This window comes from Camelus bactrianus, chromosome 36, assembly GCF_048773025.1.
Source record: "Camelus bactrianus isolate YW-2024 breed Bactrian camel chromosome 36, ASM4877302v1, whole genome shotgun sequence".
NCBI classification, from domain to species: domain Eukaryota; kingdom Metazoa; phylum Chordata; class Mammalia; order Artiodactyla; family Camelidae; genus Camelus; species Camelus bactrianus.
In genome coordinates, this window is record NC_133574.1 from 6,266,097 (window position 1) to 6,338,185 (window position 72,089).

Here is a 72,089-nt window from a genome sequence, read left to right on the forward strand (position 1 = left end):
TTTTACTCTGGTTTCTCAGTCTGTTTCCTAGTGCCGGTTTGAAGTTCCTGCAGTTTTCACTGTAAAACCGAGTTGGAGCTAGTACCTCCCCATATATATATATGGAGTGGAGTTTGCAACTGAAAAGAAACTTTGTGTTCCCAACAAGCTAGGTGAAGGACGGCTTTCACACTCACATATCTCTAAGAACATAGCATGCGGAGAGACGTTCGTTCATCTAGCACCAAGGGACGGATTGCAGGAGAAACTTTAACTCTGGTTTCTCAGTCTGTTTCCTAGTGCCGGTTTGAAGTTCCTGCAGTTTTCACTGTAAAACCGAGTTGGAGCTTGTACCTCCCCATATATATGTATGGAGTGGAGATTGCAACTGAAAAGAAACTTTGTGTTCCCAACAAGCTAGGTTAAGGACGGATTTCACACACAGTTATCTCTCAGAACTGAGCATGTGGAGAGACGTTCGTTCAACTAGCACCAATGGAACGGGTTGCAGGGAAACTTTTACTCTGGATTCTCAGTCTGTTTCCTAGTGCCGGTTTGAAGATCCTGCAGTTTTCACTGTAAAACCGAGTTGGAGCTAGTACATCCCCATATATATGTATGGAGTGGAGTTTGCATCTGATAAGAAAATTTGTGTTCCCAACAAGCTAGGTGAAGGACGGCTTTCACACACTTATCTCTCAGAAGTGAGCATGTGGAGAGACGTTCGTTCATCTAGCACAAAGGGAACGGGTTGCAGGAGAAACTTTTACTCTGGTTTCTCAGTCTGTTTCCTAGTGCCGGTTTGAAGTTCCTGCAGTTTTCACTGTAAAACCGAGTTGGAGCTAGTACCTCCCCATTTATATGTATGGAATGGAGTTGCAACTCAAAAAAACTTTGTGTTCCCAACAAGCTAGGTGAAGGACGGCTTTCACACACACTTATCTCTCAGAACTGAGCATGTGGAGAGACGTTCGTTCATCTAGCTCCAAGGGAACGGGTTGCAGGAGAAACTTTTTCTCTGGATTCTCAGTCTGTTTCCTAGTGCCGGTTTGAAGTTCCTGCAGTTTTCACTGTAAAACAGAGTTGGAGCTAGTACCTCCCCTTATATATGTATGGAGTGGAGTTTGCAACTGAAAAGAAACTTTGTGTTCCCAACAAGCTAGGTGAAGGACGGCTTTCACACACACATATCTCTCAGAACCTAGCATGTGGAGAGACGTTCGTTCATCTAGCACCAAGGGAACGGGTTGCAGGAGAAACTTTTACTCTGGTTTCTCAGTCTGTTTCCTAGTGCCGTTTTGAAGTTCCCGCAGTTTTCACTGTAAAACCGGGTTGGAGCTAGTACCTCCCCATTTATATGTATGGAATGGTGTTTGCAACTGAAAAAAACTTTGTGTTCCCAACAAGCTAGGTGAAGGAAGGCTTTCACACACACTTATCTGTCAGAACTGAGCATGTGGAGAGACGTTCGTTCATCTAGCTCCAAGGGAACGGGTTGCAGGAGAACTTTTTCTCTGGATTCTCAGTCTGTTTCCTAGTGCCGGTTTGAAGATCCTGCAGTTTTCACTGTAAAACCGAGTTGGAGCTAGTACATCCCCATGAATATGTATGGAGTGGAGTTTGCATCTGATAAGAAAATTTGTGTTCCCAACAAGCTAGGTGAAGGACGGCTTTCACACACTTATCTCTCAGAAGTGAGCATGTGGAGAGACGTTCGTTCATCTAGCACAAAGGGAACGGGTTGCAGGAGAAACTTTTACCCTGGTTTCTCAGTCTGTTTCCTAGTGCCGGTTTGAAGTTCCTGCAGTTTTCACTGTAAAACCTAGTTGGAGCTAGTACCTCCCCATTTATATATATGGAATGGAGTTGCAACTCAAAAAAACTTTGTGTTCCCAACAAGCTAGGTGAAGGACGGCTTTCACACACACTTATCTCTCAGAACTGAGCATGTGGAGAGACGTTCGTTCATCTAGCTCCAAGGGAACGGGTTGCAGGAGAAACTTTTTCTCTGGATTCTCAGTCTGTTTCCTAGTGCCGGTTTGAAATTCCTGCAGTTTTCACTGTAAAACCGAGTTGGAGCTAGTACCTCCAAATTTATATGTATGGAATGGAGTTTGCAACTGAAAAAAACTTTGTGTTCCCAACAAGCTAGGTGAAGGAAGGCTTTCACACACACTTATCTGTCAGAACTGAGCATGTGGAGAGACGTTCGTTCATCTAGCTCCAAGGGAACGGGTTGCAGGAGAAACTTTTACTCTGGTTTCTCAGTCTGTTTCCTAGTGCCGGTTTGAAGTTCCTGCAGTTTTCACTGTAAAACCGAGTTGGAGCTAGTACCTCCCCATTTATATATATGGAATGGAGTTGCAACTCAAAAAAACTTTGTGTTCCCAACAAGCTAGGTGAAGGACGGCTTTCACACACACTTATCTCTCAGAACTGAGCATGTGGAGAGACGTTCGTTCATCTAGCTCCAAGGGAACGGGTTGCAGGAGAAACTTTTACTCTGGTTTCTCAGTCTGTTTCCTAGTGCCGGTTTGAAGTTCCTGCAGTTTTCACTGTAAAACCGAGTTGGAGCTAGTACCTCCCCATTTATATATATGGAATAGAGTTGCAACTCAAAAAAACTTTGTGTTCCCAACAAGCTAGGTGAAGAACGGCTTTCACACACACTTATCTCTCAGAACTGAGCATGTGGAGAGACGTTCGTTCATCTAGCTCCAAGGGAACGGGTTGCAGGAGAAACTTTTACTCTGGTTTCTCAGTCTGTTTCCTAGTGCCGGTTTGAAGTTCCTGCAGTTTTCACTGTAAAACCGAGTTGGAGCTTGTACCTCCCCATTTAAATATATGGAATGGAGTTGCAACTCAAAAAAACTTTGTGTTCCCAACAAGCTAGGTGAAGGACGGCTTTCACACACACTTATCTCTCAGAACTGAGCATGTGGAGAGACGTTCGTTCATCTAGCTCCAAGGGAACGGGTTGCAGGAGAAACTTTTTCTCTGGATTCTCAGTCTGTTTCCTAGTGACGGTTTGAAGTTCCTGCAGTTTTCACTGTAAAACAGAGTTGGAGCTAGTACCTCCCCTTATATATGTATGGAGTGGAGTTTGCAACTGAAAAGAAACTTTGTGTTCCCAACAAGCTAGGTGAGGGACGGTTTTCACACACACATATCTCTCAGAACCTAGCATGTGGAGAGACGTTCGTTCATGTAGCACCAAGGAAACGGGTTGCAGGAGAAACTTTTACTCTGGTTTCTCAGTCTGTTTCCTAGTGCCGTTTTGAAGTTCCCGCAGTTTTCACTGTAAACCGAGTTGGAGCTAGTACCTCCCCATTTATATGTATGGAATGGAGTTTGCAACTGAAAAAATCTTTGTGTTCCCAACAAGCTAGGTGAAGGAAGGCTTTCACACACACTTATCGGTCAGAACTGAGCATGTGGAGAGACGTTCGTTCATCTAGCTCCAAAGGAACGGGTTGCAGGAGAACTTTTTCTCTGGATTCTCAGTCTGTTTCCTAGTGCCGGTTTGAAGATCCTGCAGTTTTCACTGTAAAACCGAGTTGGAGCTAGTACATCCCCATATATATGTATGGAGTGGAGTTTGCATCTGATAAGAAAATTTGTGTTCCCAACAAGCTAGGTGAAGGACGGCTTTCACACACTTATCTCTCAGAAGTGAGCATTTGGAGAGACGTTCGTTCATCTAGCACAAAGGGAACGGTTTGCAGGAGAAACTTTTACTCTGGTTTCTCAGTCTGTTTCCTAGTGCCGGTTTGAAGTTCCTGCAGTTTTCACTGTAAAACCGAGTTGGAGCTAGTACCTCCCCATATATATGTATGGATTGGAGTTTGCAACTGAAAAGAAACTTTGTGTTCCCAACAAGCTAGGTGAAGGATGGCTTTCACACACACTTATCTCTCAGAACTGAGCATGTGGAGAGACGTTCGTTCATTAAGCACCAAGGGAACGGTTGCAAGAGTAACTTTTACTCTGGCTTCTCAGTCTGTTTCCTAGTGCCGGTTTGAAGATCCTGCAGTTTTCACTGTAAAACCGAGTTGGAGCTAGTACATCCCCATATATATGTATGGAGTGGAGTTTGCATCTGATAAGAAAATTTGTGTTCCCAACAAGCTAGGTGAAGGACGGCTTTCACACACTTATCTCTCAGAAGTGAGCATGTGGAGAGACGTTCGTTCATCTAGCACCAAGGGAATGGGTTGCAGGAGAAACTTTTACTCTGGTTTCTCAGTCTGTTTCCTAGTGCCGGTTTGAAGTTCCTGCAGTTTTCACTGTAAAACCGAGTTGGAGCTAGTACCTCCCCATGTATATGTATGGAATGGAGTTGCAACTGAAAAAAACTTTGTGTTCCCAACAAGCTAGGTGAAGGACGGCTTTCACACACACTTATCTGTCAGAACTGAGCATGTGGAGAGACGTTCGTTCATCTAGCTCCAAGGGAACGGGTTGCAGGAGAAACTATTACTCTGGTTTCTCAGTCTGTTTCCTAGTGCCGGTTTGAAGTTCCTGCAGTTTTCACTGTAAAACCCGGTTGGAGCTAATACCTCCCCATATATATGTATGGAGTGGAGATTGCAACTGAAAAGAAACTTTGTGTTCCCAACAAGCTAGGTTAAGGACGGCTTTCACACACATTTATATCTCGGAACTGAGCATATGGAGAGACGTTCGTTCATCTAGCACAAAGGGAACGGGTTGCAGGAGAAACTATTGCTCTGGTTTCTCAGTCTGTTTCCTAGTGCCGGTTTGAAGTTCCTGCAGTTTTCACTGTAAAACCGAGTTGGAGCTAGTACCTCCCCATTTATATGTATGGAATGGAGTTGCAACTCAAAAAAACTTTGTGTTCCCAACAAGCTAGGTGAAGGACGGCTTTCACACACACTTATCTCTCAGAACTGAGCATGTGGAGAGACGTTCGTTCATCTAGCTCCAAGGGAACGGGTTGCAGCAGAAACTTTTTCTCTGGATTCTCAGTCTGTTTCCTAGTGCCGGTTTGAAGTTCCTGCAGTTTTCACTGTAAAACAGAGTTGGAGCTAGTACCTCCCCTTATATATGTATGGAGTGGAGTTTGCAACTGAAAAGAAACTTTGTGTTCCCAACAAGCTAGGTGAAGGACGGCTTTCACACACACATTTCTCTCAGAACCTAGCATGTGGAGAGACGTTCGTTCATGTAGCACCAAGGAAACGGGTTGCAGGAGAAACTTTTACTCTGGTTTCTCAGTCTGTTTCCTAGTGCCGTTTTGAAGTTCCCGCAGTTTTCACTGTAAAACCGTGTTGGAGCTAGTACCTCCCCATTTATATGTATGGAATGGAGTTTGCAACTGAAAAAAACTTTGTGTTCCCAACAAGCTAGGTGAAGGAAGGCTTTCACACACACTTATCTGTCAGAACTGAGCATGTGGAGAGACGTTCGTTCATCTAGCTCCAAGGGAACGGGTTGCAGGAGAACTTTTTCTCTGGATTCTCAGTCTGTTTCCTAGTGCCGGTTTGAAGATCCTGCAGTTTTCACTGTAAAACCGAGTTGGAGCTAGTACATCCCCATATATATGTATGGAGTGGTGTTTGCATCTGATAAGAAAATTTGTGTTCCCAACAAGCTAGGTGAAGGACGGCTTTCACACACTTATCTCTCAGAAGTGAGCATGTGGAGAGACGTTCGTTCATCTAGCACAAAGGGAACGGTTTGCAGGAGAAACTTTTACTCTGGTTTCTCAGTCTGTTTCCTAGTGCCGGTTTGAAGTTCCTGCAGTTTTCACTGTAAAACCGAGTTGGAGCTAGTACCTCCCCATATATATGTATGGATTGGAGTTTGCAACTGAAAAGAAACTTTGTGTTCCCAACAAGCTAGGTGAAGGATGGCTTTCACACACACTTATCTCTAAGAACTGAGCATGTGGAGAGACGTTCGTTCATTAAGCACCAAGGGAACGGTTGCAAGAGTAAGTTTTACTCTGGCTTCTCAGTCTGTTTCCTAGTGCCGGTTTGAAGATCCTGCAGTTTTCACTGTAAAACCGAGTTGGAGCTAGTACATCTCCATATATATGTATGGAGTGGAGTTTGCATCTGATAAGAAAATTTGTGTTCCCAACAAGCTAGGTGAAGGACGGCTTTCACACACTTATCTCTCAGAAGTGAGCATGTGGAGAGACGTTCGTTCATCTAGCACCAAGGGAACGGGTTGCAGGAGAAACTTTTACTCTGGTTTCTCAGTCTGTTTCCTAGTGCCGGTTTGAAGTTCCTGCAGTTTTCACTGTAAAACCGAGTTGGAGCTAGTACCTCCCCATGTATATGTATGGAATGGAGTTGCAACTGAAAAAAACTTTGTGTTCCCAACAAGCTAGGTGAAGGACGGCTTTCACACACACTTATCTCTCAGAACTGAGCATGTGGAGAGACGTTCGTTCATCAAGCTCCAAGGGAACGGGTTGCAGGAGAAACATTTTCTCTGGATTCTCAGTCTGTTTCCTAGTGCCCGTTTGAAGTTCCTGCAGTTTTCACTGTAAAACCGTGTTGGAGCTAGTACCTCCCCATATATATGTATGGAGTGGAGTTTGCAACTGAAAAGAAACTTTGTGTTCCCAACAAGCTAGGTGAAGGATGGCTTTCACACAAACTTATCTCCCAGAACTGAGCATGTGGAGAGACGTTCGTTCATTTAGCACCAAGGGAACGGTTGCAAGAGTAACTTTTACTCAGGATTCTCAGTCTGTTTCCTAGTGCCGGTTTGAAGTTCCTGCATTCTTCACTGTAAAACCGAGTTGGAGCTAGTACCTCCCCATATATATATATGGAGTGGAGTTTGCAACTGAAAAGAAACTTTGTGTTCCCAACAAGCTAGGTGAAGAACGGCTTTCACACACACATATCTCTCAGAACTGAGCATGTGGAGAAACGTTCGTTCATCTAGCACCAATGGAACGGGTTGCAGGAGAAACTTTTACTCTGGTTTCTCAGTCTGTTTCCTAGTGCCGGTTTGAAGTTCCCACAGTTTTCAATGTAAAACCGAGTTGGAGCTAGTACCTCCCCATATATATGTATGGAGTGGAGTTTGCAACTGAAAAGAAACTTTGTGTTCCCAACAAGCTATTTGAAGGATGGTTTTCACACACACTTATCTCTCAGAACCGAGCATAGGGAGAGACTTTCGTTCATCTAGCACCAAGGGAACTGGTTGCAGGAGAAACTTTTACTCTGGTTTCTCAGTCTGTTTCCTAGTGCCGGTTTGAAGTTCCTGCAGTTTTCACTGTAAAACCGAGTTGGAGCTAGTACCTCCCCATATATATGTATGGAGTGGAGTTTGCAACTGAAAAGAAACTTTGTGTTCCCAACAAGCTAGGTGAAGGACGGCTTTCACACTCACATATCTCTAAGAACATAGCATGCGGAGAGACGTTCGTTCATCTAGCACCAAGGGACGGATTGCAGGAGAAACTTTAACTCTGGTTTCTCAGTCTGTTTCCTAGTGTCGGTTTGAAGTTCCTGCAGTTTTCACTGTAAAACCGAGTTGGAGCTAGTACCTCCCCATATATATGTATGGAGTGGAGATTGCAACTGAAAAGAAACTTTGTGTTCCCAACAAGCTAGTTTAAGGACGGCTTTCAGACACAGTTATCTCTCAGAACTGAGCATGTGGAGAGACGTTCGTTCATCTAGCACCAATGGAACGGGTTGCAGGGAAACTTTTACTCTGGATTCTCAGTCTGTTTCCTAGTGCCGGTTTGAAGATCCTGCAGTTTTCAATGTAAAACCGAGTTGGAGCTAGTACATCCCCATATATATGTATGGAGTGGAGTTTGCATCTGATAAGAAAATTTGTGTTCCCAACAAGCTAGGTGAAGGACGGCTTTCACACACTTATCTCTCAAACTGAGCATGTGGAGAGACATTCGTTCATCTAGCACCAAGGGAACAGGTTGCAGGGGAAACTTTTACTCTGGTTTCTCAGTCTGTTTCCTAGTGCCGGTTTGAAGTTCCTGCAGTTATCACTGTAAAACCGAGTTGGAGCTAGTACCTCCCCATTTATATGTATGGAATGTAGTTGTAACTGAAAAAAACTTTGTGTTCCCAACAAGCTAGGTGAAGGACGGCTTTCACACACAATTATCTCTCAGAACTGAGCATGTGGAGAGACGTTCGTTCATCAAGCTCCAAGGGAACGGGTTGCAGGAGAAACATTTTCTCTGGATTCTCAGTCTGTTTCCTAGTGCCCGTTTGAAGTTCCTGCAGTTTTCACTGTAAAACCGTGTTGGAGCTAGTACCTCCCCATATATATGTATGGAGTGGAGTTTGCAACTTAAAAGAAACTTTGTGTTCCCAACAAGCTAGGTGAAGGACGGCTTCCACACACACTTATCTCCCAGAACTGAGCATGTGGAGAGACGTTCGTTCATTTAGCACCAATGGAACGGTTGCAAGAGTAACTTTTACTCTGGTTTCACAGTCTGTTTCCTAGTGCCGGTTTGAAGTTCCTGCATTCTTCACTGTAAAACCGAGTTGGAGCTAGTACCTCCCCATATATATATATGGAGTGGAGTTTGCAACTGAAAAGAAACTTTGTGTTCCCAACAAGCTAGGTGAAGGACGGCTTTCACACACACATATCTCTCAGAACTGAGCATGTGGAGAGACGTTCGTTCATCTAGCACCAATGGAACGGGTTGCAGGAGAAACTTTTACTCTGGTTTCTCAGTCTGTTTCCTAGTGCCGGTTTGAAGTTCCCACAGTTTTCACTGTAAAACCGAGTTGGAGCTAGTACCTCCCCATATATATGTATGGAGTGGAGTTTGCAACTGAAAAGAAACTTTGTGTTCCCAACAAGCTATTTGAAGGATGGTTTTCACACACACTTATCTCTCAGAACCGAGCATAGGGAGAGACTTTCGTTCATCTAGCACCAAGGGAACGGGTTGCAGGAGAAACTTTTACTCTGGTTTCTCAGTCTGTTTCCTAGTGCCGGTTTGAAGTTCCTGCAGTTTTCACTGTAAAACCGAGTTGGAGCTAGTACCTCCCCATATATATGTATGGAGTGGAGTTTGCAACTGAAAAGAAACTTTGTGTTCCCAACAAGCTAGGTGAAGGACGGCTTTCACACACAGTTATCTCTCAGAACTGAGCATGTAGAGAGACGTTCGTTCATCTAGCACCAATGGAACGGGTTGCAGGGAAACTTTTACTCTGGATTCTCCGTCTGTTTCCTAGTGCCGGTTTGAAGATCCTGCAGTTTTCACTGTAAAACCGAGTTGGAGCTAGTACATCCCCATATATATGTATGGAGTGGAGTTTGCATCTGATAAGAAACTTTGTGTTCCCAACAAGCTAGGTGAAGGACGGCTTTCACACACTTATCTCTCAGAACTGAGCATGTGGATAGACGTTCGTTCATCTAGCACCAAGGGAACGGGTTGCAGGAGAAACTTTTACTCTGGTTTCTAAGTCTGTTTCCTAGTGCCGGTTTGAAGTTCCTGCAGTTTTCACTGTAAAACCGAGTTGGAGCTAGTACCTCCACATTTATATGTATGGAATGGAGTTGCAACTCAAAAAAACTTTGTGTTCCCAACAAGCTAGGTGAAGGACGGCTTTCACACACACTTATCTCTCAGAACTGAGCATGTGGAGAGACGTTCGTTCATCTAGCTCCAAGGGAACGGGTTGCAGGAGAAACTTTTTCTCTGGATTCTCAGTCTGTTTCCTAGTGCCGGTTTGAAGATCCTGCAGTTTTCACTGTAAAATCGAGTTGGAGCTAGTACCTCCCCTTATATATGTATGGAGTGGAGTTTGCAACTGAAAAGAAACTTTGTGTTCCCAACAAGCTAGGTGAAGTACGGCTTTCACACACACATATCTCTCAGAACCTTGCATGTGGAGAGACGTTCGTTCATCTAGCACCAAGGGAACGGGTTGCAGGAGAAAATTTTACTCTGGTTTCTCAGTCTGTTTCCTAGTGCCGGTTTGAAGTTCCAGCAGTTTTCACTGTAAAACCGAGTTGGAGCTAGTACCTCCCCATTTATATGTATGGAATGGAGTTTGCAACTGAAAAAAACTTTGTGTTCCCAACAAGCTAGGTGAAGGACGGCTTTCACACACTTATCTCTCAGAAGTGAGCATGTGGAGAGACGTTCGTTCATCTAGCACAAAGGGAACGGGTTGCAGGATAAACTTTTACTCTGGTTTCTCAGTCTGTTTCCGAGTGCCGGTTTGAAGTTCCTGCAGTTTTCACTGTAAAACCGAGTTGGAGCTAGTACCTCCCCTTTTATATATATGGAATGGAGTTGCAACTCAAAAAAACTTTGTGTTCCCAACAAGATAGGTGAAGGACGGCTTTCACACACACTTATCTCTCAGAAATGAGCATGTGGAGAGACGTTCGTTCATCTAGCTCCAAGGGAACGGGTTGCAGGAGAAACTTTTACTCTGGTTTCTCAGTCTGTTTCCTAGTGCCGGTTTGAAGTTCCTGCAGTTTTCACTGTAAAACCGGGTTGGAGCTGATACCTCCCCATATATATGTATGGAGTGGAGATTGCAACTGAAAAGAAACTTTGTGTTCCCAACAAGCTAGGTTAAGGACGGCTTTCACACACATTTATCTCTCGGAACTGAGCATATGGAGAGACGTTCGTTCATCTAGCACAAAGGGAACGGGTTGCAGGAGAAACTTTTACTCTGGTTTCTCAGTCTGTTTCCTAGTGCCGGTTTGAAGTTCCTGCAGTTTTCACTGTAAAACCGAGTTGGAGCTTGTACCTCCGCATTTATATGTATGGAATGGAGTTGCAACTCAAAAAAACTTTGTGTTCCCAACAAGCTAGGTGAAGGACGGCTTTCACACACACTTATCTGTCAGAACTGAGCATGTGGAGAGACGTTCGTTCATCTAGCTCCAAGGGAACGGGTTGCAGGAGAACTTTTTCTCTGGATTCTCAGTCTGTTTCCAAGTGCCGGTTTGAAGATCCTGCAGTTTTCACTGTAAAACCGAGTTGGAGCTAGTACCTCCCCATATATATGTATGGAGTGGAGTTTGCATCTGATAAGAAAATTTGTGTTCCCAACAAGCTAGGTGAAGGACGGCTTTCACACACACTTATCTCTCAGAACTGAGCATGTGGAGAGACGTTCGTTCATCTAGCACCAAGGGAACGGGTTGCAGGAGAAATTTTCACTCTGGTTTCTCAGTCTGTTTCCTAGTGCCGGTTTGAAGTTCCTGCAGTTTTCACTGTAAAACCGAGTTGGAGCTAGTACCTCCCCATTTATATGTATGGAATGTAGTTGCAACTGAAAAAAACTTTGTGTTCCCAACAAGCTAGGTGAAGGACGGCTTTCACACACACTTATCTCTCAGAACTGAGCATGTGGAGAGACGTTCGTTCATCTAGCTCCAAGGGAACGGGTTGCAGGAGAAACTTTTTCTCTGGATTCTCAGTCTGTTTCCTAGTGCCGGTTTGAAGTTCCTGCAGTTTTCACTGTAAAACCGAGTTGGAGCTAGTACCTCCCCATATATATGTATGGAGTGGAGTTTGCAACTTAAAAGAAACTTTGTGTTCCCAACAAGCTAGGTGAAGGATGGCTTTCACACACACTTATCTCCCAGAACTGAGCATGTGGAGAGACGTTCGTTCATTTAGTACCAAGGGAAACGTTGCAAGAGTAACTTTTACTCTGGATTCTCAGTCTGTTTCCTAGTGCCGGTTTGAAGTTCCTGCATTCTTCACTGTAAAACCGTGTTGGAGCTAGTACGCCCCATATATATGTATGGAGTGGAGTTTGCAACTGAAAAGAAACTTTGTGTTCCCAACAAGCTAGTTGAAGGATGGTTTTCACACACACTTATCTCTCAGAACTGAGCATGGGGAGAGACTGTCATTCATCTAGCACCAAGGGAACGGGTTGCAGGAGAAACTTTTACTCTGGTTTCTCAGTCTGTTTCCTAGTGCCGGTTTGAAGTTCCTGCAGTTTTCACTGTAAAACACAGTTGGAGCTAGTACGTACCCATATATATGTATGGAGTGGAGTTTGCAACTGAAAAGAAACTTTGTGTTCCCAACAAGCTAGGTGAAGGACGGCTTTCACACTCACATATCTCTAAGAACATAGCATGCGGAGAGACGTTCGTTCATCTAGCAACAAGGGACGGATTGCAGGAGAAACTTTAACTCTGGTTTCTCAGTCTGTTTCCTAGTGCCGGTTTGAAGTTCCTGCAGTTTTCACTGTAAAACCGAGTTGGAGCTAGTACATCCCCATATATATGTATGGAGTGGAGATTGCAGCTGAAAAGAAACTTTGTGTTCCCAACAAGCTAGGTTAAGGACGGCTTTCACACACAGTTATCTCTCAGAACTGAGCATGTGGAGAGACGTTCGTTTATCTAGCTCCAATGGAACGGGATGCAGGGAAACTTTTACTCTGGATTCTCCGTCTGTTTCCTAGTGCCGGTTTGAAGATCCTGCAGTTTTCACTGTAAAACCGAGTTGGAGCTAGTACATCCCCATATATATGTATGGAGTGGAGTTTGCATCTGATAAGAAAATTTGTGTTCCCAACAAGCTAGGTGAAGGACGGCTTTCACACACTTATCTCTCAGAACTGAGCATGTGGATAGACGTTCGTTCATCTAGCACCAAGGGAACGGGTTGCAGGAGAAATTTTTACTCTGGTTTCTAAGTCTGTTTCCTAGTGCCGGTTTGAAGTTCCTGCAGTTTTCACTGTAAAACCGAGTTGGAGCTAGTACCTCCACATTTATATGTATGGAATGGAGTTGCAACTCAAAAAAACTTTGTGTTCCCAACAAGCTAGGTGAAGGACGGCTTTCACACACACTTATCTCTCAGAACTGAACATGTGGAGAGACTTTCGTTCATCTAGCTCCAAGGGAACGGTTTGCAGGAGAAACTTTTTCTCTGGATTCTCAGTCTGTTTCCTAGTGCCGGTTTGAAGATCCTGCAGTTTTCACTGTAAAATCGAGTTGGAGCTAGTACCTCCCCTTATATATGTATGGAGTGGAGTTTGCAACTGAAAAGAAACTTTGTGTTCCCAACAAGCTAGGTGAAGTACGGCTTTCACACACACATATCTCTCAGAACCTTGCATGTGGAGAGACGTTCGTTCATCTAGCACCAAGGGAACGGGTTGCAGGAGAAAATTTTACTCTGGTTTCTCAGTCTGTTTCCTAGTGCCGGTTTGAAGTTCCAGCAGTTTTCACTGTAAAACCGAGTTGGAGCTAGTACCTCCCCATTTATATGTATGGAATGGAGTTTGCAACTGAAAAAAACTTTGTGTTCCCAACAAGCTAGGTGAAGGACGGCTTTCACACACTTATCTCTCAGAAGTGAGCATGTGGAGAGACGTTCGTTCATCTAGCACAAAGGGAACGGGTTGCAGGAGAAACTTTTACGCTGGTTTCTCAGTCTGTTTCCGAGTGCCGGTTTGAAGTTCCTGCAGTTTTCACTGTAAAACCGAGTTGGAGCTAGTACCTCCCCATTTATATATATGGAATGGAGTTGCAACTCAAAAAAACTTTGTGTTCCCAACAAGATAGGTGAAGGACGGCTTTCACACACACTTATCTCTCAGAAATGAGCATGTGGAGAGACGTTCGTTCATCTAGCTCCAAGGGAACGGGTTGCAGGAGAAACTTTTACTCTGGTTTCTCAGTCTGTTTCCTAGTGCCGGTTTGAATTTCCTGCAGTTTTCACAGTAAAACCGGGTTGGAGCTAATACCTCCCCATATATATGTATGGAGTGGAGATTGCAACTGAAAAGAAACTTTGTGTTCCCAACAAGCTAGGTTAAGGACGGCTTTCACACACATTTATCTCTCGGAACTGAGCATATGGAGAGACGTTCGTTCATCTAGCACAAAGGGAACGGGTTGCAGGAGAAACTATTACTCTGGTTTCTCAGTCTGTTTCCTAGTGCCGGTTTGAAGTTCCTGCAGTTTTCACTGTAAAACCGAGTTGGAGCTAGTACCTCCCCATTTATATGTATGGAATGGAGTTGCAACTCAAAAAAACTTTGTGTTCCCAACAAGCTAGGAGAAGGACTGCTTTCACACACACTTATCTGTCAGAACTGAGCATGTGGAGAGACGTTCGTTCATCTAGCTCCAAGGGAACGGGTTGCAGGAGAAACTTTTACTCTGGTTTCTCAGTCTGTTTCCTCGTGCCGGTTTGAAGTTCCTGCAGTTTTCACTGTAAAACCGGGTTGGAGCTGATACCTCCCCATATATATGTATGGAGTGGAGATTGCAACTGAAAAGAAACTTTGTGTTCCCAAAAAGCTAGGTTAAGGACGGCTTTCACACACATTTATCTCTCGGAACTGAGCATATGGAGAGACGTTCGTTCATCTAGCACAAAGGGAACGGGTTGCAGGAGAAACTTTTACTCTGGTTTCTCAGTCTGTTTCCTAGTGCCGGTTTGAAGTTCCTGCAGTTTTCACTGTAAAACCGATTTGGAGCTTGTACCTCCGCATTTATATGTATGGAATGGAGTTGCAACTCAAAAAAACTTTGTGTTCCCAACAAGCTAGGTGAAGGACGGCTTTCACACACACTTATCTGTCAGAACTGAGCATGTGGAGAGACGTTCGTTCATCTAGCTCCAAGGGAACGAGTTGCAGGAGAAACTTTTTCTCTGGATTCTCAGTCTGTTTCCTAGTGCCGGTTTGAAGTTCCTGCAGTTTTCACTGTAAAACAGAGTTGGAGCTAGTACCTCCCCTTATATATGTATGGAGTGGAGTTTGCAACTGAAAAGAAACTTTGTGTTCCCAACAAGCTAGGTGAAGGACGGCTTTCACACACACATATCTCTCAGAACCTAGCATGTGGAGAGACGTTCGTTCATCTAGCACCAAGGGAACGGGTTGCAGGAGAAACTTTTACTCTGGTTTCTCAGTCTGTTTCCTAGTGCCGGTTTGAAGTTCCCGCAGTTTTCACTGTAAAACCGAGTTGGAGCTAGTACCTCCCCATTTATATGTAAGGAATGGAGTTTGCAACTGAAAAAAACTTTGTGTTCCCAACAAGCTAGGTGAAGGAAGGCTTTCACACACACTTATCTGTCAGAACTGAGCATGTGGAGAGACGTTCGTTCATCTAGCTTCAAGGGAACGGGTTGCAGGAGAACTTTTTCTCTGGATTCTCAGTCTGTTTCCAAGTGCCGGTTTGAAGATCCTGCAGTTTTCACTGTAAAACCGAGTTGGAGCTAGTACCTCCCCATATATATGTATGGAGTGGAGTTTGCATCTGATAAGAAAATTTGTGTTCCCAACAAGCTTGGTGAAGGACGGCTTTCACACACACTTATCTCTCAGAACTGAGCATGTGGAGAGACGTTCGTTCATCTAGCACCAAGGGAACGGGTTGCAGGAGAAATTTTCACTCTGGTTTCTCAGTCTGTTTCCTAGTGCCGGTTTTAAGTTCCTGCAGTTTTCACTGTAAAACCGCGTTGGAGCTAGTACCTCCCCATATATATGTATGGAGTGGATTTTGCAACTGAAAAGAAACTTTGTGTTCCCAACAAGCTAGGTGAAGGATGGCTTTCACAAACACTTATCTCCCAGAACTGAGCATGTGGAGAGACGTTCGTTCATCTAGCACAAAGGGAACGGTTGCAAGAGTAACTTTTACTCTGGATTCTCATTCTGTTTCCTAGTGCCGGTTTGAAGTTCCTGCATTCTTCACTGTAAAACAGAGTTGGAGCTAGTACCTCCCCATATATATGTATGGAGTGGAGTTTGCAACTGAAAAGAAACTTTGTGTTCCCAAAAAGCTAGGTGAAGGACGGCTTTCACACACACATATCTCTCAGAACTGAGCATGTGGAGGGACGTTCGTTCATCTAGCAGCAAGGGAACGGGTTGCAGGGGAAACTTTTACTCTGGTGTCTCAGTCTGTTTCCTAGTGCTGGTTTGAAGTTCCTGCAGTTTTCACTGTAAAACCGTGTTGGAGCTAGTACGCCCCATATATATTTATGGAGTGGAGTTTGCAACTGAAAAGAAACTTTGTGTTCCCAACAAGCTAGTTGAAGGATGGTTTTCACACCCACTTATCTCTCAGAAGTGAGCATGTGGAGAGACTTTCGTTCATCTAGCACCAAGGGAACGGGTTGCAGGAGAAACTTTTACTCTGGTTTCTCAGTCTGTTTCCTAGTGCCGGTTTGAAATTCCTGCAGTTTTCACTGTAAAACCGAGTTGGAGCTAGTAACTCCCCATATATATGTATGGAGTGGAGTTTGCAACTGAAAAGAAACTTTGTGTTCCCAACAAGCTAGGTTAAGGACGGCTTTCACACACAGTTATCTCTCAGAACTGAGCATGTGGAGAGACGTTCGTTCAACTAGCACCAAGGGAACGGGTTGCAGGGAAATTTTTACTCTGGATTCTCAGTCTGTTTCCTAGTGCCGGTTTGAAGATCCTGCAGTTTTCACTGTAAAACCGAGTTGGAGCTATTACATCCCCATATATATGTATGGAGTGGAGTTTGCATCTGATAAGAAAATTTGTGTTCCCAACAAGCTAGGTGAAGGGCGGCTTTCACACACTTATCTCTCAGAAGTGAGCATGTGGACAGACGTTCGTTCATTTAGCACCAAGGGAACGGGTTGCAGGAGAAACTTTTACTCTGGTTTCTCAGTCTGTTTCCTAGTGCCGGTTTGAAGTTCCTGCAGTTTTCACTTTAAAACCGAGTTGGAGCTAGTACCTCCCCATTTATATATATGGAATGGAGTTGCAACTCAAAAAAACTTTGTGTTCCCAACAAGCTAGGTGAAGGACGGCTTTCACACACACTTATCTCTCAGAACTGAGCATGTGGAGAGACGTTCGTTCATCTAGCTCCAAGGGAACGGGTTGCAGGAGAAACTTTTTCTCTGGATTCTCAGTCTGTTTCCTAGTGCCGGTTTGAAATTCCTGCAGTTTTCACTGTAAAACCGAGTTGGAGCTAGTACCTTCAAATTTATATGTATGGAATGGAGTTTGCAACTGAAAAAAACTTTGTGTTCCCAACAAGCTAGGTGAAGGAAGGCTTTCACACACACTTATCTGTCAGAACTGAGCATGTGTAGAGACGTTCGTTCATCTATCTCCAAAGGAACGGGTTGCAGGAGAAACTATTACTCTGGTTTCATAGTCTGTTTCCTAGTGCCGGTTTGAAGTTCCTGCAGTTTTCACTGTAAAACCGGGTTGGAGCTAATACCTCCCCATATATATGTATGGAGTGGAGATTGCAACTGAAAAGAAACTTTGTGTTCCCAACAAGCTAGGTTAAGGACGGCTTTCACACACATTTATATCTCGGAACTGAGCATATGGAGAGACGTTCGTTCATCTAGCACAAAGGGAACGGGTTGCAGGAGAAACTTTTACTCTGGTTTCTCAGTCTGTTTCCTAGTGCCGGTATGAAGTTCCTACAGTTTTCACTGTAAAACCGAGTTGGAGCTAGTACCTCCCCATTTATATGTATGGAATGGAGTTGCAACTCAAAAAAACTTTGTGTTCCCAACAAGCTAGGTGAAGGACAGCTTTCACACACACTTATCTGTCAGAACTGAGCATGTGGAGAGACGTTCGTTCATCTAGCTCCAAGGGAGCGGGTTGCAGGAGAAACTTTTTCTCTGGATTCTCAGTCTGTTTCCTAGTGCCGGTTTGAAGTTCCTGCAGTTTTCACTGTAAAACAGAGTTGGAGCTAGTACCTTCCCTTATATATGTATGGAGTGGAGTTTGCAACTGAAAAGAAACTTTGTGTTCCCAACAAGCTAGGTGAAGGACGGCTTTCACACACACATATCTCTCAGAACCTAGCATGTGGAGAGACGTTCGTTCATCTAGCACCAAGGGAACGGGTTGCAGTTGAAATTTTTACTCTGGTTTCTCAGTCTGTTTCCTAGTGCCGTTTTGAAGTTCCCGCAGTTTTCACTGTAAAACCGAGTTGGAGCTAGTACCTCCCCATTTATATGTATGGAATGGAGTTTTCAACTGAAAAAAACTTTGTGTTCCCAACAAGCTAGGTGAAGGAAGGCTTTCACACACACTTATCTGTCAGAACTGAGCATGTGGAGAGACGTTCGTTCATCTAGCTCCAAGGGAACGGGTTGCAGGAGAACTTTTTCTCTGGATACTCAGTCTGTTTCCTAGTGCCGGTTTGAAGTTCCTGCAGTTTTCACTGTAAAACCGAGTTGGAGCTAGTACCTCCCCATATATATGTATGGAGTGCAGTTTGCAACTGAAAAGAAACTTTGTGTTCCCCACAAGCTAGGTGAAGAATGGCTTTCACACACACTTATCTCCCAGAACTGAGCATGTGGAGAGACGTTCGTTCATTTAGCACCAAGGGAACGGTTGCAAGATTAACTTTTACTCTGGATTCTCAGTCTGTTCCCTAGTGCTGGTTTGAAGTTCCTGCATTCTTCACTGTAAAACCGAGTTTGAGCTAGTACCTCCCCATATATATGTATGGAGTGGAGTTTGCAACTGAAAAGAAACTTTGTGTTCCCAACAAGCTAGGTGAAGGACGGCTTTCACACACACATATCTCTCAGAACTGAGCATGTGGAGAGACGTTCGTTCATCTAGCACCAAGGGAACGGGTTGCAGGGAAACTTTACTCTGGATTCTCAGTCTGTTTCCAAGTGCCGGTTTGAAGATCCTGCAGTTTTCACTGTAAAACCGAGTTGGAGCTAGTACATCCCCATATATATGTATGGAGTGGAGTTTGCATCTGATAAGAAAATTTGTGTTCCCAACAAGCTAGGTGAAGGACGGCTTTCACACACTTATCTCTCAGAACTGAGCATGTGGAGAGACGTTCGTTCATCTAGCTCCAAGGGAACGGGTTGCAGGAGAAACTTTTACTCTGGTTTCTCAGTCTGTTTCCTAGTGCCGGTTTGAAGTTCCCGCAGTTTTCACTGTAAAACCGAGTTGGAGCTAGTACCTCCCCATTTATATGTATGGAATGGAGTTTGCAACTGAAAAAAACTTTGTGTTCCCAACAAGCTAGGTGAAGGAAGGCTTTCACACACACTTATCTGTCAGAACTTAGCATGTGGAGAGACGTTCGTTCATATAGCTCCAAGGGAACGGGATGCAGGAGAAACTTTTACTCTGGTTTATAAGGCTGTTTCCTAGTGCCGGTTTGAAGTTCCTGCAGTTTTCACTGTAAAACCGAGTTGGAGCTAGTACCTCCCCATATATATGTATGGAGTGGAGTTTGCAACTGAAAAGAAACTTTGTGTTCCCAACAAGCTAGTTGAAGGATGGTTTTCACACACACTTATCTCTCAGAACTGAGCATGGGGAGAGACTTTCGTTCATCTAGCACCAAGGGAACGGGTTGCAGCAGAAACTTTTACTCTGGTTTCTCAGTCTGTTTCCTAGTGCCGGTTTGAAGTTCCTGCAGTTTTCACTGTAAAACCGAGTTGGAGCTAGTACCTCCCCATATATATGTATGGAGTGGAGTTTGCAACTGAAAAGAAACTTTGTGTTCCAACAAGCTAGGTGAAGGACGGCTTTCACACTCACATATCTCTAAGAACATAGCATGCGGAGAGACGTTCGTTCATCAAGCACCAAGGGACGGATTGCAGGAGAAACTTTCACTCTGGTTTCTCAGTCTGTTTCCTAGTGCTGGTTTGAAGTTCCTGCAGTTTTCACTGTAAAACCGAGTTGGAGCTAGTACATCCCCATATATATGTATGGAGTGGAGATTGCAACTGAAAAGAAACTTTGTGTTCCCAACAAGCTAAGTGAAGGACGGCTTTCACACACATTTATCTCTCAGAACTGAGCATGTGGAGAGACGTTCGTTCATCTAGCACAAAGGGAACGGGTTGCAGGAGAAACTTTTACTCTGGTTTCTCAGTCTGTTTCCTATTGCCGGTTTGAAGTTCCTGCAGTTTTCACTGCAAAACCGAGTTGGAGCTAGTACCTCCCCATTTATATGTATGGAATGGAGTTGCAACTCAAAAAAACTTTGTGTTCCCAACAAGCTAGGTGAAGGACGGCTTTCACACACACTTATCTGTCAGAACTGAGCATGTGGTGAGACGTTCGTTCATCTAGCTCCAAGGGAACGGGATGCAGGAGAAACTTTTTCTCTGGATTCTCAGTCTGTTTCCTAGTGCCGGTTTGAAGTTCCTGCAGTTTTCACTGTAAAACCGAGTTGGAGCTAGTACCTCCCCTTATATATGTATGGAGTGGAGTTTGCAACTGAAAAGAAACTTTGTGTTCCCAACAAGGTAGGTGAAGGATGGGTTTCACACACACTTATCTCCCAGAACTGAGCATGTGGAGAGACGTTCGTTCATTTAGCACCAAGGGAACGGTTGCAAGAGTAAATTTTACTCTGGATTCTCAGTCTGTTTCCTAGTGCCGGTTTGAAGTTCCTGCATTCTTCACTGTAAAACCGAGTTTGAGCTAGTACCTCCCCATATATATGTATGGAGTGGAGTTTGCAACTGAAAAGAAACTTTGTGTTCCCAACAAGCTAGGTGAAGGACGGCTTTCACACACACATATCTCTAAGAACTGAGCATGTGGAGAGATGTTCGTTCATCTAGCACCAAGGGAACGGGTTGCAGGGAAACTTTTACTCTGGATTCTCAGTCTGTTTCCAAGTGCCGGTGTGAAGATCCTGCAGTTTTCACTGTAAAACCGAGTTGGAGCTAGTACATCCCCATATATATGTATGGAGTGGAGTTTGCATCTGATAAGAAAATTTGTGTTCCCAACAAGCTAGGTGAAGGACGGCTTTCACACACTTATCTCTCAGAACTGAGCATGTGGAGAGACGTTCGTTCATCTAGCACCAAGGGAACGGGTTGCAGGAGAAACTTTTACTCTGGTTTCTCAGTCTGTTTCCTAGTGCCGGTTTGAAGTTCCTGCAGTTTTCACTGTAAAACCGAGTTGGAGCTAGTACCTCCCCATTTATATGTATGGAATGGAGTTGCAACTCAAAAAAACTTTGTGTTCCCAACAAGCTAGGTGAAGGACGGCTTTCACACACACTTATCTCTCAGAACTGAGCATGTGGAGAAACGTTCGTTCATCTAGCACCAAGGGAACGGGTTGCAGGAGAAACTTTTACTCTGGTTTCTCAGTCTGTTTCCTAGTGCCGGTTTGAAGTTCCTGCAGTTTTCACTGTAAAACCGAGTTGGAGCTAGTACCTCCCCATATATATGAATGGAGTGGAGTTTGCAAATGAAAAGAAACTTTGTGTTCCCAGCAAGCTATTTGAAGGATGGTTTTCACACACACTTATCTCTCAGAACTGAGCATGTGGAGAGACGTTCGTTCATCTAGCACCAAGGGAACGGGTTGCAGGAGAAACTTTTACTCTGGTTTCTCAGTCTGTTTCCTAGTGCCGGTTTGAAGTTCCCGCAGTTTTCACTGTAAAACCGAGTTGGAGCTAGTACCTCCCCATTTATATGTATGGAATGGAGTTTGCAACTGAAAAAAACTTTGTGTTCCCAACAAGCTAGGTGAAGGAAGGCTTTCACACACACTTATCTGTCAGAACTGAGCATGTGGAGAGACGTTCGTTCATCTAGCTCCAAGGGAACGGGTTGCAGGAGAAACTTTTACTCTGGTTTCTCAGGCTGTTTCCTAGTGCCGGTTTGAAGTTCCTGCAGTTTTCACTGTAAAACCGAGTTTGAGCTAGTACCTCCCCATATATAAGTATGGAGTGGAGTTTGCAACTGAAAAGAAACTTTGTGTTCCCAACAAGCTAGGTGAAGGACGGCTTTCACACTCACATATCTCTAAGAACATAGCATGCGGAGAGACTTTCGTTCATCTAGCACCAAGGGACGGATTGCAGGAGTAACTTTAACTCTGGTTTCTCAGTCTGTTTCCTAGTGCCGGTATGAAGTTCCTGCAGTTTTCACTGTAAAACCGAGTTGGAGCTAGTACATCCCCATATATATGTATGGAGTGGAGATTGCAACTGAAAAGAAACTTTGTGTTCCCAACAAGCTAGGTGAAGGACGGCTTTCACACACATTTATCTCTCAGAACTGAGCATGTGGAGAGACGTTCGTTCATCTAGCACAAAGGGAACGGGTTGCAGGAGAAACTTTTACTCTGGTTTTTCAGTCTGTTTCCTAGTGCAGGTTTGAGGTTCCTGCAGTTTTCACTGTAAAACCGAGTTGGAGCTAGTACCTCCCCATTTATATGTATGGAATGGAGTTGCAACTCAAAAAAACTTTGTGTTCCCAACAAGCTAGGTGAAGGACGGCTTTCACACACACTTATCTCTCAGAACTGAGCATGAGGAGAGACGTTCGTTCATCTAGCTCCAAGGGAACGGGTTGCAGGAGAAACTTTTTCTCTGGATTCTCAGTCTGTTTCCTAGTGCCGGTATGAAGTTCCTGCAGTTTTCACTGTAAAACCGAGTTGGAGCTAGTACCTCCCCTTATATATGTATGGAGTGGAGTTTGCAATTGAAAAGAAACTTTGTGTTCCCAACAAGCTAGTTGAAGGATGGTTTTCACACACACTTATCTCTCAGAACTGAGCATGGGGAGAGACATTCGTTCATCTAGCACCAAGGGAACGGGTTGCAGGAGAAACTTTTACTCTGATTTCTCAGTCTGTTTCCTAGTGCCGGTTTGAAGTTCCTGCAGTTTTCACTGTAAAACCGAGTTGGAGCTAGTACATCCCCATATATATGTATGGAGTGGAGTTTGCAACTGAAAAGAAACTTTGTGTTCCCAACAAGCTAGTTGAAGGATTGTTTTCACACACACTTATCTCTCAAAACTGAGCATTTGGAGAGACGTTCGTTCATCTAGCACCAAGGGAACGGGTTGCAGGAGAAACTTTTACTCTGGTTTCTCAGTCTGTTTCCTAGTGCCGGTTTGAAGTTCCCGCAGTTTTCACTGTAAAACCGAGTTGGTGTTAGTACCTCCCCATTTATATGTATGGAATGGAGTTTGCAACTGAAAAAAACTTTGTGTTCCCAACAAGCTAGGTGAAGGAAGGCTTTCACACACACTTATCTGTCAGAACTTAGCATGTGGAGAGACGTTCGTTCATATAGCTCCAAGGGAACGGGTTGCAGCAGAAATTTTTACTCTGGTTTCTCAGTCTGTTTCCTAGTGCCGGTTTGAAGTTCCTGCAGTTTTCACTGTAAAACCGAGTTGGAGCTAGTACCTCCCCATATATATGTATGGAGTGGAGTTTGCAACTGAAAAGAAACTTTGTGTTCCCAACAAGCTAGTTGAAGGATGGTTTTCACACACACTTATCTCTCAGAACTGAGCATGGGGAGAGACTTTCGTTCATCTAGCACCAAGGGAACGGGTTGCAGCAGAAACTTTTACTCTGGTTTCTCAGTCTGTTTCCTAGTGCCGGTTTGAAGTTCCTGCAGTTTTCACTGTAAAACCGAGTTGGAGCTAGTACCTCCCCATATATATGTATGGAGTGGAGTTTGCAACTGAAAAGAAACTTTGTGTTCCAACAAGCTAGGTGAAGGACGGCTTTCACACTCACATATCTCTAAGAACATAGCATGCGGAGAGACGTTCGTTCATCTAGCACCAAGGGACGGATTGCAGGAGAAACTTTAACTCTGGTTTCTCAGTCTGTTTCCTAGTGCCGGTTTGAAGTTCCTGCAGTTTTCACTGTAAAACCGAGTTGGAGCTAGTACATCCCCATATATATGTATGGAGTGGAGATTGCAACTGAAAAGAAACTTTGTGTTCCCAACAAGCTAGGTGAAGGACGGCTTTCACACACATTTATCTCTCAGAACTGAGCATGTGGAGAGACGTTCGTTCATCTAGCACAAAGGGAACGGGTTGCAGGAGAAACTTTTACTCTGTTTTCTCAGTCTGTTTCCTAGTGCCGGTTTGAAGTTCCTGCAGTTTTCACTGCAAAACCGAGTTGGAGCTAGTACCTCCCCATTTATATGTATGGAATGGAGTTGCAACTCAAAAAAACTTTGTGTTCCCAACAAGCTAGGTGAAGGACGGCTTTCACACACACTTATCTGTCAGAACTGAGCATGTGGTGAGACGTTCGTTCATCTAGCTCCAAGGGAACGGGATGCAGGAGAAACTTTTTCTCTGGATTCTCAGTCTGTTTCCTAGTGCCTGTTTGAAGTTCCTGCAGTTTTCACTGTAAAACCGATTTGGAGCTAGTACCTCCCCTTATATATGTATGGAGTGGAGTTTGCAACTGAAAAGAAACTTTGTGTTCCCAACAAGCTAGGTGAAGGATGGGTTTCACACACACTTATCTCCCAGAACTGAGCATGTGGAGAGACGTTCGTTCATTTAGCACCAAGGGAAAGGTTGCAAGAGTAAATTTTACTCTGGATTCTCAGTCTGTTTCCTAGTGCCGGTTTGAAGTTCCTGCAGTTTTCACTGTAAAACCGAGTTGGAGCTAGTACCTCCCCATTTATATGTATGGAATGGAGTTGCAACTCAAAAAAACTTTGTGTTCCCAACAAGCTAGGTGAAGGACGGCTTTCACACACACTTATCTCTCAGAACTGAGCATGTGGAGAGACGTTCGTTCATCAAGCACAAAGGGAACGGGTTGCAGGAGAAACTTTTACTCTGGTTTCTCAGTCTGTTTCCTAGTGCCGGTTTGAAGTTCCTGCAGTATTCACTGTAAAACCGAGTTGGAGCTAGTACCTCCCCATATATATGAATGGAGTGGAATTTGCAAATGAAAAGAAACTTTGTGTTCCCAACAAGCTATTTGAAGGATGGTTTTCACACACACTTATCTCTCAGAACTGAGCATGTGGAGAGACGTTCGTTCATCTAGCACCAAGGGAACGAGTTGCAGGAGAAACTTTTACTCTGGTTTCTCAGTCTGTTTCCTAGTGCCGGTTTGAAGTTCCCGCAGTTTTCACTGTAAAACCGAGTTGGAGCTAGTACCTCCCCATTTATATGTATGGAATGGAGTTTGCAACTGAAAAAAACTTTGTGTTCCCAACAAGCTAGGTGAAGGAAGGCTTTCACACACACTTATCTGTCAGAACTGAGCATGTGGAGAGACGTTCGTTCATCTAGCTCCAAGGGAACGGGTCGCAGGAGAAACTTTTACTCTGGTTTCTCAGTCTGTTTCCTAGTGCCGGTTTGAAGTTCCTGCAGTTTTCACTGTAAAACCGAGTTGGAGCTAGTACCTCCCCATATATATGTATGGAGTGGAGTTTGCAACTGAAAAGAAACTTTGTGTTCCCAACAAGCTAGGTGAAGGACGGCTTTCACACTCACATATCTCTAAGAACATAGCACGCGGAGAGACGTTCGTTCATCTAGCACCAAGGGACGGATTGCAGGAGAAAATTTAACTCTGGTTTCTCAGTCTGTTTCCTAGTGCCGGTTTGAAGTTCCTGCAGTTTTCACTGTAAAACCGTGTTGGAGCTAGTACATCCCCATATATATGTATGGAGTGGAAATTGCAACTGAAAAGAAACTTTGTGTTCCCAACAAGCTAGGTGAAGGACGGCTTTCACACTCACATATCTCTAAGAACATAGCATGCGGAGAGACGTTCGTTCATCTAGCACCAAGGGACGGATTGCAGGAGAAACTTTAACTCTGGTTTCTCAGTCTGTTTCCTAGTGCCGGTTTGAAGTTCCTGCAGTTTTCACTGTAAAACCGTGTTGGAGCTAGTACCTCCAAATTTATATGTATGGAATGGAGTTTGCAACTGAAAAAAACTTTGTGTTCCCAACAAGCTAGGTGAAGGAAGGCTTTCACACACACATATCTGTCAGAACTGAGCATGTGGAGAGACGTTCGTTCATCTAGCTCCAAGGGAACGGGTTGCAGGAGAAGCTTTTACTCTGGTTTCTCATTCTGTTTCCTAGTGCTGGTTTGAAGTTCCTGCAGTTTTCACTGTAAAACCGGGTTGGAGCTAATACCTCCCCATATATATGTATGGAGTGGAGATTGCAACTGAAAAGAAACTTTGTGTTCCCAACAAGCTAGGTTAAGGAAGGCTTTCACACACATTTATCTCTCGGAACTGAGCATAAGGAGAGACGTTCGTTCATCTAGCACAAAGGGAACGGGTTGCAGGGGAAACTTTTACTCTGGTTTCTCAGTCTGTTTCCTAGTGCCGGTTTGAAGTTCCTGCAGTTTAAACTGTAAAACCGAGTTGGAACTAGTACCTCCCCATTTATATGTATGGAATGGAGTTGCAACTCAAAAGAACTTTGTGTTCCCAACAAGCTAGGTGAAGGACGGCTTTCAAACACACTTATCTCTCAGAACTGAGCATGTGGAGAGACGTTCGTTCATCTAGCTCCAAGGGAACGGGTTGCAGGAGAAACTTTTTCTCTGGATTCTCAGTCTGTTTCCTAGTGCCGGGTTGAAGTTCCTGCAGTTTTCACTGTAAAACCGAGTTGGAGCTAGTACCTCCCCATTTATATGTATGGAATGGAGTTGCAACTCAAAAGAACTTTGTGTTCCCAACAAGCTAGGTGAAGGACGGCTTTCAAACACACTTATCTCTCAGAACTGAGCATGTGGAGGGACGTTCGTTCATCTAGCTCCAAGGGAACGGGTTGCAGGAGAAACTTTTTCTCTGGATTCTCAGTCTGTTTCCTAGTGCCGGGTTGAAGTTCCAGCAGTTTTCACTGTAAAACCGAGTTGGAGCTAGTACCTCCCCTTATATATGTATGGAGTGGAGTTTGCAACTGAAAAGAAACTTTGTGTTCCCAACAAGCTAGGTGAAGGACGGCTTTCACACACACATATCTCTCAGAACTGAGCATGTGGAGAGACGTTCGTTCATCTAGCACCAAGGGAACGGGTTGCAGGAGAAACTTTTACTCTGGTTTCTCAGTCTGTTTCCTAGTGCCGGTTTGATGTTCCCGCAGTTTTCACTGTAAAACCGAGTTGGAGCTAGTACCTCCCCATTTATATGTAAGGAATGGAGTTTGCAACTGAAAAAAACTTTGTGTTCCCAACAAGCTAGGTGAAGTACGGCTTTCACACACACTTATCTCTCAGAACTGAGCATGTGGAGAGACGTTCGTTCATCTAGCACCAAGGGAACGGGTTGCAGGAGAAACTTTTACTCTGGTTTCTCAGTCTGTTTCCTAGTGCCGGTTTGAAGTTCCCGCAGTTTTCACTGTAAAACCGTGTTGGAGCTTGTACCTCCCCATTTATATGTATGGAATGGAGTTTGCAACTGAAAAAAACTTTGTGTTCCCAACAAACTAGGTGAAGGAAGGCTTTCACACACACTTATCTGTCAGAACTGAGCATGGGGAGAGACTTTCGTTCATCTAGCACCAAGGGAACGTGTTGCAGGAGAAACTTTTACTCTGGTTTCTCAGTCTGTTTCCTAGTGCCGGTTTGAAATTCCTGCAGTTTTCACTGTAAAACCGAGTTGGAGCTAGTACCTCCCCATATATATGTATGGAGTGGAGTTTGCAACTGAAAAGCAACTTTGTGTTCCCAACAAGCTAGGTGAAGGACGGCTTTCACACTCACATATATCTAAGAACATAGCATGCGGAGAGACGTTCGTTCATCTAGCACCAAGGGACTGATTGCAGGAGAAACTTTAACTCTGGTTTCTCAGTCTGTTTCCTAGTGCCGGTTTGAAGTTCCTGCAGTTTTCACTGTAAAACCGAGTTGGAGCTAGTACCTCCCCATATATATGTATGGAGTTGAGATTGCAACTGAAAAGAAACTTTGTGTTCCCAACAAGCTAGGTTAAGGACGGCTTTCACAGACATTTATCTCTCAGAACTGAGCATGTGGAGAGACGTTCGTTCATCTAGCACGAAGGGACGGATTGCAGGAGAAACTTTAACTCTGGTTTCTCAGTCTGTTTCCTAGTGCCGGTTTGAAGTTCCTGCAGTTTTCACTGTAAAACCGTGTTGGAGCTAGTACCTCCAAATTTATATGTATGGAATGGAGTTTGCAACTGAAAAAAACTTTGTGTTCCCAACAAGCTAGGTGAAGGAAGGCTTTCACACACACATATCTGTCAGAACTGAGCATGTGGAGAGACGTTCGTTCATCTAGCTCCAAGGGAACGGGTTGCAGGAGAAGCTTTTACTCTGGTTTCTCATTCTGTTTCCTAGTGCTGGTTTGAAGTTCCTGCAGTTTTCACTGTAAAACCGGGTTGGAGCTAATACCTCCCCATATATATGTATGGAGTGGAGATTGCAACTGAAAAGAAACTTTGTGTTCCCAACAAGCTAGGTTAAGGAAGGCTTTCACACACATTTATCTCTCGGAACTGAGCATAAGGAGAGACGTTCGTTCATCTAGCACAAAGGGAACGGGTTGCAGGGGAAACTTTTACTCTGGTTTCTCAGTCTGTTTCCTAGTGCCGGTTTGAAGTTCCTGCAGTTTAAACTGTAAAACCGAGTTGGAACTAGTACCTCCCCATTTATATGTATGGAATGGAGTTGCAACTCAAAAGAACTTTGTGTTCCCAACAAGCTAGGTGAAGGACGGCTTTCAAACACACTTATCTCTCAGAACTGAGCATGTGGAGAGACGTTCGTTCATCTAGCTCCAAGGGAACGGGTTGCAGGAGAAACTTTTTCTCTGGATTCTCAGTCTGTTTCCTAGTGCCGGGTTGAAGTTCCTGCAGTTTTCACTGTAAAACCGAGTTGGAGCTAGTACCTCCCCATTTATATGTATGGAATGGAGTTGCAACTCAAAAGAACTTTGTGTTCCCAACAAGCTAGGTGAAGGACGGCTTTCAAACACACTTATCTCTCAGAACTGAGCATGTGGAGAGACGTTCGTTCATCTAGCTCCAAGGGAACGGGTTGCAGGAGAAACTTTTTCTCTGGATTCTCAGTCTGTTTCCTAGTGCCGGGTTGAAGTTCCAGCAGTTTTCACTGTAAAACCGAGTTGGAGCTAGTACCTCCCCTTATATATGTATGGAGTGGAGTTTGCAACTGAAAAGAAACTTTGTGTTCCCAACAAGCTAGGTGAAGGACGGCTTTCACACACACATATCTCTCAGAACTGAGCATGTGGAGAGACGTTCGTTCATCTAGCACCAAGGGAACGGGTTGCAGGAGAAACTTTTACTCTGGTTTCTCAGTCTGTTTCCTAGTGCCGGTTTGATGTTCCCGCAGTTTTCACTGTAAAACCGAGTTGGAGCTAGTACCTCCCCATTTATATGTAAGGAATGGAGTTTGCAACTGAAAAAAACTTTGTGTTCCCAACAAGCTAGGTGAAGTACGGCTTTCACACACACTTATCTCTCAGAACTGAGCATGTGGAGAGACGTTCGTTCATCTAGCACCAAGGGAACGGGTTGCAGGAGAAACTTTTACTCTGGTTTCTCAGTCTGTTTCCTAGTGCCGGTTTGAAGTTCCCGCAGTTTTCACTGTAAAACCGTGTTGGAGCTAGTACCTCCCCATTTATATGTATGGAATGGAGTTTGCAACTGAAAAAAACTTTGTGTTCCCAACAAACTAGGTGAAGGAAGGCTTTCACACACACTTATCTGTCAGAACTGAGCATGGGGAGAGACTTTCGTTCATCTAGCACCAAGGGAACGGGTTGCAGGAGAAACTTTTACTCTGGTTTCTCAGTCTGTTTCCTAGTGCCGGTTTGAAATTCCTGCAGTTTTCACTGTAAAACCGAGTTGGAGCTAGTACCTCCCCATATATATGTATGGAGTGGAGTTTGCAACTGAAAAGCAACTTTGTGTTCCCAACAAGCTAGGTGAAGGACGGCTTTCACACTCACATATATCTAAGAACATAGCATGCGGAGAGACGTTCGTTCATCTAGCACCAAGGGACTGATTGCAGGAGAAACTTTAACTCTGGTTTCTCAGTCTGTTTCCTAGTGCCGGTTTGAAGTTCCTGCAGTTTTCACTGTAAAACCGAGTTGGAGCTAGTACCTCCCCATATATATGTATGGAGTTGAGATTGCAACTGAAAAGAAACTTTGTGTTCCCAACAAGCTAGGTTAAGGACGGCTTTCACAGACATTTATCTCTCAGAACTGAGCATGTGGAGAGACGTTCGTTCATCTAGCACAAAGGGAACGGGTTGCAGGAGAAACTTTTACTCTGGATTCTCAGTCTGTTTCCTAGTGCCGGTTTGAAGTTCCTGCAGTTTTCACTGTAAAACCGAGTTGGAGCTAGTACCTCCCCTTATATATGTATGGAGTGGAGTTTGCAACTGAAAAGAAACTTTGTGTTCCCAACAAGCTAGGTGAAGGATGGGTTTCACACACACTTATCTCCCAGAACTGAGCATGTGGAGAGACGTTCGTTCATCTAGCACCAAGGGAACGGGTTGCAGGAGAAACTTTTACTCTGGTTTCTCAGTCTGTTTCCTAGTGCCGGTTTGAAGTTCCTGCAGTTTTCACTGTAAAACCGAGTTGGAGCTAGTACCTCCCCATATATATGTATGGAGTGGAGTTTGCAACTGAAAAGAAACTTTGTGTTCCCAACAAGTTAGGTGAAGGACGGCTTTCACACACATTTATCTCTCAGAACTGAGCATGTGGAGAGACGTTCGTTCATCTAGCACAGAGGGAACGGGTTGCAGGATAAACTTTTACTCTGGTTTCTCAGTCTGTTTCCTAGTGCCGGTTTGAAGTTCCTGCAGTTTTCACTGTAAAACCGAGTTGGAGCTAGTACTTCCCCTTATATATGTATGGAGTGGAGTTTGCAACTGAAAAGAAACTTTGTGTTCCCAACAAGCTAGGTGAAGGACGGCTTTCACACACACATATCTCTCAAAACCTAGCATGTGGAGAGACGTTCGTTCATCTAGCACCAAGGGAACGGTTTGCAGGGGAAACTTTTACTCTGGTTTCTCAGTCTGTTTCCTAGTGCCGGTTTGAAGTTCCCGCAGTTTTCACTGTAAAACCGAGTTGGAGCTAGTACCTCCCCATTTATATGTATGGAATGGAGTTTGCAACTGAAAAAAACTTTGTGTTCCCAACAAGCTAGGTGAAGGAATGCTTTCACACACACTTATCTGTCAGAACTGAGCATGTGGAGAGATGTTCGTTCATCTAGCTCCAAGGGAACTGGTTGCAGGAGAAACTTTATCTCTGGATTCTCAGTCTGTTTCCTAGTGCCGGTTTGAAGTTCCTGTAGTTTTCACTGTAAAACTGAGTTGGAGCTAGTACCTCCCCATATATAAGTATGGAGTGGAGTTTGCAACTGAAAAGAAACTTTGTGTTCCCAACAAGCTAGGTGAAGGATGGCTTTCACACCCACTTATCTCCCAGAACTGAGCATGTGGAGAGAGGTTCGTTCATTTAGCACCAAGTGAACGGTTGCAAGAATAACTTTTACTCTGGATTCTCAGTCTGTTTCCTAGTGCCGGTTTGAAGTTCCTGCATTCTTCACTGTAAAACCGAGTTTGAGCTAGTACCTCCCCATATATATGTATGGAGTGGAGTTTGCAACTGAAAAGAAACTTTGTGTTCCCAACAAGCTAGGTGAAGGACGGCTTTCACACACACATATCTCTCAGAACTGAGCATGTGGAGACACGTTCGTTCATCTAGCACCAAGGGAAAGGGTTGCAGGGAAACTTTTACTCTGGATTCTCAGTCTGTTTCCTAGTGCCGGTTTGAAGATCCTGCAGTTTTCACTGTAAAACCGAGTTGGAGCTAGTACATCCCCATATATATGTATGGAGTGGAGTTTGCATCTGATAAGAAAATATGTGTTCCCAACAAGCTAGGTGAAGGACGGCTTTCACACACTTATCTCTCAGAACTGAGCATGTGGAGAGACGTTCGTTCATCTAGCACCAAGGGAACGGTTTGCAGGAGAAACTTTTACTCTGGTTTCTCAGTCTGTTTCCTAGTGCCAGTTTGAAGTTCCCGCAGTTTTCACTGTAAAACCGAGTTGGAGCTAGTACCTCCCCATTTATATGTATGGAATGGAGTTGGCAACTGAAAAAAACTTTGTGTTCCCAACAAGCTAGGTGAAGGAAGGCTTTCACACACACTTATCTGTCAGAACTGAGCATGGGGAGAGACTTTCGTTCATCTAGCACCAAGGGAACGGGTTGCAGGAGAAACTTTTACTCTGGTTTCTCAGTCTGTTTCCTAGTGCCGGTTGGAAGTTCCTGCAGTTTTCACTGTAAAACCGAGTTGGATCTAGTACCTCCCCATATATATGTATGGAGTGGAGATTGCAACTGAAAAGAAACTTTGTGTTCCCAACAATCTAGGTGAAGGACGGCTTTCACACTCACATATATCTAAGAAGATAGCATGCGGAGAGACGTTCGTTCATCTAGCACCAAGGGACGGATTGCAGGAGAAACTTTAACTCTGGTTTCTCAGTCTGTTTCCTAGTGCCGGTTTGAAGTTCCTGCAGTTTTCACTTTAAAACCGAGTTGGAGCTAGTTACTCCCCATATATATGTATGGAGTTGAGATTGCAACTGAAAAGAAACTTTGTGTTCCCAACAAGCTAGTTTAAGGACGTCTTTCACACACATTTATCTCTCAGAACTGAGCATGTGGAGAGACGTTCGTTCATCTAGCACAAAAGGAACGGGTTGCAGGAGAAACTTTTACTCTGGTTTCTCAGTCTGTTTCCTAGTGCCGGTTTGAAGTTCCTGCAGTTTTCACTGTAAAACCGAGTTGGAGCTAGTACCTCCCCATTTATATGTATGGAATGGAGTTGCAACTCAAAAAAACTTTGTGTTCCCAACAAGCTAGGTGAAGGACGGCTTTCACACACACTTATCTCTCAGAACTGAGCATGTGGAGAGACGTTCGTTCATCTAGCTCCAAGGGAACTGGTTGCAGGAGAAACTTTTTCTCTGGATTCTCAGTCTGTTTCCTAGTGCCGGTTTGAAGTTCCTGCAGTTTTCACTGTAAAACCGTGTTGGAGCTAGTACCCCCCCTTATATATGTATGGAGTGGAGTTTGCAACTGAAAAGAAACTTTGTGTTCCCAACAAGCTAGGTGAAGGATGGGTTTCACACACACCTATCTCCCAGAACTGAGCATGTGGAGAGACGTTCGTTCATCTAGCACCAAGGGAACGGGTTGCAGGAGAAACTTTTACTCTGGTTTCTCAGTCTGTTTCCTAGTGCCGGTTTGAAGTTCCTGCAGTTTTCACTGTAAAACCGAGTTGGAGCTAGTACCTCCCCATATATATGTATGGAGTGGAGTTTGCAACTGAAAAGAAACTTTGTGTTCCCAACAAGCTAGGTGAAGGACGGCTTTCACACTCACATATCTCTAAGAACATAGCATGCGGAGAGACGTTCGTTCATCTAGCACCAAGGGACGGATTGCAGGAGAAACTTTAACTCTGGTTTCTCAGTCTGTTTCCTAGTGCCGGTTTGAAGTTCCTGCAGTTTTCACTGTAAAACCGAGTTGGAGCTAGTACCTCCCCATTTATATGTATGGAATGGGGTTGCAACTCAAAAAAACTTTGTGTTCCCAACAAGCTAGGTGAAGGAAGGCTTTCACACACACTTATCTCCCAGAACTGAGCATGTGGAGAGACGTTCGTTCATTTAGCACCAAGGGAACGGTTGCAAGAATAACTTTTACTCTGGATTCTCAGTCTGTTTCCTAGTGCCGGTTTGAAGTTCCTGCCTTCTTCACTGTAAAACCGAGTTTGAGCTAGTACCTCCCCATATATATGTATGGAGTGGAGTTTGCAACTGAAAAGAAACTTTGTGTTCCCAACAAGCTAGGTTAAGGACGGCTTTCACACACACATATCTCTCAGAACTGAGCATGTGGAGAGACGTTCGTTCATCTAGCACCAAGGGAACGGGTTGCAGGGAAACTTTTACTCTGGATTCTCAGTCTGTTCCCTAGTGCCGGTTTGAAGATCCTGCAGTTTTCACTGTAAAACCGAGTTGGAGCTAGTACATCCCCATATATATGTATGGAGTGGAGTTTGCATCTGATAAGAAAATATGTGTTCCCAACAAGCTAGGTGAAGGACGGCTTTCACACACTTATCTCTCAGAACTGAGCATGTGGAGAGACGTTCGTTCATCTAGCACCAAGGGAACGGGTTGCAGGAGAAACTTTTACTCTGGTTTCTCAGTCTGTTTCCTAGTGCCGGTTTGAAGTTCCTGCAGATTTCACTGTAAAACCGAGTTGGAGCTAGTACCTCCCCATATATATGTATGGAGTGGAGTTTGCAACTGAAAAGAAACTTTGTGTTCCCAACAAGCTAGTTGAAGGATGGTTTTCACACACACTTATCTCTCAGAACTGAGCATGGGGAGAGACTTTTGTTCATCTAGCACCAAGGGAACGGGTTGCAGGAGAAACTTTTACTCTGGTTTCTCAGTCTGTTTCCTAGTGCCGGTTTGAAGTTCCTGCAGTTTTCACTGTAAAACCGAGTTGGAGCTAGTACCTCCCCATATATATGTATGGAGTGGAGTTTGCAACTGAAAAGAAACTTTGTGTTCCCAACAAGCTAGGTGAACGACGGCTTTCACACTCACATATCTCTAAGAACATAGCATGCGGAGAGACGTTCGTTCATCTAGCACCAAGGGACGGATTGCAGGAGAAACTTTAACTCTGGTTTCTCAGTCTGTTTCCTAGTGCCGGTTTGAAGTTCCTGCAGTTTTCACTGTAAAACCGAGTTGGAGCTAGTACATCCCCATATATATGTATGGAGTGGAGATTGCAACTGAAAGAAACTTTGTGTTCCCAGCAAGCTATGTGAAGGACGGCTTTCACACACATTTATCTCTCAGAACTGAGCATGTGGAGAGACGTTCGTTCATCTAGCACAAAGGGAACGGTTTGCAGGAGAAACTTTTTATCTGGTTTCTCAGTGTGTTTCCTAGTGCCGGTTTGAAGTTCCTGCAGTTTTCACTGTAAAAGCGAGTTGGAGCTAGTACCTCCCCATTTATATGTATGGAATGGAGTTGCAACTCAAAAAAACTTTGTGTTCCCAACAAGCTAGGTGAAGGAAGGCTTTCACACACACTTATCTCTCAGAACTGAACATGTGGAGAGACGTTCGTTCATCCAGCTCCAAGGGAACTGGTTGCAGGAGAAACTTTTTCTCTGGATTCTCAGTCTGTTTCTTAGTGCCTGTTTGAAGTTCCTGCAGTTTTCACTGTAAAACCGAGTTGGAGCTAGTACCTCCCCTTATATATGTATGGAGAGGAGTTTGCAACTGAAAAGAAACTTTGTGTTCCCAACAAGCTAGGTGAAGGATGGGTTTCACACACACTTATCTCCCAGAACTGAGCATGTGGAGAGACGTTCGTTCATTTAGCACCAAGGGAACTGTTGCAAGAATAACTTTTACTCTGGATTCTCAGTCTGTTTCCTAGTGCCGGTTTGAAGTTCCTGCATTCTTCACTGTAAAACCGAGTTTGAGATAGTACCTCCCCATATATATGTATGGAGTGGAGTTTGCAACTGAAAAGAAACTTTGTGTTCCCAACAAGCTAGGTGAAGGACGGCTTTCACACACACATATCTCTCAGAACTGAGCATGTGGAGAGACGTTCGTTCATCTAGCACCAAGGGAACGGGTTGCAGGAGAAACTTTTACTCTGGTTTCTCAGTCTGTTTACTAGTGCCGTTTTGAAGTTCCCGCAGTTTTCACTGTAAAACCGAGTTGGAGCTAGTACCTCCCCATATATATGTATGGAATGGAGTTTGCAACTGAAAAAAACTTTGTGTTCCCAACAAGCTAGGTGAAGGAAGGCTTTCACACACACTTATCTGTCAGAACTGAGCATGTGGAGAGACGTTCGTTCATCTAGCACCAAGGGAACGGGTTGCAGGAGAAACTTTTACTCTGGTTTCTCAGTGTGTTTCCTAGTGCTGGTTTGAAGTTCCCGCAGTTTTCACTGTAAAACCGAGTTGGAGCTAGTGCCTCCCCATTTATATGTATGGAATGGAGTTTGCAACTGAAAAAAACTTTGTTTTCCCAACAAGCTAGGTGAAGGAAGGCTTTCACACAACTTATCTGTCAGAACTGAGCATGGGGAGAGACTTTCGTTCATCTAGCACCAAGGGAACGGGTTGCAGGAGAAACTTTTACTCTGGTTTCTCAGTCTGTTTCCTAGTGCCGGTTTGAAGTTCCTGCAGTTTTCACTGTAAAACCGAGTTGGAGTTAGTACCTCCCCATATATATGTATGGAGTGGAGTTTGCAACTGAAAAGAAACTTTGTGTTCCCAACAAGCTAGGTGAAGGACGGCTTTCACACTCACATATATCTAAGAACATAGCATGCGGAGAGACGTTCGTTCATCTAGCACCAAGGGACGAATTGCAGGAGAAACTTTAACACTGGTTTCTCAGTCTGTTTCCTAGTGCCGGTATGAAGTTCCTGCAGTTTTCACTGTAAAACCGAGTTGGAGCTAGTACCTCCCCATATATATATATGGAGTGGAGATTGCAACTGAAAAGAAACTTTGTGTTCCCAACAAGCTAGGTTAAGGACGGCTTTCACACACATTTATCTCTCAGAACTGAGCATGTGGAGAGACGTTCGTTCATCTAGCACAAAGGGAATGGGTTGCAGGAGAAACTTTTACTCTGGTTTCTCAGTCTGTTTCCTAGTGCCGGTTTGAAGTTCCTGCAGTTTTCACTGTAAAACCGAGTTGGAGCTAGTACCTCCCCATTTATATGTATGGAATGGAGTTGCAACTCAAATAACTTTGTGTTCCCAACAAGCTAGGTGAAGGACGGCTTACACACACACTTATCTCTCAGAACTGAGCATGTGGAGAGACGTTCGTTCATCTAGCTCCAAGGGAACGGGTTGCAGAAGAAACTTTATCTCTGGATTCTCAGTCTGTTTCCTAGTGCCGGTTTGAAGTTCCTGCAGTTTTCACTGTAAAACCGTGTTGGAGCTAGTACCTCCCCTTATATATGTATGGAGTGGAGTTTGCAACTGAAAAGAAACTTTGTGTTCCCAACAAGCTAGGTGAAGGACGGCTTTCACACACACATATCTCTCAGAACCTAGCATGTGGAGAGACGTTCGTTCATCTAGCACCAAGGGAACGGTTTGCAGGAGAAACTTTTACTCTGGTTTCTCAGGCTGTTTCCTAGTGCCGGTTTGAAGTTCCCGCACTTTTCACTGTAAAACCGAGTTGGAGCTAGTACCTCCCCATTTATATGTATGGAATGGAGTTTGCAACTGAAAAAAACTTTGTGTTCCCAACAAGCTAGGTGAAGGAAGGCTTTCACACACACTTATCTGTCAGAACTGAGCATGTGGAGAGACGTTCGTTCATCTAGCTCCAAGGGAACGGGTTGCAGGAGAAACTTTTTCTCTGGATTCTCAGTCTGTTTCCTAGTGCCGGTTTGAAGTTCCCGCAGTTTTCACTGTAAAACAGAGTTGGAGCTAGTACCTCCCCATTTATATGTATGGAATGGAGTTTGCAACTGAAAAAAACTTTGTGTTCCCAACAAGCTAGGTGAAGGACGGCTTTCACACACACTTATCTCTCAGAACTGAGCATGTGGAGAGACGTTCGTTCATCTAGCTCCAAGGGAACGGGTTGAAGGAGAAATTTTTTCTCTGGATTCTCAGTCTGTTTCCTAGTGCCGGTTTGAAGTTCCTGCAGTTTTCACTGTAAAACCGAGTTGGAGCTAGTACCTCCCCATATATATGTATGGAGTGGAGTTTGCAACTGAAAAAAAAACTTTGTGTTCCCAACAAGCTAGGTGAAGGATGGGTTTCACACACACTTATCTCCCAGAACTGAGCATGTGGAGAGACGTTCGTTCATTTAGCACCAAGGGAACGGTTGCAAGAGTAACTTTTACTCTGGATTCTCAGTCTGTTTCCTAGTGCCGGTTTGAAGTTCCTGCATTCTTCACTGTAAAACCGAGTTTGAGCTAGTACCTCCCCATATATATGTATGGAGTGGAGTTTGCAACTGAAAAGAAACTTTGTGTTCCCAACAAGCTAGGTGAAGGACGGCTTTCACACACACATATCTCTCAGAAATGAGCATGTGGAGAGACGTTCGTTCATCTAGCACCAAGGGAACGGGTTGCAGGAGAAACTTTTACTCTGGTTTCTCAGTCTGTTTTCTAGTGCCGGTTTGAAGTTCCTGCAGTTTTCACTGTAAAACCGAGTTGGAGCTAGTACCTCCCCATATATATGTATGGAGTGGAGTTTGCAACTGAAAAGAAACTTTGTGTTCCCAACAAGCTAGTTGAAGGATGGTTTTCACACACACTTATCTCTCAGAACTGAGCATGGGGAGAGACTTTCGTTCATCTAGCACCAAGGGAACGGGTTGCAGGAGAAACTTAAACTCTGGTTTCTCAGTCTGTTTCCTAGTGCCGGTTTGAAGTTCCTGCAGTTTTCACTGTAAAACCGAGTTGGAGCTAGTACCTCCCCATATATATGTATGGAGTGGAGATTGCAACTGAAAAGAAACTTTGTGTTCCCAACAAGCTAGGTTAAGGACGGCTTTCACACATAGTTATCTCTCAGAAGTGAGCATGTGGAGAGACGTTCTATCATCTATCACCAATGGAACGGGTTGCAGGGAAACTTTTACTCTGGATTCTCAGTCTGTTTCCTAGTGCCGGTTTGAAGATCCTGCAGTTTTCACTGTAAAACCGAGTTGGAGCTAGTACATCCCCATATATATGTATGGAGTGGAGTTTGCAACTGAAAAAAAAACTTTGTGTTCCCAACAAGCTAGGTGAAGGATGGGTTTCACACACACTTATCTCCCAGAACTGAGCATGTGGAGAGACTTTCGTTCATTTAGCACCAAGGGAACGGTTGCAAGAGTAACTTTTACTCTGGATTCTCAGTCTGTTTCCTAGTGCCGGTTTGAAGTTCCTGCATTCTTCACTGTAAAACCGAGTTTGAGCTAGTACCTCCCCATATATATGTATGGAGTGGAGTTTGCAACTGAAAAGAAACTTTGTGTTCCCAACAAGCTAGGTGAAGGACGGCTTTCACACACACATATCTCTCAGAAATGAGCATGTGGAGAGACGTTCGTTCATCTAGCACCAAGGGAACGGGTTGCAGGAGAAACTTTTACTCTGGTTTCTCAGTCTGTTTTCTAGTGCCGGTTTGAAGTTCCTGCAGTTTTCACTGTAAAACCGAGTTGGAGCTAGTACCTCCCCATATATATGTATGGAGTGGAGTTTGCAACTGAAAAGAAACTTTGTGTTCCCAACAAGCTAGTTGAAGGATGGTTTTCACACACACTTATCTCTCAGAACTGAGCATGGGGAGAGACTTTCGTTCATCTAGCACCAAGGGAACGGGTTGCAGGAGAAACTTAAACTCTGGTTTCTCAGTCTGTTTCCTAGTGCCGGTTTGAAGTTCCTGCAGTTTTCACTGTAAAACCGAGTTGGAGCTAGTACCTCCCCATATATATGTATGGAGTGGAGATTGCAACTGAAAAGAAACTTTGTGTTCCCAACAAGCTAGGTTAAGGACGGCTTTCACACATAGTTATCTCTCAGAAGTGAGCATGTGGAGAGACGTTCTATCATCTATCACCAATGGAACGGGTTGCAGGGAAACTTTTACTCTGGATTCTCAGTCTGTTTCCTAGTGCCGGTTTGAAGATCCTGCAGTTTTCACTGTAAAACCGAGTTGGAGCTTGTACATCCCCATATATATGTATGGAGTGGAGTTTGCATCTGATAAGAAAATTTGTGTTCCCAACAAGCTAGTTGAAGGACGGCTTTCACACACTTATCTCTCAGAACTGAGCATGTGGAGAGACGTTCGTTCATCTAGCACAAGGGGAACGGTTTGCAGGAGAAACTTTTACTCTGGTTTCTCAGGCTGTTTCCTAGTGCCGGTTTGAAGTTCCCGCAGTTTTCACTGTAAAACCGAGTTGGAGCTAGTACCTCCCCATTTATATGTATGGAATGGAGTTTGCAACTGAAAAAAACTTTGTGTTCCCAACAAGCTAGGTGAAGGAAGGCTTTCACACACACTTATCTGTCAGAACTGAGCATGTGGAGAGACGTTCGTTCATCTAGCTCCAAGGGAACGGGTTGCAGGAAAAACTTTTTCTCTGGATTCTCAGTCTGTTTCCTAGTGCCGGTTTGAAGTTCCCGCAGTTTTCACTGTAAAACCGAGTTGGAGCTAGTACCTCCCCATTTATATGTATGGAATGGAGTTTGCAACTGAAAAAAACTTTGTGTTCCCAACAAGCTAGGTGAAGGACGGCTTTCACACACACTTATCTCTCAGAACTGAGCATGTGGAGAGACGTTCGTTCATCTAGCTCCAAGGGAACGGGTTGAAGGAGAAACTTTTTCTCTGGATTCTCAGACTGTTTCCTAGTGCCGGTTTGAAGTTCCTGCAGTTTTCACTGTAAAACCGAGTTGGAGCTAGTACCTCCCCATATATATGTATGGAGTGGAGTTTGCAACTGAAAAAAAAACTTTGTGTTCACAACAAGCTAGGTGAAGGATGGGTTTCACACACACTTATCTCCCAGAACTGAGCATGTGGAGAGACGTTCGTTCATTTAGCACCAAGGGAACGGTTGCAAGAGTAACTTTTACTCTGGATTCTCAGTCTGTTTCCTAGTGCCGGTTTGAAGTTCCTGCATTCTTCACTGTAAAACCGAGTTTGAGCTAGTACCTCCCCATATATATGTATGGAGTGGAGTTTGCAACTGAAAAGAAACTTTGTGTTCCCAACAAGCTAGGTGAAGGACGGCTTTCACACTCACATATCTCTAAGAACATAGCATGCGGAGAGACGTTCGTTCATCTAGCACCAAGGGACGGATTGCAGGAGAAACTTAAACTCTGGTTTCTCAGTCTGTTTCCTAGTGCCGGTTTGAAGTTCCTGCAGTTTTCACTGTAAAACCGAGTTGGAGCTAGTACCTCCCCATATATATGTATGGAGTGGAGATTGCAACTGAAAAGAAACTTTGTGTTCCCAACAAGCTAGGTTAAGGACGGCTTTCACACATAGTTATCTCTCAGAAGTGAGCATGTGGAGAGACGTTCGTTCATCTATCACCAATGGAACGGGTTGCAGGGAAACTTTTACTCTGGATTCTCAGTCTGTTTCCTAGTGCCGGTTTGAAGATCCTGCAGTTTTCACTGTAAAACCGAGTTGGAGCTAGTACATCCCCATATATATGTATGGAGTGGAGTTTGCAACTGATAAGAAAATTTGTGTTCCCAACAAGCTAGGTGAAGGACGGCTTTCACACACTTATCTCTCAGAACTGAGCATGTGGAGAGACGTTCGTTCATCTAGCACAAGGGGAACGGGTTGCAGGAGAAACTTTTACTCTGGTTTCTCAGTCTGTTTCCTAGTGCTGGTTTGAAGTTCCTGCAGTTTTCACTGTAAAACCGAGTTGGAGCTAGTACCTCCCCATTTATATGGAATGGAGTTGCAACTCAAAAAAACTTTGTGTTCCCAACAAGCTAGGTGAAGGACGGCTTTCACACACACTTATTTCTCAGAACTGAGCATGTGGAGAGACGTTCGTTCATCTAGCTCCAAGGGAACGGGTTGCAGGAAAAACTTTTTCTCTGGATTCTCAGTCTGTTTCCTAGTGCCGTTTTAAAGTTCCTGCAGTTTTCACTGTAAAACCGAGTTGGAGCTAGTACCTCCCCTTATATATGTATGGAGTGGAGTTTGCAACTGAAAAGAAACTTTGTGTTCCCAACAAGCTATGTGAAGGACGGCTTTCACACACACTTATCTCCCAGAACTGAGCATGTGGAGAGACGTTCGTTCATTTAGCACCAAGGGAACGGTTGCAAGAGTAACTTTTACTCTGGATTCTCAGTCTGTTTCCTAGTGCCGGTTTGAAGTTCCTGCATTCTTCACTGTAAATCCGAGTTTGAGCTAATACCTCCCCATATATATGTATGGAGTGGAGTTTGCAACTGAAAAGAAACTTTGTGTTCCCAACAAGCTAGGTGAAGGACGGCTTTCACACACACATATCTCTCAGAAATTAGCATGTGGAGAGACGTTCGTTCATCTAGCACCAAGGGAACGGGTTGCAGGAGAAACTTTTACTCTGGTTTCTCAGTCTGTTTCCTAGCGCCGGTTTGAAGTTCCCGCAGTTTTCACTGTAAAACCGAGTTGGAGCTAGTACCTCCCCATTTATATGTATGGAATGGAGTTTGGAACTCAAAAAAACTTTGTGTTCCCAACAAGCAAGGTGAAGGAAGGCTTTCACACACAAATATCTGTCAGAACTGAGCATGTGGAGAGACGTTCGTTCATCTAGCTCCAAGGGAACGGGTTGCAGGAGAAACTATTTCTCTGGATTCTCAGTCTGTTTCCTAGTGCCGGTTTGAAGTTCCTGCAGTTTTCACTGTAAAACCGAGTTGGAGCTAGTACCTCCCCATATATATGTATGGAGTGGAGTTTGCATCTGATAAGAAAATTTGTGTTCCCAACAAGCTAGTTGAAGGATGGCTTTCACACACACTTATCTGCCAGAACTGAGCATGTGGAGAGACTTTCATTCATTTAGCACCAAGGGAACGGTTGCAAGAGTAACTTTTACTCTGGATTCTCAGTCTGTTTCCTAGTGCCGGTTTGAAGTTCCTGCATTCTTCACTGTAAAACCGAGTTTGAGCTAGTACCTCCCCATATATATGTATGGAGTGGAGTTTGCAACTGAAAAGAAACTTTGTGTTCCCAACAAGCTAGGTGAAGAACGGCTTTCACACACACATATCTCTCAGAACTGAGCATGTGGAGAGACGTTCGTTCATCTAGCACCAAGGGAACGTGTTGCAGGAGAAACTTTTACTCTGGTTTCTCAGTCTGTTTCCTAGTGCCGGTTTGAAGTTCCTGCAGTTTTCACTGTAAAACCGAGTTGGAGCTAGTACCTCCCCATATATATGTATGGAGTGGAGTTTGCAACTGAAAAGAAACTTTGTGTTCCCAACAAGCTAGGTGAAGGACGGCTTTCACACTCACATATCTCTAAGAACATAGCATGCGGAGAGAAGTTCGTTCATCTAGCAAAAAGGGACGGATTGCAGGAGAAACTTTAACTCTGGTTTCTCAGTCTGTTTCCCAGTGCCGGTTTGAAGTTCCTGCAGTTTTCACTGTAAAACCGAGTTGGAGCTAGTACCTCCCCATATATATGTATGGAGTGGAGATTGCAACTGAAAAGAAACTTTGTGTTCCCAACAAGCTAGGTTAAGTACGGCTTTCACACACAGTTATCTCTCAGAAATGAGCATGTGGAGAGACGTTCGTTCATCTAGCACCAATGGAACGGGTTGCAGGGAAACTTTTACTCTGGATTCTCAGTCTGTTTCCTAGTACCGGTTTGAAGATCCTGCAGTTTTCACTGTAAAACCGAGTTGGAGCTAGTACCTCCCCATATATATGTATGGAGTGGAGTTTGCATCTGATAAGAAAATTTGTGTTCCCAACAAGCTAGGTGAAGGACGGCTTTCACACACTTATGTCTCAGAACTGAGCATGTGAGAGACGTTCGTTCATCTAGCACAAAGGGAACGGGTTGCAGGAGAAACTTTTACTCTGGTTTCTCAGTGTTTTTCCTAGTGCCGGTTTGAAGTTCCTGCAGTTTTCCCTGTAAAACCGAGTTGGAGCTAGTACCTCCCCATATATATGTATGGAGTGGAGTTTGCAACTGAAAAGAAACTTTGTGTTCCCAACAAGCTAGGTGAAGGATGGTTTTCACACACACTTATCTCTCAGAACTGAGCATGGGGAGAGACTTTCGTTGATCTAGCACCAAGGGAACGGGTTGCAGTGGAAATTTTTACTCTGGTTTCTCAGTCTGTTTCCTAGTGCCGGTTTGAAGTTCCTGCAGTTTTCACTGTAAAACCGAGTTGGAGCTAGTACCTCCCCATATATATGTATGGAGTGGAGTTTGCAACTGAAAAGAAACTTTGTGTTCCCAACAAGCTAGGTGAAGGACGGCATTCACACTCACATATCTCTAAGAACATAGCATGCAGAGAGACGTTCGTTCATCTAGCACCAAGGGACGGATTGCAGGAGAAATTTTAACTCTGGTTTCTCAGTCTGTTTCCTAGTGCCGGTCTGAAGTTCCTGCAGTTTTCACTGTAAAACCGAGTTGGAGCTAGTACCTCCCCTTACATATGTATGGAGTGGAGATTGCAACTGAAAAGAAACTTTGTGTTCCCAACAAGCTAGGTGAAGGATGTCTTTCACACACTTATCTCTCAGAACTGAGCATGTGGAGAGACGTTCGTTCATCTAGCACAAAGGGAACGGGTTGCAGGAGAAACTATTGCTCTTGTTTCTCAGTCTGTTTCCTAGTGCCGGTTTGAAGTTACTGCAGTTTTCACTGTAAAACCGAGTTGGAGCTAGTACCTCACCATTTATATGTATGGAATGGAGTTGCAACTGAAAAAAACTTTGTGTTCCCAACAAGCTAGGTGAAGGACGGCTTTCACGCACACTTATCTATCAGAACTGAGCATGTGGAGAGACGTTCGTTCATCTAGCTCCAAGGGAAAGGGTTGCAGGAGAAACTTTTTCTCTGGATTCTCAGTCTGTTTCTTAGTGCCGGTTTGAAGTTCCTGCAGTTTTCACTGTAAAACCGAGTTGGAGCTAGTACCTCCCCTTACATATGTATGGAGTGGAGATTGCAACTGAAAAGAAACTTTGTGTTCCAAACAAGCTAGGTTAAGGACGGCTTTCACACACAGTTATCTCTCAGAACTGAGCATGTGGAGAGACGTTCGTTCATCTAGCACCAATGGAACGGGTTGCAGGGAAACTTTTACTCTGGATTCTCAGTCTGTTTCCTAGTGCCAGTTTGAAGATCCTGCAGTTTTCACTGTAAAACCGAGTTGGAGCTATTACATCCCCATATATATGTATGGAGTGGAGTTTGCATCTGATAAGAAAATTTGTGTTCCCAACAAGCTAGGTGAAGGACGGCTTTCACACACTTATCTCTCAGAACTGAGCATGTGGAGAGACGTTCGTTCATCTAGCACAAAGGGAACGGGTTGCAGGAGAAACTTTTTCTCTTGTTTCTCAGTCTGTTTCCTAGTGCCGGTTTGAAGTTACTGCAGTTTTCACTGTAAAACCGAGTTGGAGCTAGTACCTCCCCATTTATATGTATGGAATGGAGTTGCAACTGAAAAAAACTTTGTGTTCCAAACAAGCTAGGTGAAGGATGGCTTTCACGCACACTTATCTATCAGAACTGAGCATGTGGAGAGACGTTCGTTCATCTAGCTCCAAGGGAAAGGGTTGCAGGAGAAACTTTTTCTCTGGATTCTCAGTCTGTTTCCTAGTGCCGGTTTGAAGTTCCTGCAGTTTTCACTGTAAAACCGAGTTGGAGCTAGTACCTCACCTTATATATGTATGGAGTGGAGTTTGCAACTGAAAAGAAACCTTCTGTTCCCAACAAGCTAAGTGAAGGACGGCTTCCACCCACACATATTTCTCAGAACTGAGCAAGCGGAGAGTCGTTCGTTCATCTAGCACCAAGAGAACGGATAGCAGGGGAAATATTTACTCTGGATTCTCAGTCTGTTTCCTAGTGCCGGTTTGAAGTTCCTGCAGTTTTCACTGTAAAACCGAGTTGGAGCTAGTACCTCCTCACATATATGTATGGAGTGGATTTTGCAACTGAAAAAAACTTTGTGTTCCCAACAAGCTAGGTGAAGGACGGCTTTCACACACACTTATCTCTCAGAAATGAACATGTGGAGAGACGTTCGTTCATCTAGCACCAAGGGAAATGGTTGCAGGAGAAACTTTTACTCTGGTTTCTCAGTCTGTTTCCTAGTGCCGGTTTGAAGTTCCTGCAGTTTTCACTGTAAAACCGAGTTGGAGCTAGTACCTCCTCATATATATGTATGGAGTGGGTTTTGCAACTGAAAAGAAACTTTGTGTTCCCAAAAAGCTAGTTTAAGGACAGCTTTCACACACAGTTATCTCTCAGATCTGAGCATGTGGAGAGACGTTCGTTCATCTAGCACCAATGGAACAGGTTGCAGGGGAAACTTTTACTCTGGATTCTCAGTCTGTTTCCTAGTGCCGGTTTGAAGATCCTGCAGTTTTCACTGTAAACCGAGTTGGAGCTAGTAAATCCCCATATATATGTATGGAGTGGAGTTTGCATCTGAAAAGAAACTTTGTGTTCCCAACAAGCTAGGTGAAGGACGGCTTTCACACACACTTATCTCTCAGAACTGAGCATGTGGAGAGACGTTCGTTCATCTAGCACAAAGGGAACGGGTTGCAGGAGAAACTTTTACTCTGGTATCTCAGTCTGTTTCCTAGTGCCGGTTTGAATTTCCTGCAGTTTTCACTGTAAAACCGAGTTGGAGCTAGTACCTCCCCATATATATGTATGGAGTGGAGTTTGCTACTGAAAAGAAACTTTGTGTTCCCAACAAGCTAGGTGAAGGACGGCTTTCACACACACTTATCTCTCAGAACTGAGCATGTGGAGAGACGTTCGTTCATCTAGCACCAAGGGAATGGGTTGCAGGTGAAACTTTTACTCTGGTTTCTCAGTCTGTTTCCTAGTGCCGGTTTGATGTTCCTGCAGTTTTCACTGTAAAACCGGGTTGGAGCTAATACCTCCCCATATATATGTATGGAGTGGAGTTTGCAACTGAAAAGAAACTTTGTGTTCCCAACAAGCTAGGTGAAGGATGGTTTTCACACACACTTATATCTCAGAACTGAGCATGTGGAGAGACGTTCGTTCATCTAGCACCAAGGGAACGGGTTGAAGGGGAAACTTTTACTCTGATTTCTCAGTCTGTTTCCTAGTGCCGGTTTGAAGTTCCTGCAGTTTTCACTGTAAAACCGAGTTGGAGCTAGTACCTCCCCATATATATGTATGGAGTGGAGTTTGCAACTGAAAAGAAACTTTGTGTTCCCAACAAGCTAGGTGAAGAACGGCTTCCACACACACTTATTTCTTAGAAACTAGCATGTGGAGAGACGTTCGTTCATCAAGCACCAAGGGAACGGGTTGCAGGAGGAACTTTTACTCTGGTTTGTCATTCTGTTTCAAAGTGCTGGTATGAAGTTCCTGCAGTTTTCACTGTAAAACCGAGTTGGAGCTAGTACATCCCCATATATATGTATGGAGTGGAGTTTGCATCTGATAAGAAAATTTGTGTTCCCAACAAGCTAGGTGAAGGACGGCTTTCACACACTTATCTCTCAGAACTGAGCATGTGGAGAGACGTTCGTTCATCTAGCACAAAGGAAACGGGTTGCAGGAGAAACTTTTACTCTGGTTTCTCAGTCTGTTTCCTAGTGCCGGTTTGAAGTTACTGCAGTTTTCACTGTAAAACCGAGTTGGAGCTAATACCTCCCCATTTATATGTATGGAATGGAGTTGCAACTGAAAAAAACTTTGTGTTCCCAACAAGCTAGGTGAAGGACGGCTTTCACGCACACTTATCTATCAGAACTGAGCATGTGGAGAGACGTTCGTTCATCTAGCTCCAAGGGAAAGGGTTGCAGGAGAAACTTTTACTCTGGATTCTCAGTATGTTTCCTAGTGCCGGTTTGAAGTTCCTGCAGTTTTCACTGTAAAACCGAGTTGGAGCTAGTACCTCACCTTATATATCTATGGAGTGGAGTTTGCAACTGAAAAGAAACCTTCTGTTCCCAACAAGCTAAGTGAAGGACGGCTTCCACACACACATATTTCTCAGAACTGAGCAAGTGGAGAGTCGTTCGTTCATCTAGCACCAAGGCAACGGATAGCAGGGGAAACATTTACTCTGGTTTCTCAGTCTGTTTCCTAGTGCCGGTTTGAAGTTCCTGCAGTTTTCACTGTAAAACCGAGTTGGAGCTAGTACCTCCTCATATATATGTATGGAGTGGATTTTGCAACTGAAAAAAACTTTGTGTTCCCAACAAGCTAGGTGAAGGACGGCTTTCACACACACTTATCTCTCAGAACTGAACATGTGGAGAGACGTTCGTTCATCTAGCAACAAGGGAAAGGGTTGCAGGGGAAACTTTTACTCTGGTTTCTCAGTCTGTTTCTTAGTGCCGGTTTGAAGTTCCTGCAGTTTTCACTGTAAAACCGAGTTGGAGCTAGTACCTCCTCATATATATGTATGGAGTGGATTTTGCAACTGAAAAGAAACTTTGTGTTCCCAAAAAGCTAGTTTAAGGACAGCTTTCACACACAGTTATCTCTCAGATCTGAGCATGTGGAGAGACGTTCGTTCATCTAGCACCAATGGAACAGGTTGCAGGTGAAACTTTTACTCTGGATTCTCAGTCTGTTTCCTAGTGCCGGTTTGAAGATCCTGCAGTTTTCACTGTAAATCGAGTTGGAGCTAGTAAATCCCCATATATATGTATGGAGTGGAGTTTGCATCTGAAAAGAAACTTTGTGTTCCCAACAAGCTAGGTGAAGGACGGCTTTCACACACACTTATCTCTCAGAACTGAGCATGTGGAGAGACTTTCGTTCATCTAGCACAAAGGGAACGGGTTGCAGGAGAAACTTTTACTCTGATTTCTCAGTCTGTTTCCTAGTTCCGGTTTGAAGTTCCTGCAGTTTTCACTGTAAAACCGAGTTGGAGCTAGTACCTCCCCATATATATGTATGGAGTGGAGTTTGCAACTGAAAAGAAACTTTGTGTTCCCAACAAGCTAGGTGAAGGACGGCTTCCACACACACATATCTCTCAGAACTGAGCAAGTGGAGAGTCGTTCGTTCATCTAGCACCAAGAGAACGGATTGCAGGAGAAACTTTTACTCTGGTTTCTCAGTCTGTTTCCTAGTGCCGGTTTGAAGTTCCTGCAGTTTTCACTTTAAAACCGAGTTGGAACTAGTACCTCCCCAAATATATATATGGAATGGAGTTTGCAACTGAAAAAAACTTTGTGTTCCCAACAAGTTAAGTGAAGGACGGCTTTCACACACACTTATCTCTCAGAAATGAGCATGTGGAGAGACGTTCGTTCATCTAGCACCAAGGGAAAGGGTTGCAGGAGAAACTTTTACTCTGGTTTCTCAGTCTGTTTCCTAGTGCCGGTTTGAAGTTCCTGCAGTCTTCACTGTAAAACCGAGTTGGAGCTAGTACCTCCCCATATATATGTATGGAGTGGAGTTTGCAACTGAAAAGAAACTTTGTGTTCCCAACAAGCTAGGTGAAGAACGGCTTCCACACACACTTATTTCTTAGAAACTAGCATGTGGAGAGACGTTCGTTCATCAAGCACCATGGGAACGGGTTGCAGGAGGAACTTTTACTCTGGTTTGTCATTCTGTTTCAAAGTCCTGGTTTGAAGTTCCTGCAGTTTTCACTGTAAAACCGAGTTGGAGCTAGTACATCCCCATATATATGTTTGGAGTGGAGTTTGCATCTGATAAGAAAATTTGTGTTCCCAACAAGCTAGGTGAAGGACGGCTTTCACACACTTATCTCTCAGAACTGAGAATGTGGAGAGACGTTCGTTCATCTAGCACAAAGGGAACGGGTTGCAGGAGAAACTTTTACTCTGGTTTCTCAGTCTGTTTCCTAGTGCCGGTTTGAAGTTACTGCAGTTTTCACTGTAAAACCGAGTTGGAGCTAATACCTCCCCATTTATATGTATGGAATGGAGTTGCAACTGAAAAAAACTTTGTGTTCCCAACAAGCTAGGTGAAGTATGGCTTTCACACACACTTATCACTCAGAACTGAGCATGTGGAGAGACGTTCGTTCATCTAGCACCAAGGGAACAGTTTGCAGGGGAAAGTTTTACTCTGGTTTCTCAGTCTGTTTCCTAGTGCCGGTTTGAAGTTCCTGCAGTTTTCACTGTAAAACCGAGTTGGAGCTAGAACCTCCCAAAATATATGTATGAAGTGGAGTTTGAAACTGAAAAGAAACTTTGTGTTCCCAACAAGCTAGGTGAAGAACGGCTTCCACACACACTTATTTCTTAGAATCTAGCATGTGGAGAGACGTTCGTTCATCAAGCACCAAGGGAACGGGTTGCAGGAGGAACTTTTACTCTGGTTTGTCATTCTGTTTCAAAGTGCTGGTTTGAAGTTCCTGCAGTTTTCACTGTAAAACCGAGTTGGAGCTAGTACATCCCCATATATATGTATGGAGTGGAGTTTGCATCTGATAAGAAAATTTGTGTTCCCAACAAGCTAGGTGAAGGACGGCTTTCACACACTTATCTCTCAGAACTGAGCATGTGGAGAGACGTTCGTTCATCTAGCACAAAGGGAACGGGTTGCAGGAGAAACTTTTACTCTGGTTTCTCAGTCTGTTTCCTAGTGCCGGTTTGAAGTTACTGCAGTTTTCATTGTAAAACCGAGTTGGAGCTAGTACCTCCCCATTTATATGTATGGAATGGTGTTGCAACTGAAAAAAACTTTGTGTTCCGAACAAGCTAGGTGAAGGACGGCTTTCACGCACACTTATCTATCAGAACTGAGCATGTGGAGCAACGTTCGTTCATCTAGCACCAAGGGAAAGGTTTGCAGGAGAAACTTTTACTCTGGATTCTCAGTCTGTTTCCTAGTGCCGGTTTGAAGTTCCTGCAGTTTTCACTGTAAAACCGAGTTGGAGCTAGTACCTCACCTTATATATGTATGGAGTGGAGTTTGCAACTGAAAAGAAACTTTGTGTTCCCAACAAGCTAGGTGAAGGACGGCTTCCACACACACAAATCTCTCAGAACTGAGCAAGTGGAGAGTCGTTCGTTCATCTAGCACCAAGAGAAAGGATAGCAGGGGAAACTTTTACTCTGGTTTCTCAGTCTGTTTCCTAGTGCCGGTTTGAAGTTCCTGCAGTTTTCACTTTAAAACCGAATTGGAGCTAGTACCTCCCCATATATATGTATGGAATGGGATTTGCAACTGAAAAAAACTTTGTGTTCCCAACAAGCTAGGTGAAGGACGGCTTTCACACACACTTATCTCTCAGAACTGAGCATGTGGAGAGACGTTCGTTCATCTAGCACCAAGGGAAAGGGTTGCAGGAGAAATTTTACTCTGGTTTCTCAGTCTGTTTCCTAGTGCCCGTTTGAAGTTCCTGCAGTTTTCACTGTAAAACCGAGTTGGAGCTAGTACCTCCTCATATATATGTATGGAGTGGATTTTGCAACTGAAAAGAAACTTTGTGTTCCCAAAAAGCTAGTTTAAGGACAGCTTTCACACACAGATATCTCTCAGATCTGAGCATGTGGAGAGACGTTCGTTCATCTAGCACCAATGGAACAGGTTGCAGGGGAAACTTTTACTCTGGATTCTCAGTCTGTTTCCTAGTGCCTGTTTGAAGATCCTGCAGTTTTCACTGTAAACCGAGTTGGAGCTAGTACATCCCCATATATATGTATGGAGTGGAGTTTGCATCTGAAAAGAAACTTTGTGTTCCCAACAAGCTAGGTGAAGGACGGCTTTCACACACACGTATCTCTCAGAACTGAGCATGTGGAGAGACGTTCGTTCATCTAGCACAAAGGGAACGGGTTGCAGGAGAAACTTTTACTCTGGTTTCTCAGTCAGTTTCCTAGTGCCGGTTTGAAGTTCCTGCAGTCTTCACTGTAAAACCGAGTTGGAGCTAGTACCTCCCCATATATATGTATGGAGTGGAGTTTGCAACTGAAAAGAAACTTTGTGTTCCCAACAAGCTAGTTGAAGGACGGCTTTCACACACACTTATCTCTCAGAACTGAGCATGTGGAGAGACGTTCGTTCATCTAGCACCAAGGGAACGGGTTGCAGGAGAATCTTTTACTCTGGTTTCTCAGTCTGTTTCCTAGTGCCGGTTTGATGTTCCTGCAGTTTTCACTGTAAAACCGGGTTGTAGCTAATACCTCCCCATATATATGTATGGAGTTGAGTTTGCAACTGAAAAGAAACTTTGTGTTCCCAACAAGCTAGGTGAAGGACGGTTTTCACACACACTTATCTCTCAGAACTGAGCATGTGGAGAGACGTTCGTTCATCTAGCACCAAGGGAACGGGTTGCAGGGGAAACTTTTACTCTGATTTCTCAGTCTGTTTCCTAGTGCCTGTTTGAAGTTCCTGCAGTTTTCACTGTAAAACCGAGTTGGAGCTAGTACCTCCCCATATATATGTATGGAGTGGAGTTTGCAACTGAAAAGAAACTTTGTGTTCCCAACAAGCTAGGTGAAGGACGGCTTTCACACACACTTATCTCTCAGAACTGAGCAAGTGGAGAGTCGTTCGTTCATCTAGCACCAAGAGAACGGATTGCAGGAGAAACTTTTATTCTGGTTTCTCAGTCTGTTTCCTAGTGCCGGTTTGAAGTTCCTGCAGTTTTCACTGTAAAAATGAGTTGGAGCTAGTACCTCCCCATATATATGTATGGAGTGGAGTTTGCAACTGAAAAGAAACTTTGTGTTCCCAACAAGCTAGGTGAAGGACGGTTTTCACACACACTTATCTCTCAGAACTGAGCATGTGGAGAGACGTTCGTTCATCTAGCACCAAGGGAACGGGTTGCAGGGGAAACTTTTACTCTGATTTCTCAGTCTGTTTCCTAGTGCCTGTTTGAAGTTCCTGCAGTTTTCACTGTAAAGCCGAGTTGGAGCTAGTACCTCCCCATATATATGTATGGAGTGGAGTTTGCAACTGAAAAGAAACTTTGTGTTCCCAACAAGCTAGGTGAAGGACGGCTTCCACACACACATATCTCTCAGAACTGAGCAAGTGGAGAGTCGTTCGTCCATCTAGCACCAAGAGAACGGATTGCAGGAGAAACTTTTACTCTGGTTTCTCAGTCTGTTTCCTAGTGCCGGTTTGAAGTTCCTGCAGTTTTCACTTTAAAACCGAGTTGGAACTTGTACCTACCCATATATATATATGGAATGGAGTTTGCAACTGAAAAAAACTTTGTGTTCCCAACAAGTTAGGTGAAGGACGGCTTTCACACACACTTATTTCTCAGAACTGAGCATGTGGAGAGACGTTCGTTCATCTAGCACCAAGGGAAAGGGTTGCAGGAGAAACTTTTACTCTGGTTTCTCAATCTGTTTCCTAGTGCCGGTTTGAAGTTCCTGCAGTCTTCACTGTAAAACCGAGTTGGAGCTAGTACCTCCCCATATATATGTATGGAGTGGAGTTTGCAAATGAAAAGAAACTTTGTGTTCCCAACAAGCTAGGTGAAGGATGGCTTTCACACACACTTATCTCTCAGAACTGAGCATGTGGAGAGACGTTCGTTCATCTAGCACCAAGGGAAAGGGTTGCAGGGGAAAGTTTTACTCTGGTTTCTCAGTCTGTTTCCTAGTGCCGGTTTGAAATTCCTGCAGTTTTCACTGTAAAACCGAGTTGGAGCTAGTACCTCCCAAAATATATGTATGGAGTGGAGTTTGCAACTGAAAAGAAACTTTGTGTTCCCAACAAGCTAGGTGAAGATCGGCTTCCACACACACTTATTTCTTAGAAACTAGCATGTGGAGAGACGTTCGTTCATCTAGCACCAAGGGAACGGGTTGCAGGGAAACTTTTACTCTGGATTCTCAGTCTGTTTCCTAGTGCCGGTTTGAAGATCCTGCAGTTTTCACTGTAAAACCGAGTTGAAGCTAGTACATCCCCATATATATGTATGGAGTGGAGTTTGCATCTGATAAGAAAATTTGTGTTCCCAACAAGCTAGGTGAAGGACGGCTTTCACACACTTATGTCTCAGAACTGAGCATGTGGAGAGACGTTCGTTCATCTAGCACCAATGGAACGGGTTGCAGGGAAACTTTTACTCTGGATTCTCAGTCTGTTTCCTAGTACCGGTTTGAAGATCCTGCAGTTTTCACTGTAAAACCCAGTTGGAACTAGTACCTCCCCATATATATGTATGGAATGGAGTTTGCATCTGATAAGAAAATTTGTGTTCCCAACAAGCTAGGTGAAGGACGGCTTTCACACACTTATGTCTCAGAACTGAGCATGTGAGAGACGTTCGTTCATCTAGCACAAAGGGAACGGGTTGCAGGAGAAACTTTTACTCTGGTTTCTCAGTCTGTTTCCTAGTGCCGGTTTGAAGTTCCTGCAGTTTTCCCTGTAAAACCGAGTTGGAGCTAGTACCTCCCCATATATATGTATGGAGTGGAGTTTGCAACTGAAAAGAAACTTTGTGTTCCCAACAAGCTAGGTGAAGGATGGTTTTCACACACACTTATCTCTCAGAACTGAGCATGGGGAGAGACTTTCGTTCATCTAGCACCAAGGGAACGGGTTGCAGGGGAAATTTTTACTCTGGTTTCTCAGTCTGTTTCCTAGTGCCGGTTTGAAATTCCTGCAGTTTTCACTGTAAAACCGAGTTGGAGCTAGTACCTCCCCATATATATGTATGGAGTGGAGTTTGCAACTGAAAAGAAACTTTGTGTTCCCAACAAGCTAGGTGAAGGACGGCATTCACACTCACATATCTCTAAGAACATAGCATGCAGAGAGACGTTCGTTCATCTAGCACCAAGGGACGGATTGCAGGAGAAACTTTAACTCTGGTTTCTCAGTCTGTTTCCTAGTGCCGGTTTGAAGTTCCTGCAGTTTTCACTGTAAAACCGAGTTGGAGCTAGTACCTCCCCTTACATATGTATGGAGTGGAGATTGCAACTGAAAAGAAACTTTGTGTTCCCAACAAGCTAGGTTAAGTACGGCTTTCACACACAGTTATCTCTCAGAACTGAGCATGTGGAGAGACGTTCGTTCATCTAGCACCAATGGAACGGGTTGCAGGGAAACTTTTACTCTGGATTCTCAGTCTGTTTCCTAGTGCCGGTTTGAATTCCTGCAGTTTTCACTGTAAAACCGAGTTGGAGCTATTACATCCCCATATATATGTAGGGAGTGGAGTTTGCATCTGATAAGAAAATTTGTGTTCCCAACAAGCTAGGTGAAGGACGGCTTTCACACACTTATCTCTCAGAACTGAGCATGTGGAGAGACGTTCGTTCATCTAGCACAAAGGGAACGGGTTGCAGGAGAAACTTTTACTCTTGTTTCTCAGTCTGTTTCCTAGTGCCGGTTTGAAGTTACTGCAGTTTTCACTGTAAAACCGAGTTGGAGCTAGTACCTCCCCATTTATATGTATGGAATGGAGTTGCAACTGAAAAAAACTTTGTGTTCCCAACAAGCTAGGTGAAGGACGGCTTTCACGCACACTTATCTATCAGAACTGAGCATGTGGAGAGACGTTCGTTCATCTAGCTCCAAGGGAAAGGGTTGCAGGAGAAACTTTTTCTCTGGATTCTCAGTCTGTTTCCTAGTGCCGGTTTGAAGTTCCTGCAGTTTTCACTGTAAAACCGAGTTGGAGCTAGTACCTCCCCTTACATATGTATGGAGTGGAGATTGCAACTGAAAAGAAACTTTGTGTTCCCAACAAGCTAGGTTAAGGACGGCTTTCACACACAGTTATCTCTCAGAACTGAGCATGTGGAGAGACGTTCGTTCATCTAGCACCAATGGAACGGGTTGCAGGGAAACTTTTACTCTGGATTCTCAGTCTGTTTCCTAGTGCCAGTTTGAAGATCCTGCAGTTTTCACTGTAAAACCGAGTTGGAGCTATTACATCCCCATATATATGTATGGAGTGGAGTTTGCATCTGATAAGAAAATTTGTGTTCCCAACAAGCTAGGTGAAGGACGGCTTTCACACACTTATGTCTCAGAACTGAGCGTGTGGAGAGACGTTCGTTCTTCTAGCACAAAGGGAACGGGTTGCAGGAGAAACTTTTACTCTTGTTTCTCAGTCTGTTTCCTAGTGCCGGTTTGAATTTACTGCAGTTTTCACTGTAAAACCGATTTGGAGCTAGTACCTCCCCATTTATATGTATGGAATGGAGTTGCAACTGAAAAAAACTTTGTGTTCCCAACAAGCTAGGTGAAGGACGGCTTTCACGCACACTTATCTATCAGATCTGAGCATGTGGAGAGACGTTCGTTCATCTAGCTCCAAGGGAAAGGGTTGCAGGAGAAACTTTTTCTCTGGATCCTCAGTCTGATTCCTAGTGCCGGTTTGAAGTTCCTGCAGTTTTCACTGTAAAACCATTTTGGAGCTAGTACCTCACCTTATATATGTATGGAGTGGAGTTTGCAACTGAAAAGAAACCTTCTGTTCCCAACAAGCTAAGTGAAGGACGGCTTCCACACACACATATTTCTCAGAACTGAGCAAGTGGAGAGTCGTTCGTTCATCTAGCACCAAGAGAACGGATAGCAGGGGAAATATTTTCTCTGGATTCTCAGTCTGTTTCCTAGTGCCGGTTTGAAGTTCCTGCAGTTTTCACTGTAAAACCAAGTTGGAGCTAGTACCTCCTCATATATATGTATGGAGTGGATTTTGCAATTGAAAAAAACTTTGTGTTCCCAACAAGCTAGGTGAAGGACGGCTTTCACACACACTTATCTCTCAGAACTGAACATGTGGAGAGACGTTCGTTCATCTAGCACCAAGGGAAAGGGTTGCAGGAGAAACTTTTACTCTGGTTTCTCAGTCTGTTTCCTAGTGCCGGGTTGAAGTTCCTGCAGTTTTCACTGTAAAACCGAGTTGGAGCTAGTACCTCCTCATATATATGTATGGAGTGGATTTTGCAACTGAAAAGAAACTTTGTGTTCCCAAAAAGCTAGTTTAAGGACAGCTTTCACACACAGTTATCTCTCAGATCTGAGCATGTGGAGAGACGTTCGTTCATCTAGCACGAATGGAACAGGTTACAGGGGAAACTTTTACTCTGGATTCTCAGTCTGTTTCCTAGTGCCGGTTTGAAGATCCTGCAGTTTTCACTGTAAACCGAGTTGGAGCTAGTAAATCCCCATATATATGTATGGAGTGGAGTTTGCATCTGAAAAGAAACTTTGTGTTCCCAACAAGCTAGGTGAAGGACGGCTTTCACACACACTTATCTCTCAGAACTGAGCATGTGGAGAGACTTTCGTTCATCTAGCACAAAGGGAACGGGTTGCAGGAGAAACTTTTACTCTGGTTTCTCAGTCTGTTTCCTAGTGCCGGTTTGAAGTTCCTGCAGTTTTCACTGTAAAACCGAGTTGGAGCTAGTACCTCCCCATATATATGTATGGAGTGGAGTTTGCTACTGAAAAGAAACTTTGTGTTCCCAACAAGCTAGGTGAAGGACGGCTTTCACACACACTTATCTCTCAGAACTGAGCATGTGGAGAGACGTTCGTTCATCTAGCACCAAGGGAACGGGTTGCAGGATAAACTTTTACTCTGGTTTCTCAGTCTGTTTCCTAGGGCCGGTTTGATGTTCCTGCAGTTTTCACTGTAAAATCGGGTTGGAGCTATTACCTCCCCATATATATGTATGGAGTGGAGTTTGCAACTGAAAAGAAACTTTGTGTTCCCAACAAGCTAGGTGAAGGACGGTTTTCACACACACTTATATCTCACAACTGAGCATGTGGAGAGACGTTCGTTCATCTAGCACCAAGGGAACGGGTTGCAGGGGAAACTTTTACTCTGATTTCTCAGTCTGTTTCCTAGTGCCGGTTTGAAGTTCCTGCAGTTTTCACTGTAAAACCGAGTTGGAGCTAGTACCTCCCCATATATATATATGGAGTGGAGTTTGCAACTTAAAAGAAACTATGTGTTCCCAACAAGCTAGGTGAAGGACGGCTTCCACACACACATATCTCTCAGAACTGAGCAAGTGGAGAGTCGTTCGTTCATCTAGCACCAAGAGAACGGATTGCAGGTGAAACTTTTACTCTGGTTTCTCAGTCAGTTTCCTAGTGCCGGTTTGAAGTTCCTGCAGTCTTCACTGTAAAACCGAGTTGGAGCTAGTACCTCCCCATATATATGTATGGAGTGGAGTTTGCAACTGAAAAGAAACTTTGTGTTCCCAACAAGCTAGGTGAAGAACGTCTTCCACACACACTTATTTCTTAGAAACTAGCATGTGGAGAGACGTTCGTTCATCAAGCACCAAGGGAACGGGTTGCAGGAGGAACTTTTACTCTGGTTTGTCATTCTGTTTCAAAGTGCTGGTTTGAAGTTCCTGCAGTTTTCACTGTAAAACCGAGTTGGAGCTAGTACATCCCCATATATATGTATGGAGTGGAGTTTGCATCTGATAAGAAAATTTGTGTTCCCAACAAGCTAGGTGAAGGACGGCTTTCACACACTTATCTCTCAGAACTGAGCATGTGGAGAGACTTTCGTTCATCTAGCACAAAGGGAACGGGTTGCAGGAGAAACTTTTACTCTGGTTTCTCAGACTGTTTCCTAGTGCCGGTTTGAAGTTACTGCAGTTTTCACTGTAAAACCGAGTTAGAGCTAATACCTCCCCATTTATATGTATGGAATGGAGTTGCAACTGAAAAAAACTTTGTGTTCCCAACAAGCTAGGTGAAGGACGGCTTTCACGCACACTTATCTATCAGAACTGAGCATGTGGAGAGACGTTCGTTCATCTAGCTCCAAGGGAAAGGGTTGCAGGAGAAACTTTTACTCTGGATTCTCAGTCTGTTTCCTAGTGCCGGTTTGAAGTTCCTGCAGTTTTCACTGTAAAACCGAGTTGGAGCTAGTACCTCACCTTATATATGTATGGAGTGGAGTTTGCAACTGAAAAGAAACTTTGTGTTCCCAACAAGCTAGGTTAAGTACGGCTTTCACACACAGTTATCTCTCAGAACTGAGCATGTGGAGAGACGTTCGTTCATCTAGCACCAATGGAACGGGTTGCAGGGAAACTTTTACTCTGGATTCTCAGTCTGTTTCCTAGTGCCAGTTTGAAGATCCTGCAGTTTTCACTGTAAAACCGAGTTGGAGCTATTACATTCCCATATATATGTATGGAGTGGAGTTTGCATCTGATAAGAAAATTTGTGTTCCCAACAAGCTAGGTGAAGGACGGCTTACACACACTTATGTCTCAGAACTGAGCATGTGTAGAGACGTTCGTTCTTCTAGCACAAAGGGAACGGGTTGCAGGAGAAACTTTTACTCTTGTTTCTCAGTCTGTTTCCTAGTGCCGGTTTGAAGTTACTGCAGTTTTCACTGTAAAACCGAGTTGGAGCTAGTACCTCCCCATTTATATGTATGGAATGGAGTTGCAACTGAAAAAAACTTTGTGTTCCCAACAAGCTAGGTGAAGGACGGCTTTCACGCACACTTATCTATCAGATCTGAGCATGTGGAGAGACGTTCGTTCATCTAGCTCCAAGGGAAAGGGTTGCAGGAGAAACTTTTTCTCTGGATCCTCAGTCTGATTCCTAGTGCCGGTTTGAAGTTCCTGCAGTTTTCACTGTAAAACCGTGTTGGAGCTAGTACCTCACCTTATATATGTATGGAGTGGAGTTTGCAACTGAAAAGAAACCTTCTGTTCCCAACAAGCTAAGTGAAGGACGGCTTCCACACACACATATTTCTCAGAACTGAGCAAGTGGAGAGTCGTTCGTTCATCTAGCACCAAGAGAACGGATAGCAGGGGAAACATTTTCTCTGGTTTCTCAGTCTGTTTCCTAGTGCCGGTTTGAAGTTCCTGCAGTTTTCACTGTAAAACCAAGTTGGAGCTAGTACCTCCTCATATATATGTATGGAGTGGATTTTGCAATTGAAAAAAACTTTGTGTTTCCAACAAGCTAGGTGAAGGACGGCTTTCACACACACTTATCTCTCAGAACTGAACATGTGGAGAGACGTTCGTTCATCTAGCACCAAGGGAAAGGGTTGCAGGAGAAACTTTTACTCTGGTTTCTCAGTCTGTTTCCTAGTGCCGGTTTGAAGTTCCTGCAGTTTTCACTGTAAAACCGAGTTGGAGCTAGTACCTCCTCATATATATGTATGGAGTGGATTTTGCAACTGAAAAGAAACTTTGTGTTCCCAAAAAGCTAGTTTAAGGACAGCTTTCACACACAGTTATCTCTCAGATCTGAGCATATGGAGAGACGTTCGTTCATCTAGCACCAATGGAACAGGTTACAGGGGAAACTTTTACTCTGGATTCTCAGTCTGTTTCCTAGTGCCGGTTTGAAGATCCTGCAGTTTTCACTGTAAACCGAGTTGGAGCTAGTAAATCCCCATATATATGTATGGAGTGGAGTTTGCATCTGAAAAGAAACTTTGTGTTCCCAACAAGCTAGGTGAAGGACGGCTTTCACACACACTTATCTCTCAGAACTGAGCATGTGGAGAGACTTTCGTTCATCTAGCACAAAGGGAACGGGTTGCAGGAGAAACTTTTACTCTGGTTTCTCAGTCTGTTTCCTAGTGCCGGTTTGAAGTTCCTGCAGTTTTCACTGTAAAACCGAGTTGGAGCTAGTACCTCCCCATATATATGTATGGAGTGGAGTTTGCTACTGAAAAGAAACTTTGTGTTCCCAGCAAGCTAGGTGAAGGACGGCTTTCACACACACTTATCTCTCAGAACTGAGCATGTGGAGAGACGTTCGTTCATCTAGCACCAAGGGAACGGGTTGCAGGAGAAACTTTTACTCTGGTTTCTCAGTCTGTTTCCTAGTGCCGGTTTGATGTTCCTGCAGTTTTCACTGTAAAACCGGGTTGGAGCTAATACCTCCCCATATATATGTATGGAGTGGAGTTTGCAACTGAAAAGAAACTTTGTGTTCCCAACAAGCTAGGTGAAGGACGGTTTTCACACACACTTATATCTCAGAACTGAGCATGTGGAGAGACGTTCGTTCATCTAGCACCAAGGGAACGGGTTGCAGGGGAAACTTTTACTCTGATTTCTCAGTCTGTTTCCTAGTGCCGGTTTGAAGTTCCTGCAGTTTTCACTGTAAAACCGAGTTGGAGCTAGTACCTCCCCATATATATGTATGGAGTGGAGTTTGCAACTGAAAAGAAACTTTGTGTTCCCAACAAGCTAGGTGAAGGACGGCTTCCACACACACATATCTCTCAGAACTGAGCAAGTGGAGAGTCGTTCGTTCATCTAGCACCAAGAGAACGGATTGCAGGTGAAACTTTTACTCTGGTTTCTCAGTCAGTTTCCTAGTGCCGGTTTGAAGTTCCTGCAGTCTTCACTGTAAAACCGAGTTGGAGCTAGTACCTCCCCATATATATGTATGGAGTGGAGTTTGCAACTGAAAAGAAACTTTGTGTTCCCAACAAGCTAGGTGAAGAACGTCTTCCACACACACTTATTTCTTAGAAACTAGCATGTGGAGAGACGTTCGTTCATGAAGCACCAAGGGAACGGGTTGCAGGAGGAACTTTTACTCTGGTTTGTCATTCTGTTTCAAAGTGCTGGTTTGAAGTTCCTGCAGTTTTCACTGTAAAACCGAGTTGGAGCTAGTACATCCCCATATATATGTATGGAGTGGAGTTTGCATCTGATAAGTAAATTTGTGTTCCCAACAAGCTAGGTGAAGGACGGCTTTCACACACTTATCTCTCAGAACTGAGCATGTGGAGAGACGTTCGTTCATCTAGCACAAAGGGAACGGGTTGCAGGAGAAACTTTTACTCTGGTTTCTCAGACTGTTTCCTAGTGCCGGTTTGAAGTTACTGCAGTTTTCACTGTAAAACCGAGTTAGAGCTAATACCTCCCCATTTATATGTATGGAATGGAGTTGCAACTGAAAAAAACTTTGTGTTCCCAACAAGCTAGGTGAAGGACGGCTTTCACGCACACTTATCTATCAGAACTGAGCATGTGGAGAGACGTTCGTTCATCTAGCTCCAAGGGAAAGGGTTGCAGGAGAAACTTTTACTCTGGATTCTCAGTCTGTTTCCTAGTGCCGGTTTGAAGTTCCTGCAGTTTTCACTGTAAAACCGAGTTGGAGCTAGTACCTCACCTTATATATGTATGGAGTGGAGTTTGCAACTGAAAAGAAACTTTGTGTTCCCAACAAGCTAGGTGAAGGACGGCTTCCACACACACATATCTCTCAGAACTGAGCAAGTGGAGAGTCGTTCGTTCATCTAGCACCAAGAGAACGGATAGCAGGGGAAATTTTTACTCTGATTTCTCAGTCTGTTTCCTAGTGCCGGTTTGAAGTACCTGCAGTTTTCACTTTAAAACCGAATTGGAGCTAGTACCTCCCCATATATATGTATGGAATGGGGTTTGCATCTGAAAAAAACTTTGTGTTCCCAACAAGTTAGGTGAAGGACGGCTTTCACACACACTTATCTCTCAGAACTGAGCATGTGGAGAGACGTTCGTTCATCTAGCACCAAGGGAAAGGGTTGCAGAAGAAACTTTTACTCTGGTTTCTCAGTCTGTTTCCTAGTGCCCGTTTGAAGTTCCTGCATTTTTCACTGTAAAACCGAGTTGGAGCTAGTACCTCCTCATATATATGTATGGAGTGGATTTTGCAACTGAAAAGAAACTTTGTGTTCCCAAAAAGCTAGTTTAAGGACAGCTTTCACACACAGTTATCTCTCAGATCTGAGCATGTGGAGAGACGTTCGTCCATCTAGCACCAAGGGAACGGGTTGCAGGAGAAACTTTTACTCTGGTTTCTCAGTCTGTTTCCTAGTGCCGGTTTGATGTTCCTGCAGTTTTCACTGTAAAACCGAGTTGGAGCTAGTACCTCCCCATATATATGTATGGAGTGGAGTTTGCAAGTGAAAAGAAACTTTGTGTTCCCAACAAGCTAGGTGAAGGACGGCTTCCACACACACATATCCCTCAGAACTGAGCAAGTGGAGAGTCGTTCGTTCATCTAGCACCAAGAGAACGGATTGCAGGAGAAACTTTTACTCTGGTTTCTCAGTCTGTTTCCTAGTGCCGGTTTGAAGTTCCTGCAGTTTTCACTTTAAAACCGAGTTGGAACTAGTACCTCCCCATATATATATATGGAATGGAGTTTGCAACTGAAAAAAACTTTGTGTTCCTAACAAGTTAAGTGAAGGACGGCTTCCACACACACATATCTCTCAGAACTGAGCAAGTGGAGAGTCGTTCGTTCATCTAGCACCAAGAGAACGGATTGCAGGAGAAACTTTTACTCTGGTTTCTCAGTCTGTTTCCTAGTGCCGGTTTGAAGTTCCTGCAGTTTTCACTTTAAAACCGAGTTGGAACTAGTACCTCCCCATATATATATATGGAATGGAGTTTGCAACTGAAAAAAACTTTGTGTTCCTAACAAGTTAAGTGAAGGACGGCTTCCACACACACATATCTCTCAGAACTGAGCAAGTGGAGAGTCGTTCGTTCATCTAGCACCAAGAGAACGGATTGCAGGAGAAAATTTTACTCTGGTTTCTCAGTCTGTTTCCTAGTGCCGGTTTGCAGTTCCTGCAGTTTTCACTTTAAAACCGAGTTGGAACTAGTACCTCCCCATATATATATATGGAATGGAGTTTGCAACTGAAAAAAACTTTGTGTTCCCAAAAGCTAGGTGAAGGACGGTTTTCACACACACTTATATCTCAGAACTGAGCATGTGGAGAGACGTTCGTTCATCTAGCACCAAGGGAACGGGTTGCAGGGGAAACTTTTACTCTGATTTCTCAGTCTGTTTCCTAGTGCCGGTTTGAAGTTCCTGCAGTTTTCACTGTAAAACCGAGTTGGAGCTAGTACCTCCCCATATATATGTATGGAGTGGAGTTTGCAACTGAAAAGAAACTTTGTGTTCCCAACAAGCTAGGTGAAGGACGGCTTCCACACACACATATCTCTCAGAACTGAGCAAGTGGAGAGTCTTTCGTTCATCTAGCATGAAGGGAACGGGTTGCAGGAGAAACTTTTACTCTGGTTTCTCAGTCTGTTTCCTAGTGCCGGTTTGAAGTTCCTGCAGTTTTCACTTTAAAAACGAGTTGGAACTAGTACCTCCCCATATATATATATGGAATGGAGTTTGCAACTGAAAAAAACTTTGTGTTCCTAACAAGTTAAGTGAAGGACGGCTTTCACACACACTTATCTCTCAGAACTGAGCATGTGGAGAGACGTTCGTTCATCTAGCACCAAGGGAAAGGGTTGCAGGAGAAACTTTTACTCTGGTTTCTCAGTCTGTTTCCTAGTGCCGGTTTGAAGTTCCTGCAGTCTTCACTGTAAAACCGAGTTGGAGCTAGTACCTCCCCATATATATGTATGGAGTGGAGTTTGCAACTGAAAAGAAACTTTGTGTTCCCAACAAGCTAGGTGAAGTATGGCTTTCACACACACTTATCACTCAGAACTGAGCATGTGGAGAGACGTTCGTTCATCTAGCACCAAGGGAACAGTTTGCAGGAGAAAGTTTTACTCTGGTTTCTCAGTCTGTTTCCTAGTGCCGGTTTGAAGTTCCTGCAGTTTTCACTGTAAAACCGAGTTGGAGCTAGTACCTCCCAAAATATATGTATGGAGTGGAGTTTGAAACTGAAAAGAAACTTTGTGTTCCCAACAAGCTAGGTGAAGAACGGCTTCCACACACACTTATTTCTTAGAAACTAGCATGTGGAGAGACGTTCGTTCATCAAGCACCAAGGGAACGGGTTGCAGGAGGAACTTTTACTCTGGTTTGTCATTCTGTTTCAAAGTGCTGGTTTGAAGTTCCTGCAGTTTTCACTGTAAAACCGAGTTGCAGCTAGTACATCCCCATATATATGTATGGAGTGGAGTTTGCAACTTTAAAGAAACTTTGTGTTCCCAACAAGCTAGTTGAAGGACGGCTTCCACTCACATATATCTCTCAGAACTGAGCAAGTGGAGAGTCGTTCGTTCATCTAGCACCAAGAGAACGGATTGCAGGAGAAACTTTTACTCTGATTTCTCAGTCTGTTTCCTAGTGCCGGTTTGAAGTTACTGCAGTTTTCATTGTAAAACCGAGTTGGAGCTAGTACCTCCCCATTTATATGTATGGAATGTAGTTGCAACTGAAAAAAACTTTGTGTTCCCAACAAGCTAGGTGAAGGACGGCTTTCACGCACACTTATCTATCAGAACTGAGCATGTGGAGAGACGTTCGTTCATCTAGCACCAAGGGAATGGTTTGCGGGAGAAACTTTTACTCTGGATTCTCAGTCTGTTTCCTAGTGCCGGTTTGAAGTTCGTGCAGTTTTCACTGTAAAACCGAGTTGGAGCTAGTACCTCACCTTATATATGTATGGAGTGGAGTTTGCAACTGAAAAGAAACTTTGTGTTCCCAACAAGCTAGGTGAAGGACGGCTTCCACACACACATATCTCTCAGAACTGAGCAAGTGGAGAGTCGTTCGTTCATCTAGCACCAAGAGAAAGGATACCAGGGGAAACTTTTACTCTGGTTTCTCAGTCTGTTTCCTAGTGCCGGTTTGAAGTTCCTGCAGTTTTCAATTTAAAACCGAATTGGAGCTAGTACCTCCCCATATATATGTATGGAATGGGGTGTGCAACTGAAAAAAACTTTGTGTTCCCAACAAGCTAGGTGAAGGACGGCTTTCACACAGACTTATCTCTCAGAACTGAGCATGTGGAGAGACTTTCGTTCATCTAGCACCAAGGGAAAGGGTTGCAGGAGAAATTTTACTCTGGTTTCTCAGTCTGTTTCCTAGTGCCCGTTTGAAGTTCCTGCAGTTTTCACTGTAAAACCGAGTTGGAGCTAGTACCTCCTCATATATATGTATGGAGTGGATTTTGCAACTGAAAAGAAACTTTGTGTTCCCAAAAAGCTAGTTTAAGGACAGCTTTCACACACAGATATCTCTCAGATCTGAGCATGTGGAGAGACGTTCGTTCATCTAGCACCAATGGAACAGGTTGCAGGGGAAACTTTTACTCTGGATTCTCAGTCTGTTTCCTAGTGCCGGTTTGAAGATCCTGCAGTTTTCACTGTAAACCGAGTTGGAGCTAGTACATCCCCATATATATGTATGGAGTGGAGTTTGCATCTGAAAAGAAACTTTGTGTTCCCAACAAGCTAGGTGAAGGACGGCTTTCACACACACGTATCTCTCAGAACTGAGCATGTGGAGAGACGTTCGTTCATCTAGCACAAAGGGAACGGGTTGCAGGAGAAACTTTTACTCTGGTTTCTCAGTCTGTTTCCTAGTGCCGGTTTGAAGTTCCTGCATTTTTCACTGTAAAACCGAGTTGGAGCTAGTACCTCCCCATATATATGTATGGAGTGGAGTTTGCAACTGAAAAGAAACTTTGTGTTCCCAACAAGCTAGTTGAAGGACGGCTTTCACACACACTTATCTCTCAGAACTGAGCATGTGGAGAGACGTTCGTTCATCTAGCACCAAGGGAACGGGTTGCAGGAGAATCTTTTACTCTGGTTTCTCAGTCTGTTTCCTAGTGCCGGTTTGATGTTCCTGCAGTTTTCACTGTAAAACCGGGTTGGAGCTAATACCTCCCCATATATATGTATGGAGTTGAGTTTGCAACTGAAAAGAAACTTTGTGTTCCCAACAAGCTAGGTGAAGGACGGCTTTCACGCACACTTATCTATCAGAACTGAGCATGTGGAGAGACGTTCGTTCATCTAGCTCCAAGGGAAAGGGTTGCAGGAGAAACTTTTACTCTGGATTCTCAGTCTGTTTCCTAGTGCCGGTTTGAAGTTCCTGCAGTTTTCACTGTAAAACCGAGTTGGAGCTAGTACCTCACCTTATATATGTATGGAGTGGAGTTTGCAACTGAAAAGAAACTTTGTGTTCCCAACAAGCTAGGTGAAGTACGGCTTCCACACACACATATCTCTCAGAACTGAGCAAGTGGAGAGTCGTTCGTTCATCTAGCACCAAGAGAACGGATAGCAGGGGAAATTTTTACTCTGATTTCTCAGTCTGTTTCCTAGTGCCGGTTTGAAGTACCTGCAGTTTTCACTTTAAAACCGAATTGGAGCTAGTACCTCCCCATATATATGTATGGAATGGGGTTTGCATCTGAAAAAAACTTTGTGTTCCCAACAAGTTAGGTGAAGGACGGCTTTCACACACACTTATCTCTCAGAACTGAGCATGTGGAGAGACGTTCGTTCATCTAGCACCAAGGGAAAGGGTTGCAGAAGAAACTTTTACTCTGGTTTCTCAGTGTGTTTCCTAGTGCCCGTTTGAAGTTCCTGCATTTTTCACTGTAAAACCGAGTTGGAGCTAGTACCTCCTCATATATATGTATGGAGTGGATTTTGCAACTGAAAAGAAACTTTGTGTTCCCAAAAAGCTAGTTTAAGGACAGCTTTCACACACAGTTATCTCTCAGATCTGAGCATGTGGAGAGACGTTCGTCCATCTAGCACCAAGGGAACGGGTTGCAGGAGAAACTTTTACTCTGGTTTCTCAGTCTGTTTCCTAGTGCCGGTTTGATGTTCCTGCAGTTTTCACTGTAAAACCGAGTTGGAGCTAGTACCTCCCCATATATATGTATGGAGTGGAGTTTGCAACTGAAAAGAAACTTTGTGTTCCCAACAAGCTAGGTGAAGGACGGCTTCCACACACACATATCTCTCAGAACTGAGCAAGTGGAGAGTAGTTCGTTCATCTAGCACCAAGAGAACGGATTGCAGGAGAAACTTTTACTCTGGTTTCTCAGTCTGTTTCCTAGTGCCGGTTTGAAGTTCCTGCAGTTTTCACTTTAAAACCGAGTTGGAACTAGTACCTCCCCATATATATATATGGAATGGAGTTTGCAACTGAAAAAAACTTTGTGTTCCTAACAAGTTAAGTGAAGGACGGCTTCCACACACACATATCTCTCAGAACTGAGCAAGTGGAGAGTCGTTCGTTCATCTAGCACCAAGAGAACGGATTGCAGGAGAAACTTTTACTCTGGTTTCTCAGTCTGTTTCCTAGTGCCGGTTTGAAGTTCCTGCAGTTTTCACTTTAAAACCGAGTTGGAACTAGTACCTCCCCATATATATATATGGAATGGAGTTTGCAACTGAAAAAAACTTTGTGTTCCTAACAAGTTAAGTGAAGGACGGCTTCCACACACACATATCTCTCAGAACTGAGCAAGTGGAGAGTCGTTCGTTCATCTAGCACCAAGAGAACGGATTGCAGGAGAAACTTTTACTCTGGTTTCTCAGTCTGTTTCCTAGTGCCGGTTTGCAGTTCCTGCAGTTTTCACTTTAAAACCGAGTTGGAACTAGTACCTCCCCATATATATATATGGAATGGAGTTTGCAACTGAAAAAAACTTTGTGTTCCCAAAAGCTAGGTGAAGGACGGTTTTCACACACACTTATATCTCAGAACTGAGCATGTGGAGAGACGTTCGTTCATCTAGCACCAAGGGAACGGGTTGCAGGGGAAACTTTTACTCTGATTTCTCAGTCTGTTTCCTAGTGCCGGTTTGAAGTTCCTGCAGTTTTCACTGTAAAACCGAGTTGGAGCTAGTACCTCCCCATATATATGTATGGAGTGGAGTTTGCAACTGAAAAGAAACTTTGTGTTCCCAACAAGCTAGGTGAAGGACGGCTTCCACACACACATATCTCTCAGAACTGAGCAAGTGGAGAGTCTTTCGTTCATCTAGCATGAAGGGAACGGGTTGCAGGAGAAACTTTTACTCTGGTTTCTCAGTCTGTTTCCTAGTGCCGGTTTGAAGTTCCTGCAGTTTTCACTTTAAAAACGAGTTGGAACTAGTACCTCCCCATATATATATATGGAATGGAGTTTGCAACTGAAAAAAACTTTGTGTTCCTAACAAGTTAAGTGAAGGACGGCTTTCACACACACTTATCTCTCAGAACTGAGCATGTGGAGAGACGTTCGTTCATCTAGCACCAAGGGAAAGGGTTGTAGGAGAAACTTTTACTCTGGTTTCTCAGTCTGTTTCCTAGTGCCGGTTTGAAGTTCCTGCAGTCTTCACTGTAAAACCGAGTTGGAGCTAGTACCTCCCCATATATATGTATGGAGTGGAGTTTGCAACTGAAAAGAAACTTTGTGTTCCCAACAAGCTAGGTGAAGTATGGCTTTCACACACACTTATCACTCAGAACTGAGCATGTGGAGAGACGTTCGTTCATCTAGCACCAAGGGAACAGTTTGCAGGAGAAAGTTTTACTCTGGTTTCTCAGTCTGTTTCCTAGTGCCGGTTTGAAGTTCCTGCAGTTTTCACTGTAAAACCGAGTTGGAGCTAGTACCTCCCAAAATATATGTATGGAGTGGAGTTTGAAACTGAAAAGAAACTTTGTGTTCCCAACAAGCTAGGTGAAGAACGGCTTCCACACACACTTATTTCTTAGAAACTAGCATGTGGAGAGACGTTCGTTCATCAAACACCAAGGGAACGGGTTGCAGGAGGAACTTTTACTCTGGTTTGTCATTCTGTTTCAAAGTGCTGGTTTGAAGTTCCTGCAGTTTTCACTGTAAAACCGAGTTGCAGCTAGTACATCCCCATATATATGTATGGAGTGGAGTTTGCAACTTTAAAGAAACTTTGTGTTCCCAACAAGCTAGTTGAAGGACGGCTTCCACTCACATATATCTCTCAGAACTGAGCAAGTGGAGAGTCGTTCGTTCATCTAGCACCAAGAGAACGGATTGCAGGAGAAACTTTTACTCTGATTTCTCAGTCTGTTTCCTAGTGCCGGTTTGAAGTTACTGCACTTTTCATTGTAAAACCGAGTTGGAGCTAGTACCTCCCCATTTATATGTATGGAATGTAGTTGCAACTGAAAAAAACTTTGTGTTCCCAACAAGCTAGGTGAAGGACGGCTTTCACGCACACTTATCTATCAGAACTGAGCATGTGGAGAGACGTTCGTTCATCTAGCACCAAGGGAAAGGTTTGCAGGAGAAACTTTTACTCTGGATTCTCAGACTGTTTCCTAGTGACGGTTTGAAGTTCGTGCAGTTTTCACTGTAAAACCGAGTTGGAGCTAGTACCTCACCTTATATATGTATGGAGTGGAGTTTGCAACTGAAAAGAAACTTTGTGTTCCCAACAAGCTAGGTGAAGGACGGCTTCCACACACACATATCTCTCAGAACTGAGCAAGTGGAGAGTCGTTCGTTCATCTAGCACCAAGAGAAAGGATACCAGGGGAAACTTTTACTCTGGTTTCTCAGTCTGTTTCCTAGTGCCGGTTTGAAGTTCCTGCAGTTTTCACTTTAAAACCGAATTGGAGCTAGTACCTCCCCATATATATGTATGGAATGGGGTGTGCAACTGAAAAAAACTTTGTGTTCCCAACAAGCTAGGTGAAGGACGGCTTTCACATAGACTTATCTCTCAGAACTGAGCATGTGGAGAGACTTTCGTTCATCTAGCACCAAGGGAAAGGGTTGCAGGAGAAATTTTACTCTGGTTTCTCAGTCTGTTTCCTAGTGCCCGTTTGAAGTTCCTGCAGTTTTCACTGTAAAACCGAGTTGGAGCTAGTACCTCCTCATATATATGTATGGAGTGGATTTTGCAACTGAAAAGAAACTTTGTGTTCCCAAAAAGCTAGTTTAAGGACAGCTTTCACACACAGATATCTCTCAGATCTGAGCATGTGGAGAGACGTTCGTTCATCTAGCACCAATGGAACAGGTTGCAGGGGAAACTTTTACTCTGGATTCTCAGTCTGTTTCCTAGTGCCGGTTTGAAGATCCTGCAGTTTTCACTGTAAACCGAGTTGGAGCTAGTACATCCCCATATATATGTATGGAGTGGAGTTTGCATCTGAAAAGAAACTTTGTGTTCCCAACAAGCTAGGTGAAGGACGGCTTTCACACACTTATCTCTCAGAACTGAGCATGTGGAGAGACGTTCGTTCATCTAGCACAAAGGGAACGGGTTGCAGGAGAAACTTTTACTCTGGTTTCTCAGTCTGTTTCCTAGTGCCGGTTTGAAGTTACTGCAGTTTTCATTGTAAAACCGAGTTGGAGCTAGTACCTCCCCATATATATGTATGGAATGTAGTTGCAACTGAAAAAAACTTTGTGTTCCCAACAAGCTAGGTGAAGGACGGCTTTCACGCACACTTATCTATCAGAACTGAGCATGTGGAGAGACGTTCGTTCATCTATCACCAAGGGAAAGGTTTGCAGGAGAAACTTTTACTCTGGATTCTCAGTCTGTTTCCTAGTGCCGGTTTGAAGTTCGTGCAGTTTTCACTGTAAAACCGAGTTGGAGCTAGTACCTCACCTTATATATGTATGGAGTGGAGTTTGCAACTGAAAAGAAACTTTGTGTTCCCAACAAGCTAGGTGAAGGACGGCTTCCACACACACATATCTCTCAGAACTGAGCAAGTGGAGAGTCGTTCGTTCATCTAGCACCAAGAGAAAGGATACCAGGGGAAACATTTACTCTGGTTTCTCAGTCTGTTTCCTAGTGCCGGTTTGAAGTACCTGCAGTTTTCACTTTAAAACCGAATTGGAGCTAGTACCTCCCCATATATATGTATGGAATGGGGTGTGCAACTGAAAAAAACTTTGTGTTCCCAACAAGCTAGGTGAAGGACGGCTTTCACACAGACTTATCTCTCAGAACTGAGCATGTGGAGAGACTTTCGTTCATCTAGCACCAAGGGAAAGGGTTGCAGGAGAAATTTTACTCTGGTTTCTCAGTCTGTTTCCTAGTGCCCTTTTGAAGTTCCTGCAGTTTTCACTGTAAAACCGAGTTGGAGCTAGTACCTCCTCATATATATGTATGGAGTGGATTTTGCAACTGAAAAGAAACTTTGTGTTCCCAAAAAGCTAGTTTAAGGACAGCTTTCACACACAGATATCTCTCAGATCTGAGCATGTGGAGAGACGTTCGTTCATCTAGCACCAATGGAACAGGTTGCAGGGGAAACTTTTACTCTGGATTCTCAGTCTGTTTCCTAGGGCCGGTTTGAAGATCCTGCAGTTTTCACTGTAAACCGAGTTGGAGCTAGTACATCCCCATATATATGTATGGAGTGGAGTTTGCATCTGAAAAGAAACTTTGTGTTCCCAACAAGCTAGGTGAAGGACGGCTTTCACACACACGTATCTCTCAGAACTGAGCATGTGGAGAGACGTTCGTTCATCTAGCACAAAGGGAACGGGTTGCAGGAGAAACTTTTACTCTGGTTTCTCAGTCTGTTTCCTAGTGCCGGTTTGAAGTTCCTGCATTTTTCACTGTAAAACCGAGTTGGAGCTAGTACCTCCCCATATATATGTATGGAGTGGAGTTTGCAACTGAAAAGAAACTTTGTGTTCCCAACAAGCTAGTTGAAGGACGGCTTTCACACACACTTATCTCTCAGAACTGAGCATGTGGAGAGACGTTCGTTCATCTAGCACCAAGGGAACGGGTTGCAGGAGAATCTTTTACTCTGGTTTCTCAGTCTGTTTCCTAGTGCCGGTTTGATGTTCCTGCAGTTTTCACTGTAAAACCGGGTTGGAGCTAATACCTCCCCATATATATGTATGGAGTTGAGTTTGCAACTGAAAAGAAACTTTGTGTTCCCAACAAGCTAGGTGAAGGACGGTTTTCACAC